At 47.2% G+C, this 70649-nt stretch overlaps 2 protein-coding genes and 1 long non-coding RNA gene across 11 annotated transcripts in view; 1 reads left to right on the top strand and 2 right to left on the bottom strand.

Annotated features, from left to right (window-relative positions):
• Positions 1-3883, bottom strand: part of LOC308484598 — an 11065-nt gene extending 7182 nt beyond the window's left edge. The window contains exon 1 of the long non-coding RNA XR_013990027.1: positions 1476-3883. This is a non-coding gene — a long non-coding RNA (uncharacterized lncRNA). The remainder of the gene's footprint in view (positions 1-1475) is intronic.
• The window catches only part of BICRA (BRD4 interacting chromatin remodeling complex associated protein), a 108801-nt gene extending 84212 nt beyond the window's left edge, over positions 1-24589 (top strand). For 4 of the 9 annotated variants that reach the window (XM_081018577.1, XM_081018581.1, XM_081018582.1 and 1 more), the window contains 10 exons: positions 1146-1463; positions 3910-4617; positions 5497-5821; positions 8238-8365; positions 9042-9167; positions 9984-10048; positions 10723-10871; positions 12060-12154; positions 14477-14579; positions 15556-24589. In XM_081018577.1, the coding sequence (XP_080874703.1) occupies positions 1146-1463; positions 3910-4617; positions 5497-5821; positions 8238-8365; positions 9042-9167; positions 9984-10048; positions 10723-10871; positions 12060-12154; positions 14477-14579; positions 15556-16772 (3234 nt within the window). In that variant the 3' untranslated portion in view covers positions 16773-24589. The remainder of the gene's footprint in view (positions 1-1145; positions 1464-3909; positions 4618-5496; positions 5822-8237; positions 8366-9041; positions 9168-9983; positions 10049-10722; positions 10872-12059; positions 12155-14476; positions 14580-15555) is intronic. The other 5 variants (XM_081018585.1, XM_081018579.1, XM_081018580.1 and 2 more) reach the window with 4 other exon arrangements.
• Positions 24590-38294: 13705 nt separating this feature from the next.
• Positions 38295-69719, bottom strand: CAPN12 (calpain 12). Its single transcript, XM_081018783.1, has 21 exons — positions 69458-69719; positions 68204-68279; positions 65623-65744; positions 64489-64622; positions 60848-61016; positions 59795-59878; positions 58648-58733; positions 57698-57772; positions 55897-56069; positions 54559-54734; positions 52748-52759; positions 51128-51336; positions 50132-50174; positions 48943-49008; positions 46806-46866; positions 44904-44968; positions 44466-44534; positions 43311-43389; positions 42059-42175; positions 41447-41505; positions 38295-38872 (listed from the first exon to the last, which is right to left on the bottom strand). The coding sequence occupies exons 1-21, from the start codon at positions 69710-69712 to the stop codon at positions 38846-38848; spliced, it is 2157 nt and encodes a 718-aa protein (XP_080874909.1). The 5' UTR covers positions 69713-69719; the 3' UTR covers positions 38295-38845.
• Positions 69720-70649: the final 930 nt, after the last annotated feature.

Raw genomic sequence — 70649 nt, 5'->3', positions numbered from 1 at the left:
AGAGCAGAGTTTTCAATGTCCTGCACTGCTCTAGTCCTTGCTCTCTTCCAATACTTCTCTCCTTGCAGCCCCCCCGTCCCCCAATTCAGCAACCTCTGCAAAACAGAGTTTGTCCCAATAGGTGATGCAGCTTAAGTAGGTTTATGTCAGTTTCCTAATATTCACATATGATAAATTGTTATGATAAAATTCAAATTTCCCAGCTGTAGAACTGAGATGGAGTAATCACTGTGGACATCTAGCCCCATTCCACCCCAAAGAATAACAATATGGGTGTTTGTTTGTTTGTTTTCACCTGAATCAAATTTCCACAGTTTGGCTGCTCACAGGAAGGCAGGAGAACAGTTTGTGTGTTTTGCTATTCATGTGGCACAGTTGTGAACTAAAGGTAAAGGGACCCCTGACTGTTAGGTCCAGTTGTGGATGACTCTGGGATTGCGGCGCTCATCTCGCTTTATTGGCCAAGGGAGCCGGCGTACAGTTTCCGGGTCATGTGGCCAGCATGACTAAGCTGCTTCTGGCAAACCAGAGCAGTGCACAGAAATGCCATTTACCTTCCCGCCAAAGTGGTACCTATTTATCTACTAGCACTTTGATGTGCTTTTGAACTGCTAGGTTGGCAGGAGCTGGGACCGAGCAACGGGAGCTCACCCCATCACAGGGATTTGAACTGCCGACCTTCTGATCGGCAAGTCCTAGGCTCTGTGGTTTAGACCACAGCGCCACCCGCGAAGTAGTAGTGAAGATAATTCTGTGATTAAAAATAGTATTATGCAAGTGGGCCCAGACCCCTGTTTGAATGTGAAGTATAGGTTATATGGCTTCCATTGACTGTGAGCCTCATATATCACAAAGGAGCTTGCTTGCTTCCTTCTTTGCCCTAAAAGCAAATTCTTTGAAACTTGGCGTCAGGCGTGACCTTCTGCATATTCTTTATTTTTGTGTCTTTCACATTACGAGTTGCCGAGAGGGGAAGTGGGGGCTCTGAAACCAGAATTTAGGATGCAATTCTAAGGCCGTGTCTGCTTGGGGGAGCGGGACTCAGATCATGTGCATACACAGTAATCAGCATTGACAAAAAGTGGGTGGTAGAAGCAGGTAGTTATCATAAATGTGGTCCATGCTAAATCTCTTGGAAATTTCAGAAGGATCGGAGCCAGCAGCAGCAGCAGCAGCAGCAGCAATTTTATTCACCAGCCCTGAAAATGCAGCAGGAGAGCAGTATGAACGAATCCACAGTACCTCCCCACCTGCCTATGCCTCTGCCCATCTACAGCATAGCCACCACCGCCCTCAGCACCACAAGCAGTGTCCCAGCCTCGGTGATAGTCAGCAGCAGCGTAGGCGCAGCCCTGCAGCCGCCTGCCAGCCGAGAGCTGAGCCAGAACCACAACCTGCCGCCGGTGGAGTCCAAAGTACCTCAGTTCTCAGCCGGCCCTTCCCAGCAGGCAATGGCTTGCCAGGTAGCCCCTTACCTGTTTGCAAATCCACAAAGTCGCCTCGCTTTGGCCTGTCCTCCTGCCTTGAGCCCTTCTGTCTAACATGTCTGGCCATTCTTAGTCTTCCCTTCAGCTTCTTGCTTTCTCCTGCACATTCTCTGTGCAGAATGCGTACACACACACACACAGAAATATTAGCATCTCATTTCGGTTCGCACTTGCATTCTCCCACACTTCAAAACAAAGGCAAGGCTTGGGTGTTGGTGGTGACACAATTTCGAAAATAGCAATGAAGTCTCCCCCTTGCGGAAGTTGGTGAGCAATACAGGAGGAATGAATATTTTCATTAGTGTAGTTACCTCCTGCCTAGCAACTAGGAGGACCACTGACCGTTACATGTAAGGTTATCGTGTGTGTGTGTTCATTTTTGCTGTGCCTTTAGCAATATCCTGACATGCAGAAATGAGACATATGAAAGAAAGTGACAGAAAAAGCTTTGATTAGTTCATTTCTTCAGGCCAGGCTGGGGGGCAGGGAGCACTACCTACTTGTTAGTGCACTAATTAATATCTTTAATACTGGTGTACTTCCATGGAGTAGTCAGTTTGATCCTGAACTCAGACACACAAATACTAGGGAGAGAGACAGAGGTATGGATGACACACTGAGATGTAGACATAGAATCCCCCCCCCCCCCGCCTTTTAGGTTACCGCAGAAATGCTAAAAAGAAAGAAAATGGTTATTCATTTAAAAATTAAACAACTGAAACATTATTTGGAACTTTTCCTAAGCACAATCATAAATTATAATCTCTATATTTTATATTTTCCAAACTTGTTCTAGTCTCCTATAAATAGATATTGTGAACCATGCAAACATTACTATGGTGCCACCTGTATCTGCAAAGAATGGATCTAAGTTTTAAAACATGCACCTTCCTTGCCTCTGTGGTGAATATTTTGAAGGTTTATATACAGTTCTGGATTCCTCTCTTCTGACCAGTAAAGCTCAGTAAAACTGGCATGGAATCTAGCTTTCTTATAACAAAAAGCAATCACATCCTCTTTAATGCTCCACCCTTGCTCCTTTAAATAAAATAATAATTTGTTCTGCTTTGGAAAAAAGCAACAGTAGAGGGAAACAATCTGCATGTACTGATGGTGGATGGTTTAGTTCACAAAGAGCTTTACTTACCTCTTTCTTTATGCCCAAATTAAGAACAAGAAAAAAGGAAAGATGGACATGGCATATGGCCTTGCTATAGCATAAAGAAAGACCATTGGTTCCTTGCCTGAAGGAATTTACAATCCAAGGGATGGGTACATCTGATTTCAGGCAGATTATGTTTCTATTTTTTTAGCACATGGGTGAACACACAACAGTCCAGAAATAGGCAAACACCTCTAGGATCAGCCAAAGGCTTTTCCCCTCTTACTGATCCTGTTGCCAGACTGTGGCCATCACCTGTTTGTCTCTTTTCCCTGTTGCTGCTCTTGCTTGCTTCCCTTTCGATCCTAACTAACCCTGAGAGGTGGTGGTTCTGCTGCTGCTGCTGCCTTTTCTTGCTTTTCTTCCCGTCTTCTCCTCTGTCCCTCCAGAGCTGTGCACTGCACTTGTGGTATGTTGCCATCTCCTACCAGAATGCGTATCTCTTTCCTTCCTGTATATATTGTTCTTTAAGCAGAGAAGTATTACTTGCAAATTGAGTGTCATAAATTCTACTTGCGTGTTAGTAATGTTGCAAATACTATAGTGCAAGCTGTACAGGAGTTAGCAGAGGACTTGCTATTCTGTAGGGGTGCCTAGGCAGGCTGGAGAAGTGGCATTTAATACAACAGAGCCCAGGTAGATTTTGTTGCCCAAGAAAGGGTGACTGGGCAGATTGAAAGGGTGGGGCGTGTATTTGTCTAATTGGAATTAGAAGACATGAACACCCTTCTCCTTGTTCCCCAAAATATTGGAAGAAGCCAACTTCTTCCTACCTTCCTTAGGATAAGATTTTTGAGATAAGCTTTTGGTTTAGCCATTTGACATTTTAAGAAACACTTTTTGGTACCTTCCTTGTATTTATTTCTTCGTTGCCTTGGTCACTATGGTTTAAAAGGCAAAATCTTTTCAAGCAACATCTTTTACAGCCAAGCTTTGCAAACAAGCCGAGGCAGTGAAATAAATTTGGCAGGTACCTACCAGTATTCCCAGTGGGACAGCATGAGAATCTGACACCGTGCCCCAGAAAGCTTCCCCTCCTGTTTCAGGGTCTCTCACAGTGTGAACTGATGATGAAGGGAAGGAGGGAACAAGCAGCCTCATTGACTCACGAAGCTGGCAATTGCCAGCTTTGAACTTAATAATTCTTGGCCGCTTCTGCTGGATTGTGGTGCCTAGGCACCTCAGAGTATCTTCGCAAGAGACTTCTAACCCAGTTTACTCTTTCCTTTCTTTTCCCCCCACCCCAACTCCTTTTTTCAGTTGCCTTCAGGGCAGCAGAAACTTCCTGGAGCCTCCCCATCCCATTCACTACCTCATCCTTCAGTGGGCGAGAGCCCCCAGCTCCAGCCCACACACCTTTCACAGATGCAGTCCCCACACCAGTCCCGCCCTCCGTCTCAGCCTCAGCCACTGTCCCGGCCACCGTCCCGGCCTCACTCGAGGCCTCCTTCCCAACCACAGACTTTGTCCAGGCCTCCTTCCGAGCCCCTGTCACGGTCCTGCACCCCCCAGACCCAGATGCAGAATCTGTATGTGATTCAGAATCAGATTGCTTCCTCTCCTCATGGTCCCAACCAGCATCCTCTGCGGCCCCCCTCGCAGCCTCAGGTATCATTCCAAGCACCACAGGCCCAGCCAGAGGGGCAGCCTCAGCTGGCAACCCCTCCACACCTGCAGCTACAGGTCCAGCTTGCTCCACAGCTCCAGCCGCAGGCCGAATCCCAAGTGCAGGCCCGGCTACAGCCCCAGATTCAGGCTGCATCTGAGGTCCAGCATACCCATTCCCCCCATTTCCAGCTCCAGTTCTCTGCCCAGGGCCCCATCAAGCCCCCCACCCCGACCCAGGCGCTTCATCTGACACCGGAGCAGCAGAGGAGTTTTCAGATGGTTCCGAATCAGTTCCAGGCTCTTTCTGCAATTCCAGCACCCATACCTCAGCAGAAGCAGTTAATGGATCGGTTTCAGCAGGTAAAGCAACCACATTCCATAGAAATTTGTGGAAAAGGGAATCGGGTTAATTGTGAAGCCCTCTCACTGCGACAAAATGATTCCATCAGTACAAAATAGAGTGGTATGGCCTCAGCTTATTCATTACGTTTATGGGCAATCTGCTGTACCAAGGAGACCCCAGCCACCAGGCCTGCCTCAAAGACACTCTTTGCACACACACCCCTTCCAAATACCCATTCCATTTCAAATATGGGCAGCCCCCCAGCCAATATTGTCTTGTTTTTCCATTCAGAATTTTTTTCTTAACAACTGGATGCCTACCCACCAAAATGCTCTTTGAAAACTTTACAGGAACTCATCCTTGAGCATGGCCTACTTTGCCATGCATACGCAACCAACTATTTAAATGCCACTACCAGATGTCAGAGCTGTAAGGTCTATGCTCTTACTGCTTGTGGGTACTTGTAGCCACTAGGAGGCCAGGCAGTTCCCTGTGCTGATAAAAGGCCAGCTCTTGCCTTTGACTTCTCCACCAATTAAAAACAGACATCAGTGTCTCTTAAGTGCGGGGTCCTTATATTGAGCACCTTAAGCAAGGAAGGTGGAAAGGAAGTTGCAGGAGGAAAGAGCTTTTTCCTTTTTTGTATTGGTGAAAGTACTTCCATTATTTGCAGATAAGCACGGAATTTTTTTTAGAAATCAAACAGGAGAATGTGTTCAGTGCTTATCTCTAAATAGTAGGAAAGTTTTGCATCCTCTGACCTATGCCGTCTTACCCATACTCCCAGATGTGTGGTTCTGCACTTAGTTGATTGTTCAGGAAACACATAATTTGGCACGCTCACAGTGTTGCCAGTGGCTTTCGTGGGTTATTCTCTGGCTTTTTATTCTATGCAGATGCCCCAGGGGATTATTCTACAAACGAAGCAGCCAACTTCCACTAGCCAAGCACCACCTGTGCTGAGCCAGTTCAGCAGCCAGCCCTCCTCAGTCTTGGTTAGCAGCCAAGGACAGCAGGTCACAGTATCAACAAGCCAGGCACCACCAGTTCACAGCCATGCTCCTGTGCCTGCCACCGTTCAGCCTTCCAATGCAGTTTCGAGCAAGGCGGCTCCAGTGCTTGAAAAGGGGCAGGTCCAGAGAGGAGGAGGAGGGCAGCCTGCACAACCTACGTCACTCCTCCAGCAACAAACACCTGTGTTGGTCAAATCGGCATCAATATGTACGTTGATAAAACACTGTTTTGTGTATGCTTGCGGGGCTGGATTTGGGGGAGAGGAGGACTGCATTGTTTTATCAATCTTTCCGAGTGTTGCTGCTTGTCTTTTGCTCCATATATTTGTGTATATCTGCCTGTTGGTAAATAGTTTCTTTTTCCCTGTGCCGTTCACTCTTCCAACCATATGCGTGCATGCACCTGTCTGTATGTGCAGTCCAGTGTGGAAAGCAAAGGAAATACGTGCAAGCTTTGCAGAAGATAATGGTTTTTGAGACAACTGACTAGTGTGAGAAACTGCAGAGTAAAAGTTGCAGTGTTCAGCTTAATCATCATCATTTCATCATTTTTAATTTGTATACCAACTTTCTATCTTACAATACTCAAGGCGGTTTACAAGCTGAAGAAATAAAAAATGTACATAATGCAAAATGGTATGCTTTTTCATCCCCGGTTGTTAGGACTGGCCTTGCTACAAGGCAAGTAGAGGTGCCCACATCAGGTACTGCAGCCCACCTTCCTGTCCCTTGCAGTTGCTGAGGGTTCTTCCTAGGTTTTGAGAAGAGGGTTCATGCCACAACGAAACAGGAAATGAGTTGTTGATGGCAGGCGACACAGTCAATAATTATTCCCAATGCCAATAATAGCCAATGTATATAAATAAATGAATAAGGCACTGGTATGTGTGCATTCCACAAAAAAGATTTAAGCCACCCCAAATCAGATATCCATACCTCCAGGAAAGTGTCCTCTATGATATGGCATAGAATTGAGTGCAGATCAATTCTTTGCTTTGGAATCAATGATCTGTCAGACATTTGGAGTGGCTCAAAGCTTATTGTGGGGAGCACACAGCCAGTTTCCTCCCACCTTGGCAATTGCAGGCATCACCTCACTTACGCAGGAGTTACATGTCGGAACTGTATATGTTGTCCTATGCTTTTTGCATATGCATTGTTATCTGCCCAGAGATCACCTTATAAAGGGCAAGATATAACACTCATAAACACACACGTGTATATATATTATATATGTCACTGAGTTCTGTGAGGAGAAGGGAAAAGATAGACTCAGGAGTAATTGCCCTTTCTATTACCCAGAATCTGGAATAAACTACTACTGACCCTTTCTATTTTTTCCTCTCCGAAATTAAGATCCCAATCAATTCCTCATGCAAGTTTGCTCCAACTTGGATGGGTTTTTAAGACACGTATTTGAATTTTTGTGGGCTTTTAAGGTTTTGATGCCTTATCGCCAAAATCACTAGAGATAGAAACTTGTCCCCCCCCCCACTTTTTTAAAAGCAAGAATCCTGTTACACCCCCTCCCCTTCCACACATGAAAGCCCAGATTCCATGTGGAATTCTGCCTGCCTGCCTGCCATGGCCAGGGGAAAGAAGGCTTCCATTGTTTTTTTCCAGATTGATTGAAAAACCAAACAAGATCTGACTTAGCAACATTATCCCCCCCACCCCCCGTTGCTCTCAGCTTTTCCTGCAGTATTCTTCCCCCTGCTCTTCCACATAAGATTCAAACATCTAGCCCTTTCTCCGTTATTGTGCTCATTAAAGATTCCTTGGCACATTTCCTGAGAGCAGGAATGTTAGCCCTGCTGGCCTGGCTAACCTCCAATATGAATAATGGCCTTCTCCCAATCCCTTGCAATGGAAGGGCAGAGACTCTTTGCTTTCTTCACTGAACTGGTGGAGCAATCAAAGGGTTGGCTTTGGATGGAAGAGCTAGGATGGCCAGCTACGGAATGTCAGGGACTGCTGTAGTCTCCAGACATCCTTCAGGATGGTCTGTATCCATTTTTTAAAATGCTGCCTTTTAGGGGTAAGGGCTTTACGTTTATGTACTTGGGAGCAGCCTGGTCATAATCAAGGGGGAGAAAAGAACATTAGGAGTCAGACAGACTCTTTCAGAAGCCAGCTTGGATGGAAAAAGAAGTTGAAAGTGCCAGCAAGGGGAGATAGCCTGTTCTTGCTGATGTGCTCTGGTATCTTATCTTCTCCCTTCCGTTTCCTCCTGGCAGCGGTTAAATGAGAGGAGCCAGGCCTTAAACCACCCTAGAAAACTAAACCTTGTTTCTATGTTTGGCTTCTGGTTGCAAGGGTAGGGGAGAAGGTGGCTACCAAGTTCCGCCCATGACTACAAACATTGTGTTTGTGGGGAGAGGGAGAAAAGCTTGCTCCCACAATCTTCAGTCCATCCACTCCCTAGCTACAGGTTTTTTAGGGACCAGTGATGCTTGAGCATCTGTAAAAAAAAGAAATTGCACAACCGGGCACCATATAGAAAATCCAAAAGAGAGATGTAGGACTCAAACTGAGATTCCAGACACTATTTTTTACAACTTGAAAATGTTCCATATATCATTTTGAAATCTCACTCGCTTGTATTTTCTTCCCCATTTCTCTAGCTATTGCTGCTGCAGCTCCTTCAGAGAGTAAAACATTTTCCAGCAGCGCCACAACCATTTCTGGAGGGAAAGCAGCCACTGGGCAAGCAAAACCTGCAGGTCCTCTTGCCATTCAGCAGCCAGTTCAGGTGGGATTGTTGAAGCAAGCTAAGGATTCTTTGCAACAAAACATACCCATGCTGTTAATTGCCTAGTGTTTATTTTTAGCACCAACAGTATGAGTCTTGCTTAAGCATTGTATTGATTATAGAATCAACACTGTCTCACATAGAAGGTTTATTAGCAGTAGATGTCACTGGGCTGTCACTCTTGGGGCCAGATCACCCATATGTACATACATATATACATATATATTTTTCAGTATGATATATAGTCAATTATTTATAGTTTTTGCCTAATTGACTAAGTAGTTAGTCATGATTATTGTTAGTGGTTAAACTTAAATAGTTCCAACAGCATAGTTTGAACTACTATCTAGTTGCAGTAGTATACATGTTGCTCTTTTGTGCTCTGCCATCAACTTGTGCGATTTATGAAAATAACCTAAAGTATATATTTCCATACTCAGGGCTTTGCATCGCTTTAAATAAACTGCTTTAAATTTTCATGGCTCTTTTGAAAATGCTGTAATTATCCACATAGCTAAGGGTTTGCAACTGCAGCACTGAAGAATTCTGATACCTATCTTCCCAAGCGTTGGCAATGCTGTAACTGTTTGTGTTGCTGCTAACTTCCTTTGTGTATCTGGTTCTAATTCATTACAATCCATCTGGTTGTAAAGCTACCTTCTTGTTTCTTTGGCAGACAAAGCCTGGAGTCATTAGCTCTGTGTCAGGCCTGAATCTGGGGAAAGGTCCGTTGCAGCTCCAGGTAGTTGGAAAGGGCTTGCCTCAACTCATGCCTTCAGCCCCATCCCAAATCCAGCAGCAGGTGAGCCTATGCACTAGCATGCCACTTTTATTCATTCATTTAAATATTTTTGGCAAGCTGTTTCAGCCAAATCATATCCCTTGAATCATTTCAGCCAAAAGAAAACCTCCTGCAGCTCAAACCCATTAGATCTAGTGCTGCCCTCTGGGGCAGTAGCCCTTGTCCTCTTTTGTGCAACATTCTGCAGAAATGTGGAGTGTGCTATCATGCCTCCCTTCGGTCTTCTCAAAGCTAAACAGTCCTTCAGCCTTCCCTCATATGACTTAGTATTCCATACTTCTAACCATCCTTTTTGCGGGACTAGACATCTTTCTGCAGGGCCTGCAAAACAGCTGTTCCGCCTGGCCTTTGGTTTGGACTGTCTGGCCCTTATGTTTCCCTCCCCTTATGGTTTTGATCTATGGGCTTCTTTTAAAATGAGGCTTCATTTTAAATTGCATTTTAACCTGTATTTTAAATTGGGGGGTTTTTTCCTATTACATTTTTACTGTAATTTTACTGGTGTTAGCCTCCCTGAGCCCGGCTCTGGCCCGGGAGGGCGGGGTATAAATAAAATTTATTATTTATTATTATTATGGTCGTCCTTTTGAACCTGTTCCAATTTGTCTGATGCTTCTAAGGATTTGCGAAATCTCCCATCACTTTCTACGAAGGTCTCTTACTACACTGCTATGTTTGCCTGATTAGCGTTGCCATAATATGATTAGCATCTTCACCAGAAGGCTGGCCACTTACAAGCAGGAGGTGCTTTTCTTTGTGGCCTCAAATTCACCTGTTGCTCTTTGTTCTTATGTTGTTGTTTTTTCTCCTTGCCAGTATGAGGGCAAGCTTGGAAACCTGAAAAAGCCCCCTCCCATGCTACAGCCCAGCAAGGAAGCTTGGTGAGTCTCTCCCAGAGCCCCTCAACAGATATGCAGCCCTAAGAACAGAAGCAAAGCAGAGGAATGCTAGTGTTTATCAGGGTGGGGACCTGGATCTGGCCAGTGGGTCGAATCCAGAACTGGCCCACCCTCCACAAACCACTTTTTACAGGGTGGGGGGGTCACCCACCTGTTAAATCACCTGATGCCATATGACATCAGGTGATTCAACTTCAGAGGAAGAGTCAGAAGTTCACTGCAAGTGCACTATGGATTGATTCATTCTTCTTTTGCAATCCCAGCTTGAGTTCTCAAGCTGCAAGAATTCCTGCCGAAAGCGGGATGCAAACCCCACTTTGGGCAATTATTAGCTCTGCTCAGGAGCTCTAGAGTGGAACCAAATTTAAAAGACAGTAAATGGAATCCCGTGTGCAGAGGAATGACCTAAGTTCTTTGTTCCTTTGTAGCCATATATATGATTTCTTACCCAGTCTTCACCTTGAGATCCCATGGCAGGTTATAACAATGAAATCTACAATCATAGAACAAACGTAACCATTACATGGAGCAAAGTGGTACTGCTAGCTGATATTTGATATCTGCTATGGGGCAGGTGAGCATGGTTGGGGGGAAACAACCTCATGGGCCAAATTAGCACCCCTGACAAGCTTCATCTTTTTTGCTGCTTCCTTTAGTTTCTTGGAACAGCTGCATAAACACCAAGGAGCAGTGTTGCATCCTGACTACAAAACCTCATTTCGGTCATTTGAAGATGCCTTACAGAGGCTCCTACCATACCACGTATACCAAGGAACATTGCCTTCTCCCCATGACTATCGGAAAGGTGAGTTTTGTCTGTGATTCTCCTGCATCAGATGCAAAGAGATGGATTGACTCTTGTTTCCCATAGCTTGTCCAAGCATTAGGGTTGGACAACCCCCTTCTATTAAACCCCACTACTCTGTATCCTTACTGATGATCATAATCCTAAAAGTAAAAGCTAAGATAAAGTAAAAGCTAAGTTCCCAAAGTACTTCATGTGCATAAAGTAATTGTTCTCCTTGAGGGCTCAGTACTACCATCCCTGCTATGCTCACTGGATTGTGGGTGCTGTGAACTGGGTATCTTCTAGGGCTAGGCCCATAGGATTGCAGTGGGAATGAAGAAGAACACCTACTCCAGTTAAATCCAGAATCCTGAATTCCTAATAGGTTAGTACACCTACTCTAAGCTACCCTTTTGCATTTTTTATTTTTGCGTCTTTGATGCACATTGCACATAGCTTTGCCATGTGGGTACATGTTTGTATATGCAGGTTCTAAACTTTCTAGATTGCTTCATGCATCTTAATTAAAATAGGTCCTTGCCTGTGAAAATTCATTCCAAAATAATTTTTTCAGTCTTTCAGGTACTTTCTTTGCAGTTAAAGAGAAATATGGCTACCATTTTAGAAATACTTACATTAGGAGACGGGAGGAATGTTGGGGAGGAATGTGTGTGTGTTGTCTGGAAGGAAGCAAGATCCCTTTTTCTCAGGCAAAGTGTTTCTCAAGAGGTATCAGAAGGAAATGTTTCAAAATTGATGAATGACTATTATAGATAGATAAAAGAGGATTTACTCTACTCGACTATTTTGAGGACAGGTTATAACAATGTATAAAAGTCATAGCAGAAATTGGTAATTGTGCAGGTGATGTGTAGGGAGAAGGGATGAATGTATTTTGAAATGATAGTTGGAAAAGTTATTTTATTAGGAGGAGCAGCAAAGGAGGGAGGAAAATAGAAGGGATTTCTGGGGGGTGGGAAGTCAGCTTTTAAATTTGTATTAATTTGGTAACAGTTATGGAAAATCAATAAAAATAATTGGCCAAAAAAGAGAGAAAGAAATACTTACATTAGTGCATTATGAATATTCTCCAGCAGCAAGAAGGGTTTTCGTTACAGCAGGTCCCATTCACAGGAGGCAATCATATAACCACCACCCCCTCTCTCCCTCCCTCCCTCCCTCCTTTCCTGTTCTGCTTCTTTCTAGTAGATGAAGAGTTTGAAATGGTGTCTACACAGTTGTTGAAACGCACACAAGCCATGTTGAACAAATACCGCCTGCTGCTGTTGGAGGAATCCCGGGTAAGAATTTCTTCTCTAGCTTCCTCTTTGGACAGATAGTTTTCCAACAAGTATCCTGATCTAATCCTGGCCTTTGCCAGGAACACTCAGCCGGCTGAAAACATGGTTGTGTTTGAGATGAACTGTTGCAATCATATGGTACGTTCTGAATTTGGTGTGTATTTTTTTAATTATTGTTATAAATATGATGGAGAAGTGATCTTGTAGGAAAAGAAGAATAGGCAGGGATCTACATAGGTTGCCAAAACCTCCTCATTTTCTCCCAAAGAAACCAAGGTTCTATGCCTAGAGTGAGCTAATGCAAGTCAATACAAGACACCGGTATGGTTTAATTGCAAAGATTTGCCCGGTTTGTTTTATTTCTTCTGAACCAGATAGTTGAGACTTTGCAGAGTTTGGGTGGGAGATGCTTAGGAGAGGGGGTTGTGTTGCAGGAGTGGACTGGTGGCAAAAAGAGGAGGTTAGGCAGGTTGAGGGGCTGTAAGGAAATGGGAGATTAAATGACTGATGGTAACAAGGAAGAGACTGGTGAAGGGCAAAGACACCCTGGTCCTTGAATGCCGGAACATGAACAGTGCTTGCATATTTTAAAATACGTATCTCCACCACTATCAGGGCTAGAGGCTTCTTATGTGTCGGTTTGCATGTGGATTTCCACTTGCACTCATCTGTGGAAAATGAGCAGCTCTGTACAGTAGATTATACCAGTTCACCAGCTTGTTTAAATCCATATCAGTTCATTAAAAACAAGTGAACAAAAGTGATAAATTTGCAGGTGGGAGATTGGAACCTGCCTCATCCTTTGAGCGTGGCAGAGCCACCCTGGTGGATTGCCAAGGATTCCCTTGCTTAGGAATGCCCCACACTTGACCACATTTCCTCCCATTTGACCTGATTGCTGGGCTAGTAGGGGCTTTTGCATTTATCCGTACAAACAAAAGGAAATTCAGCAGAATAAATGTGTTAGTTCTTTCTCCTGTCACTGGCGTCTTAATCAGTGGCGTAGCGTGGGGGGTGCGGGGGGGGGCCGGCCGCACCGGGCGCAACATCGGGGGGGGGCGCACTCGCAGCTCTCTGCCCCTACCTGGCTCACTCACTCTCTCTCACTGCAGTGCTGGCTGTGCGAATCCGATCCGAGCCGCTGGGTCGCCGCCCACTGTGGAGGGGGTGGGTGCCAGGCGTGCGGTGCGGAGAGAGAGCGAGGGACTATCTGGGGGAGGGACAGTGCAGCGGCTGCCCAGCGCAGCGCTGAGCGCGGGAGAGAACCACACCAGACCAGCCCAGGCAGCAGCAGCAAGAAGAAGCTGGCAGCGGCGGCAAGTTAGGGGTTAGGGGGCGCAAATTACTTGCCTTGCCCCGGGTGCTGACAACCCACGCTACGCCGCTGGTCTTAATCAATTAATATGGATCCTTCCTTCCTTTCTTTTGAATTTATTTTACGACACACATACACACATTAAACATAAAAACAATAATACATAACACTAAAACTTACAAAAAACAGAGAAATACAACTAAAACATTGTTACTTACAAAAATTTATACAAACAAATGAACATCAATATATATATACCATACTTCATTTCTTCGTTCCTTCCAATTGACATCCTTCATCCTCAACACGGTTCTCTTTTCTTTTTTGGTAAACTATTTTTGACTTACATACCTCAATTTATTTTGCAGAAGTTAATCGAAACAAGTCCAAGTATTAACTCGAGGGCACTGCTTTTTAAGATACTCTCTATATTTTTCCCAGTCTTTTTGAAATTTTTGTTTGGGCTGATCCCTGATAGCTCCAGTCAATCTGGCCAATGAGATATAATCCAATAATTTATCTTGCCATTCTTTTTTTATCTGTGTTATTTCTTTTTTCCAATTTTTGGCAATTAATGTTCTCGCGGCCCCTGTAGCATAAAAGATTTTTGTTTTTGTTTTCTCTGGCTATATCTGTATCAAGTATCCCCAGTAAAAAAAGCTTCTGTTCTCTTAATAAAATTTTGTTTGAATATTTTCTTTAGCTCCTCATATACCATATCCCAGAAGCCCTTGATTTTATCACTGTCCACCATATATGTATGAGTGTCCCCTCTACTTAATTACACCTCCAACACAGATTTGATTGTTTCTTACTTTCATCCTTGCCACAGCCTTATAAATGTACAGAAGCCACTGCCCTGAGGAGCGTCAGTCTAAATGTCAACAGTGAGGGAGGCAGCAAAGGGAAGGAAGTTCTCAACAATATGTAGATTGGGAGGGGGGTTTCATGAGGCTCAGGTTGGCTTTGCCTTCCCCATGACACAATATTTTGTCCTCCATTGGCAGAGAGTCAGTCCTTCAGCAGAGATGGTGATGATCGATCGAATGTTCATACAGGAAGAAAAGACCACCTTAACTCTTGATAAACAGCTGGCAAAGGAGAAGCCGGGTGAGGAAAGACGCCTTTCATTTCCTTGTGTAGCTTGCTTATTCCAGTGTATGTGTTTCCTCCACTCCCTGCCCTTGTGCTTTTGAGAAAATGCCAACTGTCTTTCTCTTGTCAGCGACCGCCACATCTGGCATTAAGGACTTCCAGGGCAGAGGACTGACTCTCAGGCAGGCTTGACCTCCAATATTTCTCATCTCAGTTTGGATGATCATATCTCAGTTTAGTAAACCAAGATAGAAAGCATCTCTGGCACGCAGCCCCGTCTCTCCTCCCTTCGCAGTGCACTTCTGCAGAATGCAGAACCTGAAATGGGAGACTTTAGATATCAACAGTCTGAAGATGGTTTAAGACCCAGAATTCCAAATGTAGTAACCAGAGTTTCCTGGTTCAGAAGGAAAAAAACAAGTGTGCTGGGAAGGTAAGAGAGAAGTGGCTGGGTGCCCAGCCAAAAAAAGGCTTAAAGGTGTTATCCGAATGCATGATGTGTGGTCAGTGAGTAGCCCACAGAGCAATTTTATCTGGCCCCCCTACAAAGTTTTAATCAAGGTATGGTAAAATGTTTTTTGAACCACCGTTTCACTTATAAGGAAAATAAGCAACAAATCTCCTGTGTTTTGTATCTATTTGTGTGTGAGATAGCAAAACAGTTTCTGGAAGCCAAAAAAGCATTGGTTTGACTGAAAACCTGCCTCCTGAGGGGGAATCTTACAAGAAACACATTTGTGACCTACCACCTGAGTGCATGCACTCCATGTCTGCGGAGCTTTTGCTCTGAGGTGATGCCAATATTATTATAGAGAGTCGGCATCTGTGAAAGAGTCTGAATTGTTCCAGCTTGTAACTGGAGAAAACAGTGGCCCGTGACACTAAAGAAGTGGCCACCTCTAGGTTAAAGTTTGCTGCTAAGTCAGTGGTGGCGTGAGAAGACCTCAGTCTGTTTTTGTCTGAAATAGTGACACATGTTGTTCTCTTGCAGATGAGTATGTTTCCTCATCTTCGCGGTCGCAGAGTTTTGCTTCTTCTCTGGCTCAGGGTGCTCTGTCCAGCAGTGCCGCTCTGGCTTCTGAGAACCTGAAGGCACCTCCGGTGCAGATGGCAACCCAGATCAACCCTACAAAACTGGTCATCAAGCACAGCGGAGGCTCTCCCTCGGTCACGTGGGCCAAGGCCTCTCCCTCATTAGATGGTGATGAGGATGCCTTGCCCTCCAGGAGTAAGCCGCCCATCAAAACCTACGAAGCCCGGAGCCGGATTGGACTGAAACTGAAGATCAAACAGGAGGCGGGCCTTAGCAAAGTGGTTCACAACACTGCCTTGGACCCGGTTCACCAGACACCGCCGCCCATGTGCACAGTGATCAAAACAGCTGACCAGCACTCGTCGGCTTCAGCCGTTGCCACCACCACTGCCGTCTCAACGGCGGGGCAAATGAATGGGACCGTTGATCATATCACAGCAGCTCCAGTGGAGAAAAAGCCCCTTGTGACTTACTGCAGGCTTCCCCTCCGTAAGACATACCGGGAGAATGTGGACGCTTTTGTAGCGGATAAAGCCTCTGACACCTGCCTGAAAGAGAGCAGCCCCAAAGTCGATATGGTGCCAAGCACCCTCATCATCAAGCAGGACGGGGGCTCTAGGAGCGTCATCACTTCCCGCAAAACCCACGAGAGCCCCTCCATGGCTGGGGCAGAGAAGAGCCGGTCAGAGGAGGGTACCAAGCATACCTTTTTCAACCGGAGCGATGCCCGTTCCCTCGTGATGCAAGAGAGCCCCACCCCTCCTAAGACCGACGATTCAACCAGTGGCCTTATGAAGGAATTGGCGGAGGTTGAGGATGAGTTTTATCACCGGATGATAAAAATCGAGCCACCTGACCATGGTTCTGCCTCTGAACTCACATGGGACGTGCCCCTGCCCCCAGCCAAACGTAGAAAGTCAGAGTCTTTCGATGTGGACAATGCCAGCTTCTCCAGCGACAGCCCCCCAGATGACTCGCTCAACGAGCACCTACAGAGCGCCATTGATAGCATCCTGAACTTGCAGCAACCTCAAGCTGGGGGCCAGAACACCCGAGCACCCTCCTCATCATACAACTCCTCCTCCTCCCCTTTCTCTTCCCCTGTCCACCGCACAGACGCTTACCTTGCCCCCAATCACAATGGCGGCCTTGGAGCAAGGACGTTGAACAGATAACAGAAATCTATACCAAGCAGAGACTGTACAAAGAGAGCCAAGGACTGGAGCTGCTACAGCTTCTGCTGGCTGGGAAACGGTTGGAAGCCAAGGTGCCACTTCCCAGAGACCTGATAGAATAGGGCTGATACCAGAAGGGAAGAGCGGGGATCTGGGGTGGGGCGGGCAGTGAGAAGGTCCTACAGAGGCTTCATCCATCCAAGTGTTTATATGATGGGTTTTGGTTGTTGTAAAGCTGCGGCTGGATTTACAATATACTTGTCTCATCACATGCACCATTTTTAAAGAAGAAGTTCAGCAAATGCGAGGCAGGCGGGTGGGGGTTGGATTGGGGGCCCATAGGTGGTAGTGTTGGCTGTGTAATATTTAGATTCTGTAACAAATTGCTAATTTGAATCTCTGGTGATAATTGGGTTTTATTCCCCGCCCCAAACTCCACACCTATATTTTGGACATTTTCACAAATCCCAAGCCAGAAGCCAGCGGGGAGGCCAAAGGAATGGGGTAGGGCAGGGGGACAGCTCCAGAGGAGTTGCCACAAGGGGCAATTTATGTAATTGATTTTGTGGGGTTTCTTAAGTTATTTTAAGTATAAACTGTCTGCTTTTTCTTTCCTTTTTTAACGTAAAAAAATAGAATCTGAACAAAATGCAAAAAAAAAAAAGAAGAAAGGAGAAAAGATACAAACACTAATGGTTTAAACAAAGAAGTGTGGGTTGAGTTTACAAATAAGCCCTTTTTAAAGAGGAAGCCAGTCCCTCCCCAGATATCCATGGGTCTGGTTAACGCAGTCAGGATCAGTGAAACTAGGAAAGTTCTGGCAAGAGGGTGTACATTTCTCTCTAACGTCTTCCCTTCACCCCCCCTTTTTTAAATTAACCAAGCTGTCAACCTTTTGTCAAAAGAAATCTATTCAAGATGCCAGAGGTGTACAGTTGGTTGGGCATTCCCAAGAAAGGGGACTTGGAACCCCAGCCAGGCACGGGCAGGAAGCCAAGCAAGTTTTCTCTTTGACTTCTTCCTCCTTTGCAGCAGCTGCCAGGTTTTCCTCTCTAGTTGCATCCTGTGGCTTCAGTTTCCCACCTTGGTTTCTTCCATTTTTAAAACCACAGCATTGCACCTCTCATCTATCCTTCTGCTTCCTGCATGTGGACAAAAGTCATGTGATAGGATGAGAATCCTTTAGTGAAAACTGTCAGCGTCTTCCTCTTGCTAGCTGGGGGATAAGATAGCAGTGTCTGGGGGGCTTGTTAACATAGCTCTGCTCCCTTCTCTCTCTTGGCTGTTGCATTTGTTACGACTTTTGACTTGAGATCTCCCATTTTATTTTCCTATCAGTGATTTTCATTTTGTCTACTCTTGATATCTACACCCCCAAAACAAAAATAATTATGTGTGCAGGATTTATGCAAGTGTTTTACAAGCAAGTCACATGCTGGTAGGGCAACCTTGCTTTCAGATTCTTAGATTACCTCTGGCTTTATTCACAGAAAAACAAAGAGCTAAGCATTCCCCACATTACAGCACTGAGTTGTGTGGGAACAGAACAGCTAAGGTAGGACACGGTCCTTGGTTAGCCGCAGCTTGGCAAAGCTTAGACTTGATTGCATGAAAGATTGGTATGTGGAGAGTGGCATACAAATGAAGCAGTATGAGATCTGCCGTCCCAAGTCTTCCATTCAAAACTCTCCCCTTTTCCTTGACAGGTGGCAGGTGTCCTGTATGCCCTGTTAGTATTCTTTAAAACTTGCGCTGGACCTGAAAATACTGGATTTCTTGTCATTGAGTCCTCTGCATGATGGAATCTGCAGCTGCAACCTTCACGCACGATCACTTTGGGCTCCTTCTTCTTCCACAACTAGCTTCCTTGTCCCTGCAGGACATTTTGCCACTTTGCTTAGGTGCCATCTCAGGCCTTTGGAAGTGCCATCTCTCTCGTTTCTCTCCTCTGTGGTGTATTAATGTTCTTTAGTGCCACATACTCTATAGGGATGAATGCTCTTCCACCTGAAAGTGTTCCTGAATTGGTGTTTGTTTAGGAGGTGTCTCTTAGCCTTCTTCAGAGAGAGAACCAGGGACGTCTTCACTTCCTCCACTGCTGGATTGTGTGAGGAGAAAACTTCAAAACAGGCTTGGAGGTGGGTTGTCAGCAGACAGTCTTCTGTTTGGGGAATTTTGAGTTAGCACAGAACCATTTGGCAGACAAGCTGGAAAGGTTTTTAAAAAGCAAGGTGATTGTTAATCAAGTATTTTTGTGACTTGGTGTAGAAGCTTGTTGTAAACATGGTTAGGACTTGGCCTGAGTGGAAAACAGGGCATTGATGAGTAGAAATTGGTTCTATATTAGAGGTGGTGCCGACTCCAGAAAGCTGGACCACTTCTCCCTTATTTGCAATCACATAACTTTATCCTTGCTGTGGCTTAAACTGTGAAATAATTCTGCATCTCCTTGTTGATGAGTTTTTCATAACTTGAAGGTTTATATACTCTCCCACTAAGGAAAGGTGATGAAAACTTACTACATTTTTCCTGTTTTGAATCTCTCCTTGATCTCAGTACAGCAACAGGAGCATGTACCTAAAGGTCAAAAAATTGTATTGTTTTGCATATGGGCCTCAAGAGTAAATGTCAGCTAGAGTTGCTGCCCTTTGGGTTTTCAGATGGAACTGTCAGGGTACTCCATGGCACATTGCAGATCACTCTGGTGTAATGATTCTTCCTAAATCCTGTTACAACACAGTGTAGCTCCAGAAGGGCGGTGCTTGGTTTGATTCTCAAAGTCTTCAACCTTATGGGGGTTCCCCCCATTTAATTCACACTCTTCCAGACTAATCCTCAAGTGACAGACTGGATGCAAAAACAAACACAGACCATATTTTCCTGCTTACAGGTGCCAAAACTCCCCTCTGGTTATGTCTGTGTCCTCCTCACCACCATGCGTTAGAGACAGGTTTCTTCTGCCTTGAGCCTTCTGTATTATATCCAAGAGAGCATAAAAGCGAGAATGTGGTGTGTGCACTTTTGCTCAGCCCACTGTGTGCAAACACAACGCATGTGAAGATAAGTTATCCTAGAGTTCATAGCCTGCAGAGCCATACTATATCATTAGTATGTGCGCATAGAAATCATCATCATTTTGCAAATAGGATAATTTTCTACATAATTGAAGGAGTGAGAGAGCACCCCCCCCAAAAAAAAACCACTATCCAGATTCAGCGCCTGCTTCATAGTACAAGTGCCCTACTGAGTAAGGGAGTATAGCTGGTGAAGAAAGAAAGGGGTAAAATTGTCTGTGTTTCTTCCGTAGTTCATCCCCCCCATTTCCTAATGTTTTGTACTCTTCGCAGTCTTGAAAGTTTACTTTCCTCACTCTCATCCTGTCAGGGAGAAGGACTCTCCATTGTTGTTTCAGAGTTGAGTCGGAAACGCAACATATACTGTTGTGCTTTTAGCTCACCAGACTGTTAAGGGCATGTTTGGATTCCTACTGAGTACAATTCAGTCGTGAGAATCCAGTGCATACCGTAATTTTGCTGGTTGTGCCCCTTTTGGCTACTGCAGGTCTCTCTTCTTCCCAGACTAGTTATGCTACCTAAAATCAAAGCAGACACGCATACCTTAGCTTACAGCTTGCAAAGCAATGGGTGTGCTGCCAAAGAATTCTGCTTTCTTTATTCTCAAGCAGGGCATCTATGCTCATTATTTTCAGAGTTGCCTATTAGCAAACAGCCAGCTTTATCCAACTACCAAAACTGGATTTCTTGCTCTGTGCCACTGCATCCCACATTCCCTGCTTGTAGGAAGAAATAAAGGAAATAAAAGAAATATATTTCTTGACATCAAGTTTCAGATTCAATGCAGGCCGGCCTACTCTTTTGGTGGCTGTCCCACAGAATAAACCAAGAGCCAGAAATAAGGCCCAGCAAGTCTGACCGGGAGATAAGCTGTTTGTCCTTTTGTAATAGTGCCAAGTGATCTCCATTCAGCCATTGGCTATAAATCTTTAATTTTCCCTCTTCTCCCCTCAGACTTCTTTATTTCTTTCCAAGAGGAAAAAAAAAGCTATAATTCTGGTTTCCAGGAGTCGGGAATTTGCTGCAGCTGCCTTCTGAATTCCTTCACGCTCTCCTTTTCTACATTCCCCCATCTCCAATCGGTCCTGAGACAAAGTCTCTTTGATAGTTTCCTCCCCTGGTGCCCACCATCACCACCACCCTGTCCCTGACCAAACTGATGATAAAATGTCATGAAAAGTATTGAAAGGGTTTAAAAAGCAATTGGGGGGGGGGGGGAGGCTGCAGAAACCAAAACTGTATGGACGCAGCAACTTTTCTAGTTTTTATCTTTAAAGTTACAGGAAAATAAACATTTCTTTTGAGAATTTTAGCTGCCATTCTGTTGTGTTGGAAATGCCGCTTTAAAAAATGTGAAACTCCCCCCAAACAGCTAAAAGTATATTCTTAAATCAGGGCCTTCAGAAGGATTTGGAACTCAGAACAGTGAAAACATCCTGGCTAGCTGTGTCTTTTGGGTACTGGAAAACTGATGTTCTCAACTCTTTCTTTTGCTGACTTCTCCCCCCCCCCAAAAAAAAAAACCAAACACAGTTAAGTGAGGCCTTAACGTTATCAGTGTGCTTCTTTGATTTATTCATTCTAAAAACGAGTGTATGTGTGAGAGAGAGAGTTTGTCAGTGCTTGCAGAAACAACCTGGGCAATTTAGAGAAGTCAGTACATCTGAGATAACTTCTTTCCTAAGTAAAGATGAGGGAGTAATTAAGGATCTTGTCAGCAGCTGAATGGTCCAGCTCCCATGCAAGCTTTCTTAAATGTATTACCATATTTTCCATCTATAAGACGCCCCCATGTATAAGATGACCCCTATTTTGGGGGACTCCAGTTTCAGAAAACGGGAGGAGATGGCCCCCGTATATAAGACGCCCCCAGATTTTGGACATTATTTTTTAGGGGGAAAACTAGTCTTATACACGGGAAAATACGGCAGTTTGTTGGTGTTTCTGAGCAGTTTTGCCCCATCTCTCACTCCTTGCATTGTCTGTGCACTTGTGTGACTTGCTCTACTATTTCTTTTGCCTTTGCCTCATTCTCCCTTGGCTACTTGCTCCCATGAAGCTACTTGAGCATACAAATAATTTTATGTTTACCTGTTCAGTTGCAAAGCATGCTTGGCAGCTATCTGTCAAAATCTGTTCTAGGATGTGTGAGTAGAGAGCTGGCTAGTATCTCTAGTATAACTCTGTGGATAAAGAGACTGAATTCAGGCCTTTAAAATATAAATATATATATATTATTTTCATTATTATCTTGCCTTACCATCACTCATACTTTTTGACCAAGGGCAGAGAACATGTAAACCCATCTGTAGATTTCTGTGTTGCATTTCTTCCTCCAGGCCTCTCTGTGCACACAGTACCGAATGTACCTGCAGACATTTTTTCTTTCCTCTGGCTGGTTGTCCTTGTTAGCTGCATTTCACCACCCCACTGCCCCCCCCCCAAAAAACAACAACAATAAGAGAGGGGAATACCAATAGTCCTTGTACCCTAAAATGTTGTTACAGGGGAAAGGCAGAAAATACTAGAGAATGTCACTATTGGTCCAAGCCTATTCCTTAGCATCAGTTCCTCTTCCTTTAAACTTTACTGTGTCTTGTGAAGTAGAGAAAAAAGTTTGTGTCTTAAAAATGCAGTTTACTGGAGAAGTTTTTGGGGATATAATTGAACCAAAAAGGGGGTTTGAAGGTCTAAATTTCTCTCTCTTTTTTGTCTTTGACAAAGTGTGTTTCAAAACTCACCCCATCTTACCAATGGTGCAAATCGCTTAAGAAAACAGAATACCAGAGCCCACTTCCAAGTGTTGTGTGTTCCACTACACACAAAAGCATAGTGCCTCGTGCAGGAACTATTGTGTCCACACCAGAGTTTCCACAAGGGATTCCTGAATCAGATTTTCTTTTAAGAGGATGCAGTTCCACTCAGAAAATACCCTGCACAGCCCCCATTCATATCAGAGGGGGATATGAGACTGTCCCAGTGGATTCTGTCTACAAAAACCGCAACAGAAGAAAGGCACTGTTCCTGTCTTATGCTTTGTAAAGGTAAAGGGACCCCTGACCATTAGGTCCAGTTGTGACCGACTCTGGGGTTGGGGCGCTCATCTCGCTTCATGTGGCCAGCATGACTAAGCTGCTTCTGGCAAACCAGAGCAGTGCACGGAAATGCCGTTTACCTTCCTGCCGGAGCAGTACCTATTTATCTACTTGCACTTTGACGTGCTTTCAGACTGCTAGGTTGGCAGGAGCTGGGACCGAGCAACAGGAGCTCACTCCATCGCGGGGATTTGAACCGCCGACCTTCTGATCGGCAAGTCCTAGGCTCTGTGGTTTAACCCACAGCGCCACCCGCGTCCCTGCAATCTCATTTCATTGCTCTCTTGTTTAATTTTGGTTCTGCGTAAGGTGGCATTTTAAAACTTACTTCCTGCAAGGAGAGAAAGCCTTTGGGGATATTCCGAAACACATGCCCACCCTCCTGCTCCACCCCCCCCCCACTTAAAAGGGGTGCTCCATCGCAGAACGTTAGCTACAGCCTTTTTAAGAGGAGGCCAGGAGCAAGCAGGACATGTTCACGCTTTGCCACCCTGATCCAGAGCCCTATACACATACTCTGATGCACACACAGCAGTCCTGCACACACGGGCTTTCCCAGCCAGAGTGCCACGGAACACTCACTAACTTGCCTCCACTGACGTGAAAAACAACGACGGCTGATTTGGGGGCAAACAGGTTCCTCTTTCATCGTGGGGAGGTGCTAGAGGAGCATCCCAAGCAGAAACAAAAACCAGGTTTGGTTTTGAAACACTACTTGCTGAAGCTTACAGTGCTCCCCACCTCTAACCCCCTTGTTACCATAATGTGGGGAGGGGGGGAAACATATATGGTTAGGAAGCAATAAGGGATGTTCTGACTCCCAGGCTGGTGGGGTTTTTCTTCTTTTTTATATATAAATATATATATAAAAATGTATATGAAATTGTTTGGCTTTTTGTTTAGTGTCCTTTTTTTCCTTCTTCTAAAAAGTGTGGATTTGGGGTTGTTAGCTCATTTGTTCACCGCCTCTTCTCACTACAAAATAGTTAAGCAGGGAAATTCTTCCCTTCAGAGGTTGATAATACACACCGGCACCCTCATTATTATGGGAAAAGTATATTTTATGACATCTTTTCCAGTATTTTTTTAAGCCAAGAGACCGTGCATTCTGGTTTCATAGCTGCAAAAGCGGAAGAGAAGTCCCTCGTCTCTTTCTGCGTGTTTAGATTTTCATGGAGGTATTTTTGGTTTTTAAGAGAGGGGTATTTTGGAGAAGAGAAGGAGAGATATAGATCGCTACTCTTAAGAACCATCCAACTGCCCACTTCAAATCATTGCCAATTTAGGACTTAAATGGGCTTGAGAGGGTAATTCTGAAAGGTCATTTTCAAAATTGATGTAATTTCATTTAGGCCCATCCGAATCCTTCAGCGTTTTCAATCCAAGACCAAATAACAAGAAGGCTTTCCAAATACGAGGAAGCAAAAAGTAATACCCCATTCATTTTTAGTATTAAAAAAAAAAAATAACCAGTTTTTCTTTCCTCCCCCCTGCTGGTACCAGTTTGAACTTCATCACAGTTCAAAAACGAAATATAGTACTATAAAATAATTTTGTACTGTATTTATTGTGTATAACAATTTTTTAAAAGAATTATGTACATTTAGTACTTCTGTGTAAATTAAATTGCTCTTCTTTTTAAAAATGGTATAGGAATTGCTTTGGTTTTTCTTGAAAGACAGGGGGGGGGGACAGACTGATGGGCTTTTTGGTTTTGTCTCCTGCTTGAGAATTACAAAAAGGGTCCAGAACCAGCTGTTTCATGAGCCAGTGTGAGATGAGAACCTCAGTTGGTCATGCTTGAGATAATGTGGGACACAAGCACATGTGCTGGGCATGGTGATCTGCTGGGATGGGAGGGGCAGCAACAAGGCAGAGCAAAGTCTTCAAGCAAGTGGAATACAGTATATTGTAGAAATTATTGCATCCAATAGTAAAAATCTACAACTGAAATCCTAATATGGACTCAAGTCATGACAGAATCGCAACGGACAGCTGTTTTTCTAAGATGCTGCATTTATTTGGGTTGGAGAATTCAAACTTTTCTGCTGTGGAATCTGAGAAGCTTAATTAATATGGAAATATCTGTTGTGATTGCCCTGGCTCTAGGTAAAGGTAAAGGGACCCCTGACCATTAGGTCCAGTCGTGACCGACTCTGGGGTTGCGGCGCTTATCTCGCTTTATTGCCTGAGGGAGCCGACGTACAGCTTCCAGGTCATGTGGCCAGCATGACTAAGCCGCTTCTGGTGAACCAGAGCAGCACACGGAAACGCCGTTTACCTTCCCGCCGGAGCGGTACCTATTTATCTACTTGCACTTTGATGTGCTTTCGAACTGCTAGGTTGGCAGGAGCAGGGACCGAACAACGGGAGCTCACCCCGTCGCGTGGATTCGAACTGATGACCTTCCGATCGGCAAGCCCAAGAGGCTCAGTGGTTTAAACCACAGCGCCCCCCACGTCCCTTGCCCTGGCTATAAGGATGTACAATTACCCCCAGCGATTTTTATAGTAGGAGACAGGCACACGAAAAAGCTTTTCAAAATCATACATTGCTTGACAGAGTAACAACTGGCAGCTGTTTTTCTGAGGTGCTGTATTTATTTTGATTGCAGAATTCAAACTGAGAGGCTTAATTAACATGGAAATAACTATTGATAGCCCTGTTTATAATGAAGCACAATCACCCCACTGATTAGGAGACAGCTGAGTCCATTCTTCTGAATTAACGGGAGTTGATGAGTTCCATCCACTGAAAGGCAGAACAATAGCCAGGTGAGCTTTTATTTCACACTTGAATTGTGCTTTTAGTTTCACACAGCAGATAGTTGCAAAGGTCTCAACAGAGCAGGGGCATGGAGGAAGGATGGAGGAAAAAGGCAAACTATTTTTACTCTGGGGATATGGCATTAATCTGCACAACCTCCCAAACGTCCGTATTTTCCAGGGACAGTCCCAGATTTACAAAATCCATCCCAGTTTCTGATTGGATCCTGGAATGTCTTGCTTTTCCTTAGGATGTCCCTGTTTTCATCGGAGAAATGTTGGAGGGTATGGAGTTATGCGACCCCCAAGCTAAAGAGATAAGTAACTCTACAACCTTTAGAAGACATCTGAAGGCAGCTCTATATAGGGAAGTTTTTAAAAAATAATGTTTTATTATGTGTGTGTGTGTGTGTGTGTATGTGTATATATATATATATATATGTGTGTGTGTGTGTGTGTGTGTGTGTGTGTGTGTTTATATATGTTGGAAGCTGCCCAGAGTGGCTAGGGAACCTGATGATGTTGATGATGATGGAATAGGACATCTCTATTTTCATGGGAGAAATGTTGGAGGGTATTGTTATGTACTGAGTTGAATAGGATCCAAACTGTAGCAGTCTGATTGGTCCTAGAACAATAGGATCCAAAAGGCAGCAGTCTGATTGGTCCTAGAACAATAGGATTCAGAATGCAGCAGTCTGATTGGTCCTAGAACAATGCAGCAGTATGATTGGTTGGCAGGAACCACCCAATCCTGCTCCAGATAGAAGTGAATCCACAACCTGATTGGCTTACAGTAGAATTCCAGAATTAGCCAATCATGTGCAGCCCATTGTGTAAATAATGTATATAAAGCAGATACTGTGAGGGGACATTTATTCATTCCTCCTCACCACTATGAGCTGAATAAAGAGCATGAAATCACTTTGCGACTCTGAGTATATTTCACTGGCGACGAGGATGGGATCCCGCTGAGCTGACTGCCACACACAGCACCGCAGCACCGCCAACTGCCGCACCGCTGCCTCGCACCGTGTATCCAGGCTTCAGCTCCGGGGCACAAGGAACTCAGAATGGCAGCCAACAGCAGCTTCTCGCCATTCAACCCAGCATCTGGAGACTGGGAAGCGTACGCCTCCCGTTTCACCTTCCTCCTAGAAGCCAAAGGGGTCACCGACGAAGAAGACGCCAAGAAGAGGGCGATATTCTTCAGCGTCTGCGGAGAGGAGACGTTTGAAATCGCCCGGGCTCTCCTTGCGCCTGAAGACGTCGCTACTGTTCCATACAAAACAATAATGGAACAGCTGAAGGGGCACTTTTCGCCGCAGCCCTCAGTGGTGGCTCGTCGAAATGCCTTCTACGCAAAGCGGCAAGCCCCTGGGGAAACCATAACTGGGTTTGTGACCTCTCTCCGCCAAGCCGCCCGGTTCTGCAACTTCTCAGAGCTGGAGAACATGCTTCGTGACCGCCTCGTCGGTGGCCTGAAGGATGAGAAGCTGCAACGACGCCTCTACGCTAAGAAGGACCTAACGTTCCAGGTCGCTCTGGAGGAGGCCCTGGCAACAGAAGCTGCCGAGAGGTCGACCCAAGAGGCACGGCCGAGCCTGCCATCCCAACCGAGGGTCCACCATGAAGACCTCACCGACGACTCAGGATCCGACAGGGAGGAGGTGCACCGAGTACAGCAGCGCACTCAAGCAGCGCACAGACCACAGCTGCCTCGACGAGAAGGAGGGAACTGCGCAAGCTGCGGGGAGAGTCACGAGAGGAGGACCTGCCGTTTCCGCAACGCAGAGTGCAGGCAGTGCAGAAAATCGGGACACATCGCCCGGGTGTGTCGGGCTCGGCCCACCCGACACCAGGCATCAGATGACCAATCCAAGAGCCCCAGGTCCCGGGGCCCAACGCACCAAGGCAACTCGACGGAGCTCACGGACTTCCAGGTATACCAGTTGCCCCACCCCAACGTAGAGAAAATTTATGTAGAGGTACAGATAGAGGGGGCCCCATGCCGCATGGAGCTTGACACGGGTTCAACTCTATCCATAATCTCGGCAAGGACCTTAAGGAAACTGTGTCCCACTGGGGGTCCCAAACTCAGGCCGGCCCCATTCACCCTCCGGGACTTCCAGAAACGTAAGGTCCCCACAATGGGGGTGGGGACCTTCAGGGTGCAATACCGAGGGCGGACGCGGCAACTGGACTTGCTTGTGGTCAAGGGCCCCTACATTAGCTTACTGGGATTGGCATGGTTTGGACCACTGGGGCTAGCTGTCACCGGGGTGAACCACACTAGCTTACAAGTGGACGTGGACGCCATATGCAAGGAATTTCCAGGGGTTTTCGATGGGAAATTGGGACAGTATACGGGCCCCCCCATTGCGCTACAGCTTGACCCCGCAGTACGACCGGTCAGGCTCAAGGCCCGCCGGGTCCCGTTCGCCTTGAAACCCCGTATAGACGAGGAATTGGACCGACTCGTAGAGCAAGGAGTGCTGGAGCCGGTGCCTAATGCTCCCTGGGAAACCCCAATCGTCACACCCGTCAAGCCTAATGGTTCGGTCCGCATCTGCGCAGACTACAAATGTACCATAAACAAGGCCCTCACGGCCCACGCATACCCAGTGCCAGTGGTCAGCCATGTCCTTGCCACCCTGGCTGGGTCGAAAATTTTTGGCAAGCTGGACTTGGCCCAAGCATATCAACAGCTGCCAGTAGATGAGGCCACAGCAGAGGCACAGACGATTGTGACGCACAGAGGAGCGTTCAGGGTAAAGCGGCTGCAATTCGGTGTCAGCGTGGCACCAGGCATATTCCAGAATATAATGGACTCTCTCCTTAAAGGGATTCCTGGCGTCACCCCCTTCTTCGATGATGTGTTGATTGCCGGCCCCACACCAGAGGAGTTTGAGGACCGCCTCCGCACCGTTCTGCACCGTTTCCAGACGGCGGGTCTCAAGGTGAAGCGGGAAAAATGTCTACTAGGAGTGCCTCAGGTGGACTTTCTGGGATTTATGGTGGACGCAGAAGGGGTCCACCCGACTGGGGACAAGGTACGGGCCATTTGTGATGCCCCAGCGCCCAAGAGCTAGACTGAACTTCAGGCCTTCTTGGGACTATTGAACTTTTACCATTCCTTCCTTCCCCACAAGGCGGCGGTAGCGGAGCCCCTACACAGACTCCTGGACAAGCGGGCCCCTTGGGTGTGGGGCCAGCGCCAGGAGGCCGCATTCCAGGCAGTCAAGGACTTGCTTGTCTCAAACTCGGTCTTGGCACACTTCGACGAGAGGCTGCCGGTGGTGCTAGCATGCGACGCCTCACCCTATGGCATTGGAGCTGTCCTGGGGCACCAACTCCCGGATGGAAGAGAGGTACCGGTGGCGTACTTTTCCCAGACACTCAACACAACCGAGCGGAACTACTCGCAAATCGACAAGGAGGGTCTGGCAATCGTAAAGGGAGTAAAAAAATTCCATGATTTCTTGTACGGGCGGCCCTTCACCGTGGTGACTGACCACAAGCCGTTGCTTGGCTTGTTTGCCCCCGAAAAGCAGACCCCCCAAGTGCTGTCTCCTCGCGTCCTCAGGTGGTCAATTTTCCTTGCCAGCTACCAGTATGCACTGATTCACCGACCTGGGAAGGCGATGGGCCATGCGGACGCCCTCAGCAGGCTACCACTACCGGAAACAGGCCCTGACCCAGCACCTGCACAAGAGGTTATGAGCCTGGAGCTGCTTCCCGACCGCCCCATTCAGGCACAAGAAGTTGCACACCATTCCAAGAAAGATAGGGTCATCTCCCGGGTCCTGGACTGGGTGTGGAGGGGATGGCCCAGCAGCAGCCCCGGGCCAGAATTCGCCGGCTACATAACCCGCAAACATGAACTGTCGGCCCACAAGGGGTGCCTGTTATGGGGAAGCAGAGTCGTTGTTCCCCAGCCCCTCTGCAAAAGGGTCCTCACAGCCCTACACGAGACACATCCAGGGGTAGTAAGAATGAAGGCCCTTGCCAGGAGTTATGTGTGGTGGCCGGGGATCGATGGAGAGATAGAGGCCTGGGTCAAACACTGCCAGGCCTGCCAAGAATCCCGCCCAGATCCCCCAAGGGCCCCAGTCCAGTCCTGGGAGTCCGCCCGAGCACCATGGTCACGCCTGCATGTGGATTTCGCTGGCCCCTTTCAGGGGAAAACATTCTTCATAGTGGTGGACTCCTACACCAAATGGCTGGAAGTCGCACTGGTACCGTCCACTTCCACGTCCGCAGCCATCCGGGTACTACGCAGGCTGTTTGCAACCCACGGGCTCCCTGACACTCTCGTCTCAGACAACGGGACTGCATTTACGTCAGGAGAATTCCAAACCTTCACAGCGCAGAACGCCATCCGCCACATCCGTTCGGCGCCGTTCCACCCTGCCACCAATGGCCAAGCAGAACGCATGGTGCGGACCACCAAGGACACCCTTCGCCGCATGACGCAAGGGGACTGGGAGTACCGCCTTGCCACATTCCTTGCACAGCACAGCACCCCCAGCTCAACGACTGGCCGGAGCCCCGCTGAACTACTAATGGGTCGGCGCCTTGCAATCAGATTGGACCGCCTTCACCCCGATAGAGCTCAGGATGAGGTAGTGGTGGGGGAAGGCAGGAACCCCCGGACCTTCGAGGCCCAGGACCCAGTGTACGCAAAGAATTTTGGGGCAGGCCCAGCATGGGTACCCGCCACAATCACCAGGGTCACTGGCCCCGTGTCGTACGAGGTGCTAACGGATGGGGGGCAATGCTGGCGCCGCCACTGCGACCAGATACGGCGACGATTCCCGGGAGAAAACCAGGAGGAGGACAGGTCAGAGGAGTCCCAAGGGAACAGCGGGGCAGTGAGGCCCATAGAGCAGGAGGGGCCAGCAGGAGAGGCAGAATCAGTAAATACAGAGAGGACCCGTGAGGCCGAAAGGACACCGGAACCAGAACCACGACTGAGCGAGCCGGTTGCTCCAGACCAAACAGCCGCATCACAGCCAGCATCCTTGGAACACGAGCCAGAACCCGGAGCCCGGACCAGGGAACACCCCAGACCACAACGCACACGTAGGCCGCCGGCATACCTTGAGGACTATGAATGCGACCTCCCGGGCAGGACTGGAACTTAGAGGGGAGGGGTGTTATGTACTGAGTTGAATAGGATCCAAACTGTAGCAGTCTGATTGGTCCTAGAACAATAGGATCCAAAAGGCAGCAGTCTGATTGGTCCTAGAACAATAGGATTCAGAATGCAGCAGTCTGATTGGTCCTAGAACAATGCAGCAGTATGATTGGTTGGCAGGAACCACCCAATCCTGCTCCAGATAGAAGTGAATCCACAACCTGATTGGCTTACAGTAGAATTCCAGAATTAGCCAATCATGTGCAGCCCATTGTGTAAATAATGTATATAAAGCAGATACTGTGAGGGGACATTTATTCATTCCTCCTCACCACTATGAGCTGAATAAAGAGCATGAAATCACTTTGCGACTCTGAGTATATTTCAGGTATGAACCTGCTTTTCCTCACCTCCTCCTCAGGCATGTAGATGTGTCCATCACCAGAGGCATTCTGAAGTTTCTCAGTTTGAAAAGAGCACAAAGTTTGTCATGCTGAGAGGCCGCTCAAATTTACAAGCCCATTAAATTCTCAGGTCCCTATATTGATTAGTCAGTGTGATGCAGCAGACAGCACTGTAGGGGGCGGATCAAGGAGACTTTGGTTCAAATGTGTGCACAGTAATAGGTCTCCCGCTGAATGACACTGGGCAAGGTCTGCCCAGCCATGGCTCCATGGAAGAAGTGATGGATACACTCATGAGCAATGGCAACGATAATAATAACATGATAGAAGTTACGGTCTCTTACAGAAAGCGTTTCCCAGGTCAGTCATGGAGGACACAAAGCATTTGAAGCCCAGCTGATGCCAGACTTCTCTGCATTTTCCCACAAGGGCCTCAATTGTTTGCTTGTTTTAAGTAGAATCCTGAGTAAAAAGAAATACAGCAATATCAGCAGTGCTTAAAAAAAAATACCGGTATCACATTTTGGAGCTGAGCAAAGCTGACTTGCTCAGATCTGTACAAATTCTGCAAAGCAAGCAAATATTTTTGTTTATTAGCATAGTTCATTCTGCTTCAGCTAGTCATCGAAGGGGGGCAAAACATCCCCTTTCTTTGAACATCCAGCAAGCATTTTTATTATTTTTTAAGTAGCAGCAAATGTTCTCGGGGAGCTGAGTTCTTCCACCAAATGCTACATTCTGTATTTTTGCAGGAGTTTGAAGGACATATAGCCCTCATTTTGGGGGCACTTCTATCTGGTGGGTGTAACAATCAAATTTCAATCCATAACCCGCAGCCCATGTGTGAAAGCTGTTTTGGCCATGGGATTTTGGAATTTCCTGCCAATTGGCCATTGAAGCTGTGCCGCTCTGGGCTCTGCCTCTTCCTGATAATGTGACATCATGTGTGTGACGCGTGCATGACATCACACACATGACATGCGCCAGGCCCCCTCAGTCTTGCATGCAAGCTGGCGCCTTGCCAGAAAGCATAACCCTTTCCTAACATCAAAAGTTCTCGGGGGGTAAATTCTACAAAAAGCTTCCTAAAGATCCAGTTTCCTAATAAGGAACAGTTTTGTGCTCTTGTTGCTCCTTTTAACCTGCTTTTCCCAAGGCCAGCTGTAATTCATGGATGTTCATAGGGCCATTCCTGCGCTTGCCATACTTGTTGAATATATGCTGTGGAGTGGAAATAAGAGAGGCTAGTATCTTGGGACCTGATATGCACACAGAAGCCAGTGCTGTACTGTATATTGGCTTAGAGTTGTGAATGGCGAAATCCTTCATTCAAATCTCAAATCTGCACTCCTGGTTTTTTTCCTCCTTCTGACACAACGACACTAACACTTCTTGCTTCCCTCATTGCCCGACCCCTGAGATATGCAATATCTCTCCACTAGATCTGTCAAAGGCCAGGTATTACATTTGGGTACATTTTGTTTCAAGTTCAAAAGCAGCAGCGCCAACCACTAAAATGCTGTTCAGAGGCCCAGCAAGGAGAGTGGTAAGGGGTGGCGCAGTTGGGTTGGGCCACGGAGGGGTCCTTCTCAACTACTGGTGCCCTTGCCCAGTGCCTGGACTGTTTGGCTCGATGGAGGCCATAATACTTGCAGTGGCCTCTTTCACAGAGCAGAATGAAGATGGGACATTTTCACCTGCCAAATTTCTGCAAGTGGAGTTGCCCTATTGAGGAGCAGATGTGTTTTAATAAATTATTTTTATTTTACTAGAACATAATTGCACTCTTTTCTTCTGCTCCTCCTGTTTGTAAAGGTAAAGGGGACCCCTGACTATTAGGTCCAGTCGTGGCCGACTCTGGGGTTGTGGCGCTCATCTTGCTTTATTGGAGAAGGGAGCCGGCGTTTGTCCAGAGACAGCTTCTGGGTCATGTGGCCAGCATGTCTAAGCCGCTTCTGGTGAACCAGAGCAGCGCATGGAAACGCCGTTTACCTTCCCGCCGGAGCGGTACCTATTTATCTACTTGCACTTTGACGTGCTTTCGAACTGCTAGGTTGGCAGGAGCAGGGACCGAGCAACGGGAGCTCACCCCGTCGCGGGGATTCGAACCGCCGACCTACTGCTTGTACCGGACTACTAAAGGAGAAGAAACTCTATGGGCCGAGGCATCATCTAATGAGATAACAACCCTATCTATTTGTTCTCGAATCATTTTGCAATGTAATAAAATAGAGCAATAGCTGAAACGGCTCCATTCTAAAGTTTCCACTTCACTTTTATCTGAGAACTTCTTTGGGTCTTGTAGGCCTCGAGGGGCAGATGTGATATCAGTGGTTCCTAGCTCTAGGAATTCTTGGTGTCGGAGCCTGTTGTGGAGGCACTGGGGAAAGCAGTCTCTTAAAAAGTCCATTCCCCAGCCAGCCTGCTGCTGGTGCTGCCTCCCTGCAGTGGCCCCAGGAGAATAGCTCCTCTGATCCAAAGGTGTATTACCAACTCTAGTAACATCAGGTGAGACAATCCTAATTGGACAGGGGGTCCAGTGTCACCTGTGGGCTTACACTTCCAATCCCACATGAGGACAGGTATGACGTTGGTCCTTGTGACTGGTGGGCAACCCAAAGACTGAAGGTCAGCAAGACCCAGTATAAATAGAAGGAATCGGACTTTGGCCAGTCGAGAGAGCAGTACCTTCCTGTTGGTGAGCTTAGGTTCCCTTGGTTAAAACCACAACAACCACAACACGTGGTTTTATCCGCCCCTGAACAATACCTGGTCCTAACACTGGTGGCAGGGTGGCACTTATATGCCTGGCTTTTTGTCCCACTGATTTTTGGCTTCACTCGCCTCCCATTCCTTTTTGTTGTTGTTGTTGTTGTTGTTTAGTCGTGACCGACTCTTCGTGACCCCCTGGACCAGAGCACGCCAGGCACTTCTGTCTTCCACTGCCTCCCGCAGTGTCAAACTCATGCTGGTAGCTTCGAGAACACTGTCCAACCATCTTGTCCTCTGTCGTCCCCTTCTCCTTGTGCCCTCCATCTTTCCCAACATCAGGGTCTCTTCCAGGGAGTCTTCTCATGAGGTGGCCAAAGTCTTGGAGTCTCAGCCTTAGGATCTGTCCTTCCAGTGAGACCTCAGGGCTGATTTCCTTAAGAATGGAGAGGTCTGATCTTCTTGCAGTCCATGGGACTCTCAGGAGTCTCCTCCAGCACCATAATTCAAAAGCATCAATTCTTTGGCGATCAGCCTTCTTTATGGTCCAGCTCTCACTTCCATATATCACTACTGGGAAAACCATGGCTTTAACTATACGGACCTTTGTTGGCAAGGTGATGTCTCTGCTTTTTAAGATGCTGTCTAGGTTTGCCATTGCTTTTCTCCCAAGAAGCAGGCGTCTTTTAATTTTGTGGCTGCTGTCACCATCTGCGGTGATCATGGAGCCCAAGAAAGTAAAATCTCTCACTGCCTCCATTTCTTCCCCTTCTATTTGCCAGGAGATGATGGATTAAAGGATACATTCCTTTAATGGTACATTATTTAATGATACATTCCTTTAATGTAGCCCAAAACTGCATAAATTCATACAGTGTCAGCCTGCCTCTTCCTCCCGTCTGCAGCTGGTTGAGGAAAAACAAACGGCATGTTGGTTGTAAACCACTGAAACCAAAAGGGTTGCGACTTCCTTCCTGTTCCATTTATAGCTATGAATGAAATCCCTTCCCTTTTCCTCTCCCAGGTGAATTGGGAGTTTCAGAAGTAGACTTGGGGTTCTACTACAAGCAGGGGCAGGATAGAGTTATGCCTTCAGTGTCCTGGTTAGCAGCTAATTTGCCAGGAGGGCCAGTGTGATGGGGATGAAGGGCCAGCCACACCCAGTCTGGCATCATGGTGGCCAGCCAGTCCCAGTACTGCTGCCGTCTGCCCCTCCACCCTCTTGCCTCTGGATTGGCAACTGAAGGGCCAGCAGATAGACTGCATATGGCCTTCAGACCTCTAGTCGCTGATACAAATGGAATTATGCTTTTGTAGAAGCACTGCACTTCCCAAATCATCACTTGCTCTTGTAGTAGGGGATGAGGTTGTTGCACGATTGATATAGACATTGGAGGATGGTCCAGTATAGGGTGTGAGGAATTCCTCACCATGCTCCTCCAGCCACCAGCCAGCCCACACCTGCCTGCCATGTTTCTTACATCCAGTCCAAGGATGGCACTACCTGCCACCTTCCCTCCTCCTCAGGCTCAATGTTCCCCTTATGGAGGAGCATTGGGAGAAACCTAATCTAGCTTGGCCTGTCGTTGGCTCTGGATTCACCTGCTATTGGGCTCCTTGCCCCAATGAATATCAACTTCTGAAACTCCCAATTAACCTGGGAGAGGAAAAGGGAAGGGATTTCATATATTCCCTCTCCCTCATTGCAACTGAGCCCATAATTTATTGCTCTGCAGAATGAGCTGGATTATTTTCTTGCAGTACTTCATGGAAAAGCCATCTCTTGCTAGAAAGGAAAGTTCTGATATGTGGTCATTATTACAGCAGCGGGAAAACTACAGGAGCCAAGATGAGAGGAATGGATTAAAGGAACATAAAAGGATCTCAGACTTCTTGGTTCTGTTTGAAATTCTCGATAATGAGGACCATAGTGATTTAAGCGAGAGCCTGGTATTAAAAGTGCCATCCTTTCCCGCCCCCATAAGTGCTTTTCTGTGTGGGAGGGGGGCACTTGAATTCAATGACCACCTTATTTATTTAATGGGTCTCAATGGGAGACGTCTCTGCCTGAAACCTAGAGAGCTGTGGCCTGTCTGTAAATTTTCTGAGCTGGATGAATCCATCATCTTGACTCATTCCTAAACAGCTTTGTAGGTTATACAAAAGTAAGATGACACAGGGATCTTCCTGCTGCTTCATCACCTCTGCCCACCCCTCAGACTCCTGCCTTCCCTGACACTACTGAGCTCAGGGGAAACAGCAGTTAAGGGTGCAAAGTGTTGGTGCATGATTACTGATTACTCAAAATCCGCTACTGCTTATTGAAATCCAGCAGGAATTGCTCACAAACTCATCTGCATCTGCGGCTGTAAGGACTTAGACTACATGACTGGACCGATCAAGGCAGCCGACAGCCTGCATGGGGTGCTCTTAGTTAAGTTTGCAGTTGCACAGCTTCCGCTGCCACCAAACAGCCTCCCTGGCTGCTGCTGCTTTGAGCCACCCACATCCAGGGCAAGAGTTCAGCTGCTACCAGGGTGATCTGAGGCCACTTCCTTCCTCATCCACCAGCCCGAAAGCAGCTTGGGAATTGTTTTAATACATGGACATCAGTTTCTATTCTGGGTGCCTGCAGGATGAGGCCTTCTCTGTGTTGGTCAGCCACCCAGGATAGAAAGAAGTAAGGCAGATCAATAGGGATACATGCCAACCAGCACAACATGGTGGCTCCCTTTAACCCAACCTATATCTTTCACAAAGGTCCGTATAGTAAAAGCTATGTTTTCCCAGTAGTGATGTATGGAAGTGAGAGCTGGACCATAGAGAAGGCTGATCGCCGAAGAATTGATGCTTTTGAATTCTGGCTCTGAAGAAGACTCTTGAGAGTCCCATGGACTGCAAGAAGATCAAACACATCCATTCTGAAGGAAATCAGTCCTGAGTGCTCACTGGAAGGACAGATCCTGAAGCTGAGGCTACAAGACTTTGGCCACCTCATGAGAAGAGAAGACTCCCTGGAAAAGACCCTGATGTTGGGAAAGATGGAGGGCACAAGGAGAAGGGGATGGCAGAAGACGAGATGGTTGGACGGTGTTCTCGAGGCTACCAGCATGAGTTTGACCAAGCTGCGGGAGGCAGTGGAAGACAGGAGGGCCTGGCTTGCTCTGGTCCATGGGGTCATGAACAGTCAGACATGACTAAACGACTAAACAACAACAACATATCTTTCACATGACTTCATTCCTGGTTCTGCAGTGGAGGCAAACTTTCTACCTTCACACAACTTTTCTACAGCAAGCTAAGAACATAAAAGCCTGCTGGATCAGTCCCAAAGTCCATGTTGTACAGTATCCTATTCTCACAGTGGCCAACCAGGTGCCTATAAGGGAAGCCCACAAGCAAGACCTGAATGGCATAGTTCTCTTCTTGCTTGTGATTCCCAGAAACAGGATTCAGAGGCCTAGTGTCTCCATCAATCCTTGGCTAATAGCTGTAGATAGTCTTATTTCCCCCCCTCCCCCAATTCATCTAGCCCTTTTAAGACCATTCAAGTGGGGGGGGGGCACCAGTGCCTCTTCTAGCCTTGAACGCCATGATTTAACTATGTATGAAGAAACATTATCTTGTCTACCAAGGAACTCTGTGTGTGGCTGCAGAAGATGGTGGGGAATCAAGGGATGTTAGGGTACGTGCTCAGTTACCACTGAGTATTGTGACCAGGGCTGTTGGGTCTTACTGCTGTCTTTCTTTAATTGAGAGTGAGACTTGCATCATACCCAATACTCGCCTCCAGCTGCCCATTGCCAGGGATGATGAGTATTCATAGGCAAGAAGATTTTGAAAGAAAAGTTTGTGAGTCAGCTGTATTAGTCATAATACTATACTCAAGAAATCTCTCAAAGGCTTAAAAAAAATACGTGGAGGGGATACCAGTAAGTTACATTTGGCTTACGCAACGTTTATTAAGTAGATTTTACTGTGTAGACCTGTAATTGCCTGGTATATTTTGAATTTATAGTTCGTCAATGAAAAAGCCATTTACCTCGTTAAAGCTTTACAAGTTAGGTGTTGACTTTTGGAGTCAGTGTTTCAACCTGACAGTAGCTTAATTGTATCAGCAAAGACAACCTGACATTACTCTAACCCTTGCCAAGCAAATGTTGCGAACTCTTTGTGGAGTTTCCTGCATATTTTTGGACTTCCTTTGACTGACGTGGATATATATATATATAGTGAGCAGAAAATGTTCCTAATTTCTACTTAACTTAACTTTAAACTTTTGAAACTTTAAACTAAAATTTAAACTACCGTACTTTAAATTTTAACCTTAGTTGTATACAGCTTTCGAGGCAGATCAGAAAAAGCAGCTTATATAAAGTTATTCCAGCAATGAGCATCAGTAAACATGTTACAATAAAACAGGTAAATCTCTGAACTTCATCACAAATCAAAACCAAAATATGATAATATAAATTAATTTTGTACCTTATTGTGTGTAGCAGTTGTTATAAGAATGTACATTTCATAGAATTGTACAGTTGGAAGGGACCATGAAGGTCATCTACTCCAACCCCCTGCAATGCAGGAATCTTTAGCACAACATGGGGCTCAAACCCACAACCCAGAGATTAACCGTCTCATGCTCATTTGATACTTATATGCAAGTTAAAATGGTATTCTTTTCAGCTATAAACAAGGTGGAGACCGAAAGTTGCATTTTAATTACATCCATTATAATATTAAAATGGCTAAGTATTTCACTGCAGTGCTTGATTTATTCTGATTGCGGAACTTGAAACGTTCAGTGAATGTCGAGGTTATCTTTGGATGCCTCTGGGCATAATGGATCGTGATCATCCATGGATGGAGAGTGGGAGATGACTGAATCAGGTGGACATGACAAGATTCATCCACTGAAAGGCAGAAATGAAATCAGGTGAGCTTTAATTCTCCACTTGGTTTGGGCTACAATATAGTAGACAGTTGCAGGTGTTATAAGGAGGACAGAGGGCTTGGACAAGCCACAGGGCTGATTTAAAAACTGGGTAGCATTGTGAGCTGCATCAAAAGCTCATGTGAACACTACTGTCTCACCCCACGTTGCTCTGGGCTCTTGTTGTTACTTGACCTGCTTGGGAGAGATTATCTTCATAGATAAGAGAGAGGAAAACATTTATTCCTACACAGCCTGTATTCATTTTGAGCTGTCATTGGCCATGATACTCTATGGCAGGGATAGGGAACCTGTAGCCCCACAGATGCTTTTGGACTACAAATCCGTCAGGCTCCATGGACTCAGCTCCCTTCCCCTCCTTTGGCAGTATATATAAGCAGAACAAAGCGAAAGGAGTCTCTTACCATTTATAGTTTTTAATGATCACAGCGAGAGAACAAAGAATCCATTCCTTGGAATGGAGGTGCTCCCAATTAAGGGCTCCACCCACGTCCCCCCTAGTCACCCATGTCATTTCCATGTCTTGCAACCTGATCTCGCAACCACTGTGCTTTCTGTTCTGACACCTTATCTGCTCTCCTTGACCTTCAGCTGATCGGATGGATGCTTTCCAGTGATATTAAGTCTGTTAACTCTCTCTTCCCCAGTTCTTCTTCTCCTAGCTGTTCACCACCCAGTTATTCCCAGCTTCTGCCTTCTGAACTACGTCCCTCTGGAAACCACTGTTCCAAATCTATACTGTCCTCCTGCTCCTGGGAAGATTCAGAATCCCACCATTCCTCCTCAGAGCAGCCCTCCTCAGCACAGTCCCTGACAAAATCTCATCACTCCTGACCAGTGGCTATGATGGGAGTTAGAGCTCAACAACATCTGGAGAGCCACTGGTGAGCCAAATCATGCCTTAAAAACTCCTAACATACTGGACTGGAGGGTTTAGTGACAGGAGATGCTAGCCCTAACCATAATCCTCCACTTCAAAATACTGCAACCTTTAGTAGCTTGAGCAGTCTTAACATCCCTTTCTACCCTCTTTTTTCAGCCATGTTTACACCACATTAGCTCAATTAGACTTTGTTTTCTTCTTCTGCAACTCTAGAGGGGCTGCGAGCTGGGGGCGCTGTTATACGCTGGTTCCGCTCCTTCCTCCTGGGCCATGTTCAGAAGGTGGTGTTGGCAGATGAGTGTTCAGACCCCTGGGCCCTCACTTGTGGGGTGCCTCAGGGTTCTGTCCTCTCCCCCATGCTTTTCAACATCTACATGCATCTGCTGGGAGAGATCATCAGGGGGTTTGGGCTGGGTGTTCATCAATATGCGGATGGTACCCAACTCTACCTCTCTTTTAAACTGGAACCAGTGAAGGTGGTGAAGGTCCTGTGTGAGTGTCTGGAGGCAGTTGGAGGATGGATGGTGGCTAACAGATTGAGGTTGAATCCTGACAAGACAGAAGTACTGTTTTGGGGGGCAGGAAATGGGCAGGTGTGGAGGACTCACTGGTCCTGAATGGGGTAACTGTGCCCCTGAAGGAACAGGTGCGCAGCCTAGGAGTCATTTTGGACTTGTAACTGTCCATGGAGGTGCAGGTGAATTCTGTGTCCAGGGCAGCTGTTTACCAGCTCCATCTGGTACGCAGGCTGAGACCCTATCTGCCCACGGACTGTCTCACCAGAGTGGAGCATGCGCTGGTTATCTCCCACTTGGACTACTGCAATGCTCTCTATGTGGGGCTACCTTTGAAGGTGACCCGGAAACTACAACTAATCCAGAATGCAGCAACTAGACTAGTGACTGGGAGAGGCCGCCGAGACCACATAACACTGGTCTTGAAAGACCTACATTGGCACCCAGTAAATTTCTGAGCACAATTCAGATTGTTGGTGCTGACCTTTAAAGCCCTAAACGGCCTCAAAGGCCCAGTATACCTGAAGGAGCGTCTCCACCCCCATCCTTCTGCCTGGACGCTGAGGTCCAGCACCAAGGGCCTTCTGGCGGTTCCCTCACTGCGAGGGAAGCCAAGTTACAGGGAACCAGACAGAGGGCCTTCTCGGTAGTGGCACCCCCCTGTGGAACGCCCTCCCAGCAGATGTCAAAGAGGACAACAACTACCAGACTTTTTGAAGACATTTGAAGGCAGCCCTGTTTAGGGAAGCTTTTAATGTTTGATGGACTACTGTATTTTAATATTTTATTGGAAGCCGCCCAGAGTGGCTGGGAAAACCCAGTCAGATGGGCAGGGTATAAATAATAAGTTGTTGTCGTTGTTGTTGAGGGCGCCTTCTCCCTTCTGAACATGCTGGTGCCTCCCTCGCCCTGTTGTGGCTGCATTTCCATCGACACTTGAGTTTGCTACTAGAGGAATTGATGCTGATGATCTCAAATTCAACGCCTTCCCAGTGCAGAAAAAAGCATGCACACAACCGCCCTCCCATCCCCCACCCCAAAAAGCGTAGTGGAGTTTAATAATCTATGCTGGGGGGGGAAAGCAAGTTTGGAGGGTGAACATGAGACAGTCTGGAGACAACTGCCTTTTCCTCACCTTTTGCTCTGTCATGCAAATCTGTCCCTTGTCATCAGCATCCCAGCTTTTGCATTGCCCTGGTGAAAAGAAACAAAAACATAGTCATGCCAAGATTAGAGTTGTGTGGATGTATTTCTCAGTTTCCAAGCCGTCTCAGTTTCACGTGCGTTCATACACAAGTGCGTTGTTTGCCATTTCTGCATTAATCAACACTGCTTAAAAGTTTGTATTTAAATATCAGCAGTGTATCACAAAATGCATATTAAATATTTTCCAGAGGGGTATCCATGCTAGTTTATTATAATAAAAAAAACATTAAAAAGTATTGTGTCCCCTTAAAGACTAGCACTTTCAGTATGGCATAAGCTTTTACGGACTACAGCTCACTTCAGTTGTTGTTGTTGTTGTTGTTACATTTTTAAACTGCCTTTTTACTCAGATGAATGTGTCCCACTCTGAACAGACAATTATACGGCAAAAACACATTTTGAATAGTTGCTGAACCAGAAACTTCTCTGCATTAATTTCAGTTTCAGCAAAGCACTTATCCCCCTTAGCTTCTTGGAGGAAGGGAATGATGCAAGCATGACTGAACAATAACAATAATAAAATGAGGAAGTTGTGTCTTACGGAAAACGCTTTCCAGGTGCACCATGAGAGACACAAAGTTGTCAAAGTCCATCTGAAGCCAGGAGTTGCCATATCTTCCCGCGAGAGCCTCTCTTGTCTTTGTGTTTAAGTGGAACCCTGAGCAAAATTCCACAAATGGGGGGGGGGGAGGAATATGGAAAGTAAGCAAATTAGCATTTGGCTTTGTGTCATTTATTACACTTCCAATAGGAAGTCTCCAGATATTGTTGGCCTCCAATAACAACTCCCATCAGCTCCATCTAGCAGGGATGGTGGGAGTTGCAGTCCAGCAACATCTGGAGAGCCCACCTCTGGGCTACCCCCTCCAAATCTTACTCAGCTACCCCATGCCTCTTGAAATCCTGCAGGAATTGCCCACAAGCAACTCATCCGTTTCTGCAGCAGCCATGAGGACAAGAAACCCTTTTTTTGTGAGTGACAGCAAAGGTTCTCTGGAAATCGAATCTGCAAGCAAATGCCACCATTCTGTAAGGGCACGGAATCTCAAACTGCATGTAACCCTCGTTTTGTAAGGTTAAAGGTAAAGGGACCCCTGAGCGTTAGGTCCAGTCGTGACCGACTCTGGGGTTGCGGCGCTCATCTCGCTTTACTGGCCAAGGGAGCCGGCGTACAGCTTCCGGGTCATGTGGCCATCATGACTAAGCCGCTTCTGGCGAACCAGAGCAGCGCACGGAAATGCTGTTTACCTTCCCGCCGGAGCGGTACCTATTTATCTACTTGCACTTTGACGTGCTTTCGAACTGCAGGAGCAGGGACCGAGCAACGGGAGCTCACCCCGTCACGGGGATTAGAACCGCCGACCTTCTGATCAGCAAGTCCTAGGCTCTGTGGTTTAATTCACAGCGCCACCCGCGTCCCTTTTTGTAAGGTTACTCCCATCCAGATTATACTTCACAGGAGGATCATAAACAGAATCTCACTCTGTCCATTCCTTGCAGCCCGTCTGAATTTCGCACTTTTGAACCACGAAGTTCCATTCTAGTTAGGGATTTAGAAGTGTGGGTGACTGGATCCAAGAAGCCGGTTTCTTAGTACTCACGACTACCTCTGCATTTAGGAGGGGGGTGGGTGAGGGTGAGGAGAGATTTGGAATTGCCTTGAAGTGGAGATCCTTTTCTAACACCAAATGACTTTTAAAGGATCCCTGTGAATTCCACAAAGAGGATTTTCACAGATTCAGCTCCATAATAAAGAACAATATTCCCGTGCATTATTTCCTACTCCTATTCACCTGCAGTGTCCAGTGCTAGCTGCATTTCATGGGTGTTCATGGTGCCAGACCTGTCCATGTCATAACCGATGAATATACTCTGTGGAGTGGAATCGGGAGAAGTTATTATTATTATTTGTACCCCACCCATGTGGCTGGGTTTCCCCAGCCACTCTGGGCAGCTTCCAACAAAGATTAAAAATACATTAAAATGTCACACATTAAAAGTCTCCCTAAACAGGGCTGCCTTCAGATGTCTTTAAATGTCAGGTTGTTGTTTATCTCTTTGACATCTGATGGGAGGCTGTTCCACCGGGCGGGCGCCACCACCGAGAAGACCCTCTGCCTGGTTCCCTGTAGCTTTGCTTCTCGCAGTGAGGGAACCGCCAGAAGGCACTCGGTGCTGGATAGCATCTTGCTATCAAATACTGAGCTCGAGAGTCAGGCCCCCTCTGTACTATACATTGAAAGCAGTACCACATCACTATAAACAGCCATAAAGGTAAAGGGACCCCTGACCGTTAGGTCCAGTCGTGGCCGACTCTGGGGTTGCGGTGCTCATCTTGCTTTATTGGCCGAGGGAGCCGGCGTACAGGTTCTGGGTCATGTGGCCAGCATGACTAAGCCGCTTCTGGCGAACCAGAGCAGCGCATGGAAACGCCGTTTACCTTCCCGCCGGAGCGGTACCTATTTATCTACTTGCACTTTGACGTCCTTTCGAACTGCTAGGTTGGCAGGAGCAGGGACCGAGCAACGGGAGCTCACTCCGTCGTGGGGATTCGAACCGCTGACCTTCTGATCAGCAAGGCTCTGTGGCTCTGTGGTTTAACCCACAGTGCCACCCACATCCCATAAACAGCCGTAGCTCCTCCCAAAGTATCCCGGGAACTGTAGTTTAAAAAGGCGCTGGGAACGGTTGGGAGATCCCCCTTCTTCCCCTCACAGAGCTGCAAATCCCAGAGTGGTTTAACGATTGATCCCTCTTCCCAGGTGCAGTTTAGATTGGCCAGGGCTGATAAAAATACGAAGATCGATTCCTGATTGTCCGCTCAGCAGATCAACATCTTCTGCCTGTATTGACGCCAGAACCCGTCAACCCTGACAGAGCTGGCCCAGGTATAGCGGAACCTCTTCGGAGGTGGACTTTTATCCAACTGATCTGGTCCCTACCCTCACCTCCCATTCTGTTATCTTAGTCCAGAACTGCTTAACCTCGCTCAGCGTCAGCTTGCCTGTCTTGCTGCCCTGTTACAGAGTTAAGGAAAAGCAAGTGGGATATTGCAGGGGTGGGGGACCTCCAGCCCTCGAGATTCTCCCTGCCCCATGCCCCCCTCACCATGCCCAAGAAACCATGTTGCTTTGGATGCAGCTAGTGCATGTTTTAGGCAGAGCATAGAGACCTCCGGCTTTTGCACAGCTGGAATGTAGCCTGACCCATCGGAGACACACACATCCTCCCCACGTGGGATGCTCATGCCATCCCTACATGGAAGAGAGAATGAGAATTTGGGGTCCTCTTTCATTCAATGGACCACTATTTTCTTGTGCTAGGGGTTGGATCCGGACTCCTTTCCCTTGATACCTGGCCCCATCTACTTCCCTAGAGAAGGATACACTGAAATGCTGGGTGATTTTTTCACACTGCTCCATGGAAAAGCCATCAGTTTTCAGTGGATACCCTGGAAAAGAAAGTGGTGTGAGGATGGACACATAATTACTGCAGTTAATAATAATAATAATAATAATAATAATAATTTATAACCCACCCATCTGGCTGGGTTTCCCCAGCTACTCTGGGCAGCTCCCAACAGAATATTAAAAACACAATAAAATATCAAACATTAACAACAGGGCTGCTTTCAGATGTCTTCTAAAAGTCTGTTGGTTGTTTATCTCCTTGACATCTGATGGGAGGGCGTTCCACAGGGCGGGTGCCACCACTGAGAAGGCCCTCTGCCTGGTTCCCTGTAACTTGGCTTCGCGCAGTGAGGGAACCGCCGGAAAGCCCTCGGAGCTGGACCTCAGGAACAAGGGCAGAGGAATGGATTCGGACATTAGGTGCTCCCAGATAGGAACAATTTAGTAAAGGTAAAGGGACCCCTGACCATTAGGTCCAGTTGTGGCCAACTCTGGGGTTGCGGCGCTCATCTCGCTTTATTGGCCGAGGGAGCTGGCGTACAGGTTCCGGGTCATGTGGCCAGCAGGACTAAGCCGCTTCTGGCAAACCAGAGCAGCGCACAGAAACGCCGTTTACCTTCCCGCCGGAGCGGTACCTATTTATCTACTTGCACTTTGATGTGCTTTCGAACTGCTAGGTCGGCAGGAGCTGGGACCGAGCAACGGGAGCTCACCCCGTCGCAGGGTTTTGAACCACCGACCTTCTGATCGGCAAGTCCTAGGCTCTGTGGTTTAACCCACAGCGCCACCCGCGTCCCCCTGGGGACAATTTAGCAGCACCCAATTACTACCAATCTTCTTTAAGGTGGAAGTGGAATAGCAACTCTGCTCCCTGACTTTGGAGCCCCTGCAGCCAAGTGGACGGTCCTCCTTTCCCCAGTGGGATTCTAGGAGTGGGCATGATTTGCACTGCTAAGAAAGGGTTAAATGCTCCGTCCCTCCTCATTGTACTCTTGCTCCTGACTGCCACTCAATTAAGGCAACACTATTTGGATTGTTGTTGTTTAGTCGTGTCCGCCTCTTCGTGACCCCCTGGACCAGAGGATGACAGGCACTCCTGTCTTCCACTGCCTCCCGCAGTTTGGTCAAACTCATGCTTGTATCTTCGAGAACACTGTCCAACCATCTCGTCCTCTGTCGTCCCCTTCTCCTTGTGCCCTCCATCTTTCCCAACATCAGGGTCTTTTCCAGGGAGTCTTCTCTTCTCATGAGGTGGCCAAAGTATTGGAGCCTCAGCTGCAGGATCTGTCCTTCCAGTGAGCACTCAGGGCTGATTTCCTTAAGAATGGATACGTTTGATCTTCTTGCAGTCCATGGGACTCTCAAGAGTCTCCTCCAGCACCAGAATTCAAAAGCATCGATTTTGAATTTGATTTGGATAGGGAATTTGATTTGGACTATTTGGATAGGGAGGGGGTTAAAATAATTCCTGGAGAGGAGAGGGGCAAAAGGCTAAAGCACAACCAAGAAAATGGCTGAGGAGGCCAAGAAATGTTACCACCTTTTCCAGTGCCACTTTCCCATCACTTTCCTTACTGCTAAAAATGTTTGTTTGGGAAGTTGCACAAAAGTGGCAAATCCACTTCAGTTGCCAAACCCAAATTTGCTTGCATGCAGCTGAATCCCATTCACAGAAAAGTGGACAGTCTGGAACAGTGGTATAGCACGGGTTGCCAGCACCCAGAGCCACACGGAAGCGTAGGTGGGAGGGAGGGAAATAAGTTTCAAGTTATTTCCAGATTTTAAATTCTAGGAAAGAGAAGATGGGAACGAACTAGAAGAAAGGGAAGAGGTGGAAGAATGTAGCCGATGGGGGAGGCAACCGTGTTGGATACTCACAAGTGGTCTTCATGATCTGATTCAGAATGCCCCGGAGTTCAGCAGCGCCCATTTGCTGGTCCTGAATCAGCCAAATAAAAATCCAAGAAAAGTCACATAATGTAATGGGCACCACCTTCTTCTCCATGCCAGTCAGGCTCAGGGCTAATGCTCTGTGAAAAGCAGGAGCTGGGAACCTCTGGCCCTCCAGATATTTGAGAACTCCAGCTCCTGTCAACTGCAGCTAACATGGCCAGTGATCAGGAATGATGGAATCTGCCAATTTTGGTTCTCTAAGCTTCTCCCTTTTCTAATCTTAAATCAAACCCCACCCCACCCCATTTCTATGGCAATTTGAGGGGTTTCCTATAAATAATAATAATAATAATAATAATATAATTTATTTATACCCCACCCATCTGGCTGGGTTTCCCCAGCCACTCTGGTTGGCTTCCAACAGAAGACTAAAATACAATAACCTATTAAACATTAAAAGCTTCCCTAAACAGGGCTGCCTTCAGATGTCTTCTAAAAGTTTGGTAGTTATTTTTCTCTTTGACATCTGGTGGGAGGGCGTTCCACAGGGCGGGCACCACTACCAAGAAGGCCCTCTGCCTGGTTCCCTGTAACCTCACTTCTCGCAGTGAGGGAACCCGCCAGAAGGCCCTCGGTGCTGGACCTCAGTATCTGGGCAGAACGATGGAGGTGGAGACACTCCTTCAGGTATACTGGACTGAGGCTGTTTAGGGCTTTAAAGGTCAGCACCAACACTTTGAATTGTACTTGGAAACGTACTTTAAATCCTCATGAAAATTTGTCAGCATTTCAGTGTTAATTTATCCTACACATTGCTATATGCAGTTTTTGATTAACATGCACATTTTTGCAAACCATTTCCCCTAATATAATGCAATTTTGTACGTTATTTTCACTGATTAATGCATTGTATGTGCATTTCCCCCAATATATACCGTATTTTTTGCTCTATAAGACTCACTTTTTCCCTTCTAAAAAGTAAGGGGAAATGTGTGTGCATCTTATGGAGCGAATGCAGGCTGCGCAGCTATCCCAGAAGCCAGAACAGCAAGAGGGATCGCTGCTTTCACTGCGCAGCGATCCCTCTTGCTGTTCCGGCTTCTGAGATTCAGAATATTTTTTTTCTTGTTTTCCTACTCCAAAAACTAGGTGCGTCTTGTGGTCTGGTGCGTCTTATAGAGCAAAAAATACGGTACATTTTTATAATCACTGTTTGTTTGAGGTGGTCTGTGGGGGTCATTGTGGGCCTGCCAAGCACCCTCAGTTCCTCCTCCACTTCTATTCCCAGGGCCCCTGGCTCTTTCTCTCCTACTCAGGACATCAACCAGGGTCCCACGGTTGTCTGCCCTGTTTCCCTCTGCCACTGCCCTGTATTTGTTGCAGTCAGCACTGTTTCCTTCCCACTGCAGTTCATTCTCTGCCCAAAACTACATTGTTCATCCTACTTTCTGCTGTGGCAAAAATACGTAGCTTATGCAATTAATTACTGTATTTTTCGCTCTATAGAACGCACCCGACCATAGGACGCACCTTGTTTTAGAGGGGGAGAACAAGAAGAAAAAAATCTCCCCCTCGCTCCCTCTGCACTTTGGAGGCTTTGCGTTGCTTTCGCTGAAGCCAAGGAGCCTGCATTCGCTCCATAGGACGCACACACATTTCCCCTTAATTTTTGGAGGGGAAAAAGTGTGTCCTATAGGGCGAAAAATATGGTACATAAATTATGTCATTACACTATTCTGCTCGTTCACAACACAATGCAAACAGACTATGCGTGTGCTCAGTTAGGTATCATTTGCAGATTGAAATCTACAACAGCGAATACTGATTTATTCACTGGATCAATTTCCCTTCTAAACACGGGGCAAATATGTGTGAATCAGCAATTTCTGCTTCCATTTCTGCATTCACTGGAATTCTCTGACATCCCTTTGTTGTAGTCTCTCTACTTTCTCAGTGATTCTAAAAAAGGACTCTTCAATGATGGTGAGTAGTTTGCAATATTTAAATTTATTTTTAAAATTTTAATATTTAAATTTATTTAAATAAGCCAGACAATCAACCAATTGCAAAACAACACAAGCAGGTAAGGGCTGTGCTGACCAATGTTCTTACACTCCCTTACCTGGCCTGCCCACTCCAGGAAAGTCTTCTCAAGCATCTGGTCGAGTTCAATCCCGGGCGATATTATCTGGAAAGCAAGAAGGTCGTGAGAAAGATGTACATTCTTTGAGGGACAAGCTTGCTGTTGGATCCACAGTCATCGATTTCAGGACAAGTATACACATATTGAAAGCAAATCAAGCCAGGGGAGCAACGAGTTCCCCCTGTTTCTAGGATAAGTTGGCTGTGCAGTGTACTGAGTGACTGGCTCTCAGAACAACACATTAATAATTTTTTGACGGTCTGGGGGAAGGAGAACCGAACTGATTGACTCAGGGCACAAATGGGCAGTGGCATAGCGTGGGTTGCCAGCCCCCGGGGCTGTGTGGAGGGAGTGGGATGGAGGGAAATGGACAGAGTACACATGCCCATTCAACTGCCTAATGAAGGGGTGCCCAAACTTTTTTCAAAGAAGGCCTGATTTGAGGAAGTGAACATGCATGAGGCCCGACCAAGGTTGTTGAGCTCAAAGTTTGTTGAGCTTTTTTTAGGATTGAAGTTTAATCCAGGGAAACAATTTTGGACATGCCTGGCCTAACAGCATTTGCTTCACACAGAAGATCACAGTCACAGATATAAGAAAAGAAGAGCCGTTCTGTTGTCTGGAGAGGTCACTTCCTGGTTTGCATGGAAAAGCTGCTTTTAACGGAGCCCAGCGACTGAAGCGCACAACCGTACTGAGGCAACACCAGGCGCTGGAATTTCATGCCCCTAACCATTTTGCACCTGCTCAACTGCCTTCTGGTTTGCAATACAGTGGTACCTCGGGTTAAGTACTTAATTCGTTCTGGAGGTCCGTTCTTAACCTGAAACTGTTCTTAACTTGAAGCACCACTTTAGCTAATGGGGCCTCCTGCTGCTGCTGCGCCACCAGAGCCCGATTTCTGTTCTTATCCTGAAGCAAAGTTCTTAACCTGAAGCACTATTTCTGGGTTAGCGGAGACTGTAACCTGAAGCGTCTGTAGCCTGAAGCGTATGTAACCTGAGGTACCACTGTATTCTATCAGGCACTGCAGCTGTGTCTGCGGTTTGAGAGCTAGAATCTGGCCTCATGTTTTAAGAAAGCTGAAATTCTGAGGATGCCAAACCCGGGCCAACAAACAAATTCACCTGATATTCCTCAAGCACTGCCACAGAGAATAAGCTGTTACCTGTAGTGCTTTATCATCTGCGCTGACTTCTTCGCCAATTTCCCTAGAAGACAACATAACATCATCTAGGAGTGCCTAAACGTGCAGTTACGGGCATCACCCCCAATCCTCCACTTCTTGTATTTCTCCCTTCAGATCCAAAATAATCAAAATCCTACCATTTATTAATTAGTATGGTTTAGGGGTCGTCATCCCCCACCAGAAAAATCTACAACAATAGATTGGGGCAAAGCAGAAATGTGGATGAACCCTAAGTTAGTCATGTCTAGGAATGCTGATGGGTCTACTCTAGAACTGAATACCACCCATAGTTACTGTATTTTTTGCTCCATAAGACACACTTTTTCCCTCCTAAAAAGTAAGGGGAAATATGTGTGCATCTTATGGAGCGAATGCAGGGGGGGAGGCAGGCAGGAAAAGCCCCCAAGAGCCGCACACAAGCTCCACGCGGCTCTTGCGGGCTTTTCCTCAGGAGGGAGAAGGGACTGACGTGGCCAGTCAGTCCCTTCTCCCTCCTTGTAGAAAAGCCCGCAGGAGCCGCGCACTCCTTAAAGGGTGCGCGGCTCCTGTGGGCTTTTGCGGGAGGTGGGGGTATTGCCATAGCCGCGCGCAGCTCCTAGGGCCAGGAGAGGCTGCGCACAGCTATGGCTTCTTTAGCCGCACGCAGCCTCTCCCGGCTGGATGGATCCCGCTCGCTGTCTTGGCTTCTTTGCTCTTTGGGGCGGGGGGGGGGGAGACCTGGGCTTCCCCTGGCAGCCCCAGAAGCCCTGGGAGAAGCGGACAGAGACTAGGATTTTTTTTCTTGATTTCCCCCTCTAAAAACTAGGTGTGCCTTACGGTCCAGTGCGCCTTATGGAGCGAAAAATAGGGTACCGACTGAGGCTGACTTTTAAACATAAAAATCAAGTTCTTAAAAAAAACAGTGGGGACAGGCAGAAGGTACAAGGCTGGCACAGAAGCCTTGAGGCTTAGACCCTCTGGGGCATCAGAACTCACCGGAACCGATGTTTCTTCTCCGTGAAGACGCGGATGGTGAATTCAGCCTCAGCCAGAGGGTTTTGAAGGCTGGTGACGATCAGGTAATCTCCGGGGGGCAACCGGATATATTCGGTGATGTCTCTTAAATACCCGTAGGCAGTCGGCCAAACTTGTTTGAGTTTGGGGAGCAGCTGTTTTCTTTGAGCTGTGCTCTTCAGCTGTAGATACTGGAGGAAGAAAGTCAACAAGGCTTTTCTCCCTGGGAGGAGCAGCAGTTTCCCAGGCCATTTCTAGAGTACACTGTCACTGTTCTGAACAGGCTGTTGTGGGGGAAAAGTCTCCAGAGCCTCCCATTCAAATGAACCTACTTGGACTCAGAGATCATCTTCTGAGGCCCTCCTTCGTGTGCCTCCTCCTTGAGAGGTCTGGAGGGTGGTAACACGAGAACGGGGCCTTCTCTGCAGTGGCTCCCTCTCTGTGGGATGCTCTCCCCAGGGAAGTTCACCTGGCGCCTTCATTATACACCTTTAGGCGCCAGGCAAAAACGTTCCTTTTCAACCAGGCCTTTGGTTGATTTGATTTACATCCTATGCCCTTTGAAAATGTGGGTTTTTTTGGGTGGGGTTACCACAGAGCCTAGGACTTGCTGATCAGAAGGTCGGCGGTTCGAATCCCCGCAACGGGGTAAGCTCCCGTTGCTCAGTCCCTGCTCCTGCCAACCTGGCGGTCGAAAGCACGTCAAAGTGCAAGTAGATAAATAGGTACCACTCCGGCGGGAGGGTAAACCGCGTTTCCGTGCGCTGCTCTGGTTCACCAGAAGTGGCTTAGTCATGCTGGCCACATGACCCGGAAGCTGTACGCCGGCTCCCTCAGCCAGTCAAGCGAGATGAGCGCCGCAACCCCCAAGTTGGTCACGACTGGACCTAATGGTCAGGGGTCCCTTTACCTTTATTGGGTTGTCATTTTTATTTTTATTATGTATTTTGTGGTTTTATATCTTGATTTTATTCTGTGAACGGCCCTGAGATGTCCGGGTGTAGGGCGGTATATAAATTCAATAAATAAAATTATTATTATTATTATTATTATTATTATTATTATTATTATTATTATTCAGTCCCTCATGAATGCCCCTCAACTGGCCAGCTGGCAGACTTCATTTTTGTTCACATAACACTGAGGAGGTACATGAACAGAAGTGGCTTATAAGGCTGGGCAGTGCTTTTTTATTAAAAAAATGTTTAGGGGTACTCTAATTTTCCTACTCATATTGAAATACTGCTCCTCAATGAGGCCAAACTTAGATTCACAAAATGTTTAGGGGTATGTGTACCCCTGCATCCCCCCCGAAGAAAGCACTGCGGCTGGGTCAGAACCACGCTGCTCCCTTCCTAGCAGGTGGGTCACTGTTGTTTACCCAGGCAGTAGAGAGGTCAGCACAGTGCAAACACGCTGATGGAGTCAGCCCAGCACTCCTGCTGGAGCACTTGCCCTGTGTCAACCTCCCTTTCAAAAATCATTTCCAAATGGGTTGTAGCTTTCCTATCTTAGCCCGTTCCTTAACTTCTGGGTGAAGCAATTATGCAAAGAGAGAGAGAGACACCCCTTCAAGACAGTACAAACCACTTGGATTATTACCTCTTCGGACATCTGCAAGAAAAGAAAGAGAGGAGGAAAATTTATAGGAGGGTCATGAAGCTGCAACCAGGAAATCAAATGCATTTTTATATTCCCCAACAGCCCCACCTCCAAGTTCCCATTGATTTTGGCAATGGTGTTGACAACAACAGACTGACATGGAATTGGGATGGCTGGAGAGGTTTAAACACCCTGTATGCCCTACAAGCCCAGTGCCCAGGTAGGGATGCAAACTGCTACCTCTGGGGTCATCATATTGGCCATTTGAAGAGTGACGGCTTGTGTGTGATGTTTGCCCTATATGTGTGTGAGAGAGAGGACTCAGCTACACTCGTCAATTATATCGTTATAACTGCATTATAAACACGTGGCACCAGGTGGTGCTGTAGAGTAGTGATCTGTCGCCAAAGGGATTTTCCATTAAGAGCTTTTGATAGCATAAGTTCAAAGATTATCTACAGAAATATTGTAAAATTAATGAATGTTAGAATGATGTTGGATAGAAATTAAGTGGTTTCCAGCTGTAATGCTTTAAGGGAATATGAAAAATGGGTTGTTAAGAGGTAAAAATCTAACGTTACTATTTTAAGATCAAAGATTAGGATAAATAAAGAGGGTAAGGATTTGCTGAACCAACAAACTTAACTGGAATACAAAAAAGGGAGGTATGAGGAGGTCTGGGAAACAAGCTAAGGAAAAATAAGCAATGGAAAAATTGAGTGGTTTTTAATCATTTTTATTTTGTATTTTCTTTTTCTTTTTTATTTTTTATTGTAATATTTTAAAAATCCTAATAAATATCTTATAAAAAAAAAAGAGCTTTTGATAGCATATTTTTCTATAGCGTTTTTTAAATCTGTATAGATCCAGCTGGAGTGTGGGGTAACCACACCCACCACTGGTGCCTGGACAGATGGCATGGGATGAACAGGGGTCTTGACCAAAAAAAAAGGTAGGCACTCCTGGTGTGTATAGGATTATAGGATTGCAACCTTGATTGTTGTTGCTTTACTTAGTATCAGTTGCTGCTGATCCTTCTCTAAAAGACACACACACACCCCTACCTCCCCGCCATTTCATTTTTGGATTGTAACTGTCAATGTGTTTAATCACAAGTTGCCCTGAGAGAGTCAATCCACAGAACGGCAGAAAAGGCAATTGATAAGCTATGATATTACTAACATAGCGGACAGATCACAGCTGGGGGGGCGGGGCGGTGGAGTGGAAGAGGGGGCTTATTAGCAGATTACATGGAGAGGAAGGACATAGGAAGCTGCCTTGTACCAGGTCAGACCATGAGTCCATCTATCCCAGTATTGTCAACACTGGCTGGCAGCAGCTCTCCAGAGTTTCACACAGGGAATTCTCAGCCCTGCCTGGAGAAGTCAAGGACTGAACATGGGACTTTCTGTATGCAAACTGATGCTCTAGAAGCAGACTACCACCAAGCTCAGGGCCGGCCCATTCATGAGGCAGGCGGCTCAGGCAGTGAAATCCAAGGGACGTCACCTCAGAAACAAGGAGAAGCAGCTGCAATAGCTGAGCGCCTCGGTTCCTGGGGTCTCAGGAAAATCACATCAGGCCTCTGCACAATATCAGCAGAAGCTGAAGCCACACATCCCTGGGAAGTGAGGCTTCGGCGGCGCTTAGGGGTGGGCAGGCAGCACCTTCCCATTTCGCCTCAGGCGGCAGAATGGGATGGGCAGCCCCTGCCTAAGCTACCGATTGCTTTTACTTCATCCCCAGGTGGGTCTTCTGGCAAATCTTGACACCAGACACAATATTTGATCCAGTCAGCCTGATGCGCTCACCTGAAAGATGTCATAGCCTATGCAAAGGAAGCCCTTATTGCTCCTGCGACGGTCCTTCTGCGTCAAGGAGACAAGGAGGGAGCAGGAGGGATGAGGGAGTTGGTTCTGTTTCTTCCTTTGCTTCTCGTCTGGCTCCAGCAGTGAAAGGTGGAACTGGGGGTTCATCCAAAAGGTGTCTGCACAGCGAGGAAAACGAGTCTAAAGCCACTCAGATAACTCAGATATTTGGGCATGTTTGGGGCCTAGGGTTGTGGGAGAAATTGTTTGGGAAACTTCTTACAGTGAAATTGCCACTCCTCAAACATTACTACGCTACTTTGAGGGCCCTCCAGCAGCGACTTAGTTTCTTCCACACCTCACCAGGAGATCACCTGCTGAAAGTGCTTTGCGGCTCCATGAACAGCATTGAAGTGCACCAGGTGTGCACTTTTAACTGCCGGCAGGTGGTGCTATCACTTCACCCTGTGGAACGCGCCCCCATCAGATGTCAAGGAGATAAATAACTATACCACTTTTAGAAGACATCTGAAGGCAGACCTGCATAGGGAAGATTTTGTTTTATGATGCTTTTATAGTTATTGGAAGCCACTCAGAGTGGCTGGGCAGGGTACTACTACCACTACTACTAATAGTAGCAGTAGTAGTAATTCAAAATGTTTTAAGAAACATTCAGAGCTCATCCACACCTCTTGAGATCTTGGCTCTCACCCTCAATATTACCGCAATTTTGGGCTAGGAACCACAAGACATTTCCACTTATCAGAATATAACATGCATTTATTGAATCAGCTACAGTGGACGCTTGGGTTGTGATACGGCGCTTCTGTGCATGCACAATGTGATTTAGCTCTTCTGTGCGTGCACAACCGTCGAAAACAGGAAGTAACCCATTCTGGTACTTCCGGGTTTCAGCGGTCCGCGACCCAAAAAAACACAACCTGAAGCGGCTGTAACCCAAGGTATGACTGTACTCACTTTTAATCTTACCACGAGTAGCACACCACCATGTCCACACAAGCATGCCGTGTTCCCACAACACTCCTTGCCTCATTATCTGCTTGCATTTTCTGCAATGTCCCAAAGGCCATAGGTCTCCCCCACCTCGCCTTTGTTGCATCTGCTCGGGGCGAGGGAAATCTGTGGCCCTCTAGATGTTGCCCAACTCCCACACTCATCGTTCCTAGCCAGCAAAGCCGAGTCATGACGGATGATGGGAGTTGCAGTCCCTCAACCTCTGAAAGGCCACAGACCTGGCACCATGCCCAATTAATCTGCTCCCAGCTCAGCCCTGCCAGTGCCACTTCTGTCTACTCCCCTGTCCCAAACTCCAAGGATTACCCCAGGGGTTGAAGGTCCGGTGTCCACCCGCAGTGTGACCTTTGACCCAGCTCCCTTGGAAGCAGTCGCCGCCGTACCAGCCAGAGGGGGAACTCTCCCCTTCTAGCCCATCAGTGCGGAAGTGGCAGATCTCCAAGATATCAAAATGATGTATGAAGTCAGACAGTTGCATCCTAGAGAGAGAGAGCAAAATGGGGGGAAGTATGCAACACCATGGTTTTCCCAGTAGTGATGTATGGAAGTGAGAGCTGGACCACAAAGAAGGCTGATCGCCGAAGAATTGATGCTTTTGAATTCTGGTGCTGGAGGAGACTCTTGAGAGTCCCATGGACTGCAAGAAGATCAAACCTCTCCATTCTGAAGGAAATCAGCCTGGAGTGCTCACTGGAAGGACAGATCCTGAAGCTGAGGCTCTAATACTTTGGCCACCTCATGAGAAGAGAAGACTCCCTGGGAAAGACCCTGATGTTGGGAAAGATGGAGGGCACAAGGAGAAGGGGACGACAGAGGACGAGATGGTGGGACAGTGTTCTCGAAGCTACCAGCATGAGTTTGACCAAACTGCGGGAGGCAGTGGAAGACAGAAGTGCTCTGGTCCAGGGGGTCACGAAGAGTCGGACACAACTAAACAACTACAACAAAATACTGGGGGCAAGGGTTAACCCTGACTGTTCTCTGACTATAGTGGTCCCACAAATGCTGCTGTCAGTTCACTGGGCTGGTGCTTTTTTTCAGCCAGAGCGCAGTCCCAGCACCTCTCAGGACGGTGTGTTTCCCCTGTCCGCTTCTTGCCTTTACGTACTTCGGAGAAGCCAAAAACGAACATTTTGGGGCAAAACCAGAGTTGGCCAGTGGGTGCGACTCTACTTTTTTTTAGAGTTACGACTCCACCTAGCTCGTTGCTGCGACTGGTCATGCTACGTATTTCCTTTCCTTCAATCTGTCTCCAACGCAGCAGTGACAGGCTTCAGGCTCTCCAGTGAGACCTCTACTGTTGTACGCATGTGCATTTGTGCCAGGGCCCTTCCGAACTGCCCTAGCCATCCATTCGCCTGAACCTAGGAGGATGCGGGAGGTGGTGGCACATTTATTTCACCTGTACCAGAACCAGGGGCGACCCCCAAACCAGCTAGGTGTCACGGTCCGGTTCACGGGTGTTTGAAGTCCCGGCTGGGGACATCGGAACAAGGGGCAAAATGGTGGGGTGGGAGCAGGAACGGGCGTCCAGAAGCTGGGAGTCAGGAAGCAAGGGGTCACGAAGTCAAGGATCTGAGGATTAAGAAGCAAGGAGCCAAACGCAGAAAGGCAGGGAAAGTGTTGCTGTGGCAAAGAGCTGAAGGGAAATGCTGACCTTATATCCTTTCCAGGCTCTTGCCACCAGGTGCTGTGAGTTACCAATTGGCCTCACCTGTGCGGCTGCGCCTTGCCTCTTCAGAACAAACTTAAGAAGGCCCCAGTCCTGCAAAGTCCTACTGGTCACAGGGCCTGGCTCCTGCACGCACTCCTGACACTAGGGAGACAGCTTGCCATAGTTTTTAGCACCTCTACAGGCAGTGAACGCAGCTGGTGTCAAACTGGAATCAGTTCAGGGCTGCCCGGAGTCACCCGGTGACTTACTGTAACAACTGCATGGTGAGTTCCGGCACCTATTTTTCTTGGGGGAAAGCACTGGTTGGGGGTGAGGGTGTTTGCCTGCCTATTTGGGCAGAACCTCAACACGAGCTTTTAACGCTTTTAGACACTTCCTTGCAGAACTCCACCCCGCAAAAAAAGAGTTAAGATCTGGGGCTCTGTTTCTTACCAAAATTCCCCATCTTCTTGTTTCACATGCAGCTGCTCCCGGAGTCCAGGATCCACATAGCTCCAAAGTGGTGAGCTAGGGCAGAAAAACATGGGCATTCACAAACATACTACGGTGGAGAGTTTCTTAGGCAAAAGTTGGGCTGGATCTACACTGAGCTGTTTAACGTTATAGAAACGATATTATATATATTGTTCTAAAACGTCACAGGTAATACTTTCAAATTAAAATGTTTTTCTTACCTTATCGTTCCCCCCCGCCCCGCCCGAAACTCTGCTGGTTTCTCTACAGCGCCCTCTGGTGTCACATTTTAATAACAATTTAAGAACGTTAAGAGCAACGCGTCGTTTGTCACTCTGCGTTTTGAAAACCATTCTTTAACCCTTTCTTTGCGTTATAAACCGTGAGTGTAGATACGTCCCTGGTTAGCGAAGGTGGCCACCGTCCACGCTGTGCAATTTAAAAGCACATTTAACACACATCCAAAGCATGTGGCTTCCCCCAATGATTCCTGGGAAGTGCTGAGGATTCTGGGAACTGCAGCTTCATGAGGGGTAAGCTGTCATTACCAGGATGGGGGGGGGGGGATGAAAAGGTCTTGAAGGGACACCTGAAAGTGAAAAGGCGAGGACAATTGCCAAATCTTTGCTGGAAGAGGGCCAGTCACACTAAGTTCCTGACTCCCATCATGGACCTGCTTAAGCCTTTTCAACATTAAAACACTCTGGGACGTGAAATGAGTACGGGGCTTGCCCTGGAAATGGAGGCTGTGGACATGAAACTCAAGAGGATCACACAGCTAGCTATCAAGATACCCACATATATCCATCATCTCAGGTACCCCCAAATTTTGCAAGGCAGTATAACGTGATCGCTTGCTCAGATTGCCTCTCCTGGTATTGTGCCTTCTGCCTCTCATCCTGCCCCCAAGAGCCTCCAGGCAAACTCACGTGTCGCTCCAGCTGCCGTTCCACTCGACCCTGCCCCATGGATTCCGTAACCGCAACAGCTTCACCACCTGGCCCCCCACATGGACCTAAGAATGAGCAAAATAAATAGCAGGTGGTCCCTGTTTTATAGCAGAGAACAGCCAGCAGGGACATTTTTTACGCAGAGACCCCAAAAGGAGTTAAAGACCAGGGGGCACTGCCAGGTGCTTAAAAGAACTGAGGCACGGGACACAAATTTACACGCAGTTTGCACATTTTGCTATTGCATTCGTATCCTGCTTTTCCTCCAGGAAGCTCAAGGCAGTGTAGGTCGTTCGTCTCCTCCCCTTTTACAATCCTCACAACAAGCCTGCGAGGTAGGTTAAAAATGATCGGCAGGGACTGGCCTAAGGTTGCCCAGCAAGCTTCACGGCTGGGTAGAGACTTGAACCCAGGTCTTCCAAACACTAGTCAGGTACTCTAACCACTTTGCCACACTGGCTGTCCATTGGCCCATGCCAATTCAGATAGATAGATAGATAGATAGATAGATAGATAGATAGATAGTAAAGGTAAAGGTAAAGGTAAAGGTAAAGGTAAAGGTAAAGGTAAAGGTAAAGGTAAAGGTAAAGGTAAAGGTACCCCCTGACCATTAGGTTCAGTTGCAGATGACTCTGGGGTTGCGGCGCTCATCTCGCTTTACTGGCCAAGAGAGCCGGCGTACAGCTTCTGGGTCATGTGGCCAGCATGACTAAGCCGCTTCTGGCGAACCAGAGCAGCGCACAGAAACGCTGTTTACCTTCCCGCCAGAGCGGTACCTATTTATCTACTTGGACTTTGACGTGCTTTTGAACTGCTAGGCTGGCAGGAGCAAAGGGAGCTCACCCCATCGCGGGGATACGAACCGCCGACCTTCTGATCGGCAAGTCCTAGGCTCTGTGGTTTAACCCACAGCGCCACCCGCGTCCCAGATAGATAGATAGATATAAATATAGGCCAATTATGAAATGAAAAGCTGCCCTGTAAGAAAAGCTCTTCTAACAGCAACAGCAGCAGCAGCAGCGGGAAAGGAGAAAGGAGGGAGGCGATCCACACTGGTACAAAATATCTCAGCCTTTAGCCTTCAATGCCCCTGGAAGAGGCTGATCTGGAATCTGCCAAGACATACCTTGCGGAATCCGGTGATGGAATAGGCATGTCCTTTCAGCAGTTTCTCTGGGGTTTCTAGTTCAGTCTCCTCAGGACCACTAGCCTGAAGAAAATCAGGATGGACAGCACAGTCAGACCCACACCATCACCCAGAACAATTGGGTGACTAACTCCTTCCCACCCCCCCACCCCCAATTTGTCAATAGCCTTGAATATGTCTCTGAATACCAGTTGGTAAGATTCACAAGTGAGGAAAAGGTTGTGGCACTCGGGTCCTGCTTGAAAGTATCCCATAAGCATCTGGTAGGCCACTGTGAGAACAGGATGCCGGACTAGATCCCCTTCGGCCTGATCCAGCAGGTCTTTCCCTAGAGTTACGAGTTTGTGGGTGCCAGACTCCTGGATCCGGTAAGAGTTAGAATTTAATGAAGGCTTGGGGTGTTTGGCTGAGTGCTAGATGCTTCGAACTCCTGGATTCAGCAAGTGTTAAAAGGCTAGACTGCAGGGTGACAGGCCATTAAGAGAACAAAGGATTAAAGGACTGGGGGGGGGGGGGGCTCCCTCAACAGATAAAGCCAGAGGTTAGAGCAGAGAGGTTAGGAGAGATGTGACATTGAAGGAAACCAAGAGGGAACATGGCATTAGAGAGCAATATTTTCTGCCTGCTTGGATCTAAGGAAGCTCCTGCAGCCAATCGGAAGCCGTGGAAGCCCTGTCGGACGTTCGGCTTCCAAAAATAGTTCGCAAACCGAAACACTCACTTCCGGGTTTGCGGCATTCGGGAGCCAAAACATTCAAGAACTAAGCTGTTCAGAAACCAAGGTACGACTGTATTTAAAACTTTCAGTCCCCACTCCCGATGTTTTTGGACCTGAACTTTCACCAATCAAGACTGAGAGCTAGTATCGGGTGGTGGGTCTGGCTCTATAGAGGTTTGGGGGTCTCCGCTGACCCACAGCTTGGTTTCGCCACTGAAGCCGCTGAGAAGATATTGCCAGGGATTTGGGGAGATGGGTGTGCCGATGACACTAAGCACTGCAGCCCGTTAAATGAGTGCCCCCCCTGCACCTACCATAATGCTCGCTCCCATCATAGAGCGCCTCTTCAGCGCCTCTCGAATGATCTTGAAAAGCTCTGGGTTAGGTGTTTTTAGCAGAAAGATGGTCCCAACTCCGCCAGTGAAGTCCACAAAGGCTTCATTCATCATTCCCAGACTTATACCCTCGTAGGAGCCATTCAGCCTTTGCAGGAAGGAAAAGGCGGGAGTAGAGTAAAAATACAGATTGAAGAGCAGAAGAATGAACACAGGAATCTGCCTTGCACTAAATTAGACCATTTTTCTCTTAAGAAAAAGATGCAGTTGTCTTCTCTGTACATCCAAGGCAGCGATCTACTCAATGCCACACGTTTTTCGGTCCTGAGACAACCTCCTGAGACAACCTGAGACATTCCTCAGAAGAAAATGGAAGCATTCTGTTCTACTTTGGTGTGGGTAGGTGCCCCCCAACCTCATGCCCCATATATAGGCACACTGCCCATGGAATATGGGGAAAGGGTAGAGCTGGCAGAGTTGCCCCAACAGCTGTTACCAAGAGGAGTGTGCAACAATACAGTGCCAGCAAAACGTCTTGGTTACATGTGGTAAAATTGTGAGGTTTCCATCAACCCGCCTTGGGCGTCAGAGGAGGCACCTGCGCCAGATGTTTACAAGGCAGCCCTTCTGTGCCAGCAACGTAGTCTCTATGGTTGGCAGATGTGACCTCCAAAAGGCCCCAGTGAACAAGGCAGGCCCCCCAGGCCGCTCCTGCTGCCGCCATCACCATTGAGTGGATGCGTTGAGTTGGTACCGTCTGGCAGAGCTGAGGAGGCAGCAGAGGTTGGCACCCGGACCCCTCTCCTCCCCTCCCCACAGGTCCCACTGCGCCAACATGCGAGGCTGGGTCACTGTCTCCCCTCTCCCTGCTCCTGCTCTTCCCTGCTTTCAGAAATCGGGACTCTGCGTTGCATAGTGAGAAGCTGCAGTGGCTTAAGGGTTTCCCAAAGGCCCCGACATTTTCAGGGCAGTTTGAGACTATAGAATGACAACTCTTTGTACAGTGGTACCTCTGGATGCAAATGGGATCCGTTCCGGAGCCCCGTTCGCATCATGAGCAGAACGCAACCTGCGTCAGCGCATATGCAGGTCGCGATTTGCCGCGTCTGCGCATGCGTGTGACGTCATTCTGAGTGCGCATGCGTGAGTGGTGAAACCCGGAAGTAACCTGTTCCGTTACTTCTGGGTCACAGTGGGATGCAACCGTTCAACCTGAAGTGACTTTAACCTAAGGTATGACTATATTTAGTTTTTGAAAGTTGGTTAGATGAGGGTCTAGCTTAAGGCTGGGTGATATGTTGATATATCGTCCAAAACCGGTTTGAATTCCATATTGTGAGATTGGTTTCAAAAATTTTGCCCGGGCCATATATTGAGAATCGTGTGTGTGTGTGTGTGTGTGTGTGTGTGTGTGTTTGCTATGCAAAAATCACAATGCGGGGGAAACTGTGAAGTCAGCCAATGCCTCTATATAGCTCCATCCTTATTTCAGACATTGTGATATATCAGTATATGATATACCGAGCTATAGCTTAGGGCTCCACTCTCTCCCAAAAAGACTAAAACAAAACGAAACCTGGATGTACATTTCCAAAATACAAGATAAAATAACACCTACATACAGCAACAGTGTTTTGTGTTGTGTATGGACCTATTAAAGGTAAAGGTAAAGGTACCCCTGCCCGTACGGCCAAGTCGTGTCCGACTCTAGGGTTGTGTGCCCATCTCACTTAAGAGGCCGGGGGCCAGCACTGTCCGGAGACACTTCCGGGTCACATGGCCAGCGTGACGAAGCTGCTCTGGTGAGCCAGCACCAGCACAGCACACGGAAACGCCGTTTACCTTCCCGCTATAAAGCGGTACCTATTTATCTACTTGCACTTAAGAGTGCTTTCGAACTGCTAGGTGGGCAGGAGCTGGGACCGAACGACGGGAGCTCACCCTGCCGCGGGGATTCGAACTGCCGACCATACGATCAGCAAGTCCTAGGCGCTGAGGTTTTACCCACAGCGCCACCCGCGTCCCTATGGACCTATTAGGTCCATAAATTACCATATAGCATATATTGAACACAAAAAACAGCGACAATTTGTTGTTGACAAAGGACAGGTGGACATATAAAGGGCCCCATTACCTTCAGTAGCTTGGGCGTCATCAGACCTAAATCCGGGGCTGGGTATATCACCATGTTTAGCCGGCCATATATCACAAAGTTGAAAACTAGATATTGCACAGCCCTAGTCTAGTTAAAGCTGGGGAACCTGTGGACCTCTGGGTATTGCTTGACTACAACTCTCATCAGCTGTAGAGAGTTATGACTGTGCTGGCAAAGGCTAGTGAGAAAGGGAGCTTGCCAACACCTGGAGGACCCTCATTGCTGCTCCACCGGATGTTGTTGGACTCCAGGACCCATCAGCCCAGGCAGTGTGGCCAATGCAGAGGGGTAATGGGAACTGTAGTCCGACAACAGCTGGAAGGCCTCAACTGTCATGGACTGGCCAAATGCAGAGGAGTGGTGGAAGGCACCAGCTGGGGAACCCCCAAGGGAAGAAAACTCAGAGCCCAGGGATTGGTGGTGGGACGACGATGAGTGGTCAGAGGGAGAAGAGGGAGAAGACTGGGAGGAGGAGGTGTCGGAAGCTGAAGAGACAGGGCTTAGTGAGCGGGGAGAGTCTGTGGCAGAGAGCAGTCCAGAATCAGAGGCAGAAACAGAGGCTGGAGAGGAGGGGGGCCAAGAGGCAGCTGAAGCTTACAGATTTGAAAATAAGGGACCAGCAGCCTCGAAAATAAGGGATCAGCAGCCAAAATAAGGGATTTTCCGAACACAGGTATGTTCAACTTCTGAGCCCCTCCAAGCCAAAGGCAGAAAGCCCAGCCAGCAGCCAAAGAAGGCTCAAGCGGTGGTTCCCACAGCACAGCAACCCGGCAAAGGGGATGCAGCAAGGAAAACCACCATCACCTCTCCGCTGGGAAGCGCTGAGCAAAGGCGAGTCCCCAGGCAACACGGCCGATTTGATTGGCACAAGGCATGCAAGCTCCACCCCCCCCAGTCGTTCTTAGACTCCTTATTGGGTGAGCAATGCAGCCAAGCAACACAGTTGGAGCCTACCTCCGCCCTGGCCGGCAGGCAGGGAGGGAAAGGAGCTGCTTCCTTTGAAACCCGGGAAATTTAAGGGACATCATCAATAAGGGACAGCAGCAGGACACGGTGCTGGGATAAGGGACTTTCCCACCAAATAAGGGACAGTTGACAGCTATGAGCTCAAGAATCCAGGGAGTCTCCCCCTTCTACTGCGACCAGCTCCCTTCCCCCCGTCTCTTGGAACACACAGAGAAATGAAAAAGGAAGAGCAGAGATTGGTTGTGCACAGACGCAGTCTGCAACTGCTTGGTAAAAGCCCTGCAGGGGAGGGTTCTTAGGCACCTGTGGGAAGGCAGGGACCTTCTATCCTTACAGCTGCTGCATTTGGGCAAAACCTACTGAGCTGCTGGGGTCACCAGGCCTGCGCTGTCTTAGTTTCTTGAATCAATAGTTGACTTTATTGCTGACCTATGCTTGACTCCGGCTCCCGACAACGCCCAAATTAAGCAGTGAATTAAATAGCTGGTGTTCCACTCACTTGGCGTAGGCTTTCTCCAACAAAGGCATCCAGAACTCATCCTTCTCCTCTGAGCGCACGAAAATCAGCTTTCCATTCACAGTGGGCAGAAAGTCATCCACCACGACATCTACCCACTGCCCATACTGCCAGAACTAGGAAGCGGGTGGGTGGGAGGGAAATGAATGAGAATGAGATGCTTTTGATTAGGAGAACCACTGTTCTTTGCCTGCCCTCCAGATGTTGTTGGACTACAACTCCCATCAGCCACAGTCAGCATAGCCAATGGTCAAGGATGATGGATGTTGTAATAACAGCGGTGCTGATTGCAAGGTAACAAAACCGGCTGGCTATGAAAATGGATTAAAACTAGTGGAAGACTGAGAAGGTGATCAAAGAAGAAGAATGAAGTGGTAACACCAGGAATTTAATGGACTTGCAACGGAAGGACACGAGTGGCGCTGTGGGTTAAACCACAGAGCCTAGGGCTTGCCGATCAGAAGGTCGGCGGTTCGAATCCCTGTGACGGAGTGAGTTCCTGTTGCTCAGTCCCTGCTCCTGCCAACCTAGCAGTTCGAAAGCACATCAAAGTGCAAGTAGATAAATAGGTACCACTCCAGTGGGAAGGTAAACGGCGTTTCCGTGCGCTGCTCTGGTTCGCCAGAAGCGGCTCAGTCATGCTGGCCACATGACCTGGAAGCTGTATGCCGGCTCCCTCGGCCAATAAAGCGAGATGAGCGCCGCAACCCCAGAGTTGGCCATGACTGGACCTAATGGTCAGGGGTCCCTTTAGCTATGCTTGCAACAGAGTGGGAAACCTAATTACTTTTGAAAAAATGTATTAAATTTAAATAATTTGGGTGCATTTGTTAAAATTCAAAAACTAATAAAAATTATTTAATTAATTATTTGAAAAAGGATGATGGGTTTTGTAGTCGAATGACACCTGGAGGGCCACGGCAGCTGGTTACATTTGAAAGCCTCCAGGATTCCATTCTGACGCTGTAAATTCTGCAATCCCTGCGCCTCCGTGCTAGCAAATGGCTTTGCCTGGGCTTTGTTTTCACCCAGCAAAGTACAAGGGTAGCAGTGATGGGAATAAGCTTTGACCAGGGAGCTGATTGGACCTCCTGGAGGGGATGTAATGAAAGTCACCTGGAAGTGGAAGATGCCAGCATAGTCTGCCGTCTCAAAACTTTGACTCTGTGGGACCACCCTGTGCAGGAGATGTGGGTACAATGTGAGGGATGCTGCTGCTGCCAGGAACCAGCAGTCACCTGTCAGAGGTAGAAAGAAGATGGTTGCTATTTATTTATTTCTACACTGTTTGAAAGAGCAAATACTCCAGAAAATAGATGCACAACATCTCAGGATTCTGTAGAAGGCGGCATCCATACCAGCTTAATTTAATGAGGATGACACAGAGATCAGGGCAAGTTCGTACACGGAGTACTGTGTACATATGACTCCCCCTGCGAAGAATTCCAGAAACTGCAGATCAGCCCCTCGCAGAACTACAGTTCCCAGGATTCTTTGGGGGAGTCATGTGCTTTAAAGTTATGGTGTGTGTGTAGCCCTGGGAACACCTGCCTGTTTCTTCCACAAGCGAGGAATTCAACTGCTTATCTGAATTAGGAACAGAAGAGAAATTTGGTTTAATGTGCATCATTCCCATGGCCCCAAATACCTTCAGAATTCGTAGTTCTCTGAATTTTGAGAGAATGGAAAGTGTGCACAAAAATGAATTGCATTAGGAGGGGGAAATGGCTTGCAAAAAGGTGTACACTGGGCAAAATTTCATATAAAAATATACAGTAGGAGAAATGAACACTAAAATTGTGACAATTTTTTTGCGAGGAATTTCCAAAATAAATAAATCACTAGCCGATGCAGAAATGTGGCAAACTGAATTTAAGATGATAAAAATGCAAAACAGAGACAAGCCACAATGGAAAGATTTGTCCATTCCTAATATGAATTATTTGATTTTATGGATTCTGGTCAACAAAATGTGGGGTTTCTTGGTGTAGAAATTTTTGTGGATTATACACAGCATGGAAAATAATACCAATTGGCCCCCATTTTTGTTGCGTGTTTAACAGCAACTAGATACATAAAGCACGAGATGAAGGATTTGTCATCTCGACGCTAAAGAAAGCTTCGCCTACTGAATTCCTGACTGTCAGACTGCTGTAAAAGACACAGCAGCAGGAAGCAAACAAATAGCAGCTCTGTAATAATTTGGTTTATCACTAGTTGTAGGATTGATAAGGAACAAAGAGTTTTGAAACCTTCTCATGTTTGTACAGCGAAGCTGCTTTCTACACACCAGACATAAACTAGTTGTTAAATGTTAATTGATAACGGCTTTCCTCCTCCCAAGGCATTCTAGAAATTGTGGTTTTGTGAGGATGATACTTGCAAGGACTGCTAGCCCTGTCCTGGAACTACAAATCCCAGGGTTCCCTGAGGGAAGCCACATCTATTAAGCTGGTTTACTTCCGTTTAGCTAGTTTACATTTGTGGTAAAGATGTAACATCAGGCAGCCAATTAGACTTGCCTTTTTTTAACCGTTCTTTGCATGCACAAAGTTAGCAAGTAGAAAAACAGCTTTACTCATGTGAGTTTTACTATAATGAAGAAGATCCCAGAAAGGATGAAATCATGCTCATTCTAAATTCCGGTATGCCAGGCTGCCACCGAAGGCACGGGGCAGCACCAACAGAAAAGGGTGGCAACTCAAAATTAATGAATGACTATGGCGCTGTGGGTTAAACCACAGAACCTAGGACTTGCCGGTCAGAAGGTTGGCGGTTCGAATCCCCGCGACGGGGTGAGCTCCTGTTGTTCGGTCCCAGCTCCTGCCAACCTAGCAGTTCGAAAGCACGTCAAAGTGCAAGTAGATAAATAGGTACTGCTCTGGTGGGAAGGTAAACGGCGTTTCCGTGCGCTGCTCTGGTTCGCCAGAAGCGGCTTAGTCATGCTGGCCACATGACCCAGAAGCTGTACGCCGGCTCCCTTGGCCAATAAAGCGAGATGAGCGCCGCAACCCCAGAGTCGGCCATGACTGGACCTAATGGTCAGGGGTCCCTTTACCTTTTTATATCAACAAACCTCTAATGCAGGGGTCAGCAAACTTTTTCAGCAGGGGGCCTGTCCATTGTCCCTCAGACCTTGGGGGAGCAAACTATATTTTGAAATAAATAATGAACGCATTCCTATGCCTCACAAATAACCCAGAGATGCATTTGAAATAAAAGCACACATGCTACTCATGTAAAACACGCTGATTCCCGGACCGTCCACAGGCCGGATTTAGAAGGCGATTGGGCCGAATCTGGCCCCCGGGCCTTAGTTTGCCTACCCATGCTTTAATGAAATAGAATGTCCCCACTGTGGAAGGACATGTGGATCCAGAATTGGCCTCCACAGTCACTTACGGACTCATTGTTAAAACCGTGTTTATGGAAGACAATCTTACTCAGCTACGAGTGATCGCCAGAGAAGAAGTGATGTGAGGCTGAGTCTTTTCCTAGCAGAGACACTCTGCTGTTTAATTCTCTAAATCTGCATCAGAAATGCAAAAGTTGATGCTTTCTCCCCACTCCGCAAAGTTGTAGTCATACAGGTGACAGTTTCCGCTGTCAAAGGCGCAAAAGTCAGGCCAGAAAGCAGGGAGGAAAATTTAACAGCAAAGCAATAAGCTACAGAGAAGGCAAACATATGACACATTACCCAGTTCCCCCTGGCGGACGTCTGTACGGTTCATTCCTTCACAGATAAAGCAGGGCAATTTGGGCTTGCAGATGTCCTGCAAAGACAACAGGGAAAAGTTGTTTCCATGACCTACTTCTGCAATAACAGGCTGCTGAAACAAATGAACCTTGGTGCAACCAGGAGGAATGGGCTTTTGTGTGCAGGGACTGTGCCCTGTTCTGGTACCTGAGAGACAATTCCTTGGCTTGGAATGCACTCAGTGCTTTCATTCTAAGAAATCCCTAGCCCACCAGGTGAGCTGGAGGTGTAAACCTGGCTTCCCATATGTCACCTATTTACACCTTCAGTCTGCATGGAGGGAGTCCACATCTTACAGCACAGTCCTTTCAAGAAGGGCTTGTCCCCCTCAGCCCTGGAGTCCAAGACACCTCTCTCCATCAGCTCTGCAGCCAACCTGCCCAAGATGGATCCCAGTCTTTCTCCGCCCCTTCTTCCCCCAGCACTCCTTGCTGCCAGACTCCCTTTTCCTGTTGCCTCAGACACACAGTTACCCTGACAACTTTCCAAACCCCTGCCTCTGTTCACGCCTCTGTTCACACCTCTGTGTTTCTTAATGGCCCTAGCTTGGCCGGGTCGTTTTGCATAAGCTAGCACAGGAATTCCCTTATTTTTTGTATGTAATTTTTATTAAATTTTACAACTTAAAATACTCAGTTTTACATCCTTAAAATATCAATGAATTCCCTTCTTCTCTTTCCATGGTTCATTTTATATATCATAAATCCCTGCATATTTTACAAAAGCTATACCATTCAATATTCCATTATTACACCCATCAAAACTTATTTACACTGTTGAACTTATCTGAATGCTGCCCACATTTTCAGCTACACAATTATTTTCCATATATTCAATAAATGTTTTCCAGTCTTCTCTAAATGTATATTCTTCTTGTTCTCTTATTCTGAATGTTAAGTCCGCAAGCTGAGCAGTTCTGCTCAGCTGCTCAGCCCAGGAATTCCTCTGCAGCTTCTATTTCTCCCTTCACATCCCAAACCAACAAAATCATACCATTTATTAATTTCTAGGGTTTAGGGGTCCCCCCCCCAAAATGTATAACACCTATATTACTCCCTCCCCGCCCCCCCCCCCAAGATGCTAGCATCTCCAAAACACTCAACAGACTGGCTGTTGTACACTGCTTCCTTCTTTCGGGAACTACTCCTGATAATGAACTGGATGTAAAAGGAGAATGTCTTTGTTTTGACTCACCTTTGGCCTCTGCCAAACCACCCCCTGGGCTCCCTTGGAGCCAGGTCCCAGCTTATTGTATCCAAGCGACTCAGGGCTGGGTTTGAAGTCGGGGTCGACGAAGAGTGATCCCTGCTGGAGACACTGGCGCTTCAGTTCCCCATAGTCCTGCCCCCCGTAGGGCAGGACTCGGGCAACTGCCTTGGCATCATCCTTCTCCAGGCAGATAGTGATTCCGGAGGAAGCCATAGCTGAGATCAACGGCAGCTGAGTCATGGACTTGGGTTGGTTTATATAGAGGCAGAGGAAAGGGTTGAGCCAAGGGGTTGCCCCTCCCAGGTTGGCTCAAACCGGAACCGTTCCACTTCCCAACTCGGGTACAAGGAGTGTGCAATTTTCCAAACTGATTTTATCAGGACTGTGGTCGCGTAGGACAAAGGGGTCCCTGCCCCACCCATCTTGGCCTGTTATCAGCCAACAGCTTCCACAAATGGGTATACACCGGCTTTCTGATTTTCAACTAGCCTTCCCTGTCGGCTTCCTGTTTTGTAATCTCAGTATTGCCCCTGTAAAACACGGCAGAGAGGAAGACAGGGGCAAAAGTTGAATGAGTTGGTTTTTGTATATAACGGCGGCAGCCCGAACCCTACGCCCAAAGAGGGAAAGAAGGAGAGGTTCCAGGAAAGGAAGAACAGCTTTTGAAGAGCATGGAGTGCGCAGAACCGGCAAGATTGGAGATAAAAACGACAGAAAATTCATGGAGGACTGGAGACCTTTTACTGAGCATTTAAAGAACTACCACAGCAATGTGAAAACGCGAGCAGGGCTTGAAATATGAGCGACAGGGTTAAATAGGTTAAAACGGATGTGTCAAATAGTACAGTGGTGCCCCGCAAGACAAATGCCTCGCAAGACGGAAAACCCGCTAGACGAAAGGGTTTTCCGTTTTGGAGGTGCTTCGCAAAACGAATTTCCTATGTGCTTGCTTCGCAAAACGAAAATGTCTTGCGAGTTCCTGCGGGGTTTTTTTCCTCCCCCCCCCCTTTTTCCCAAGCCGCTAAACCGCTTATCAGCTGATCAGCTAAGCCGCTTAACAGCTGATCGCTAAGGCGCTTATCAGCTGATCGTTAAGCCGCTTATCAGCTGATCCTTAAGCCGCTTAACAGCTGATCGCTAAGCCGCTTATCAGCTGATCGTTAAGCCGCTTAACAGC

Source organism: Podarcis pityusensis, assembly GCF_964106645.2.
Source record: "Podarcis pityusensis genome assembly, chromosome: 8".
NCBI classification, from domain to species: Eukaryota; Metazoa; Chordata; class Lepidosauria; order Squamata; family Lacertidae; genus Podarcis; species Podarcis pityusensis.
This window is presented reverse-complemented; position numbering and strand designations above follow the sequence as displayed.

Coding starts and splice junctions, on each gene's coding strand:
- CAPN12 (XM_081018783.1), bottom strand. CDS start 69,712: ATGACTCAGCTGCCGTTGATCTCAGCTATGGCTTCCTCCGGAATCACT. Junction 65,745..68,203: donor CGTCCGCCAGGGGGAACTGG/GTAATGTGTCAT, acceptor TACCTCTGACAG/GTGACTGCTGGTTCCTGGCA. Junction 59,879..60,847: donor TGATGGGAGCGAGCATTATG/GTAGGTGCAGGG, acceptor GATTTTCTTCAG/GCTAGTGGTCCTGAGGAGAC.